Genomic DNA, 72,089 nt, shown 5'->3' with positions numbered 1-72,089 from the left:
TCGGCCTTAGAGTTGAGGGAACCTGGTCGGTAAGAGATCGTAAATCTAAAGCGAGTAAAGAACATGGCCCACCTAGCTTGACGCGGATTCAGTCTCTTCGCCTCTCGGATATACTCCAGATTGCGGTGGTCAGTCCAGATGAGGAAAGGGTATTTAGGCCCCTCAAGCCAGTGTCTCCACACCTTCAGGGCTTTTACCATAGCTAGTAACTCCCGGTCCCCTACATCATAGTTCCGCTCCGCCGGACCCAGCTTCTTAGAAAAGAAAGCACAGGGACGGAGCTTCGGTGGCGTGCCCGAGCGCTGTGATAGCACGGCTCCAACACCAGCCTCGGACGCATCCACCTCCACTATGAACGCTAACGAAGGGTCCGGATGCACCAACACGGGAGCCTCAGTAAACCTTGCCTTTCAACTGGTTGAAGGCTCCATCTGCCTCGGCCGACCACCGTAGACGCACCGGCCCCCCCTTAGGCAGTGAGGTAATGGGCGCCGCCACTTGGCCAAAACCCCGGATAAACCTCCGGTAGTAATTGGCAAACCATAAAAACCGCTGCACCTCCTTTACCGTGGTCGGAGTCGGCCAATTACGCACGGCGTTAACGCGGTCACACTCCATCACCACCCCCGAGGTGGAAATGCGATAACCCAGGAAGGAAACGGCTGGTTTGGAGAACACACATTTCTCAGCCTTGACGTATAGGTCATGCTCCAGCAGTCGCCCAAGCACCCTGCGCACCAGGGAGACATGCGCGGCGCGTGTGGCAGAATAGATCAAGATGTCATCAATATATACTACCACACCCTGCCCCTGCAAGTCCCTGAGAATCTCATCTACAAAGGATTGGAAGACGGCTGGAGCATTCTTCAACCCATACGGCATGACGAGGTACTCATAATGGCCTGATGTGGTACTAAACGCTGTTTTCCACTCGTCTCCTCCCCGAATACGCACCAGATTATACGCGCTCCTGAGGTCCAGTTTTGTGAAAAAACGCGCTCCGTGGAATGATTCCATCGCCGTAGCGATGAGAGGTAGTGGATAACTAAATCCCACTGTGATTGAATTTAGACCTCGATAATCAATGCACGGACGCAGTCCTCCCTCCTTTTTTCTCACAAAAAAGAAACTCGAGGAGGCGGGTGACATGGAGTGCCGAATGAACCCTTGTCCCAGAGCTTCCGTGACATACGTCTCCATAGCCAACGTCTCCTCCTGTGACAATGGGTACACGTGACTCCTGGGAAGTGCAGCGTTCTCCTGGAGGTTTATCACGCAATCCCACCGTCGATGAGGTGGTAATTTGGTCGCTTTTTCTCAACTCCATCGGAGTTGGAGCGGGAGGGCTGGGAGGTGGAATTGACAGGACCACCTCTGAACGCCCGCGGGCAGCTAGCAGGTTATCTAGTCGGATCGACATGTCTATCAGTTCATCGAGGGAGAGTGTGGTGTCCCGACAAGCTAGCTCCCGGCGGACGTCCTCCCGGAGGCTGCAACGGTAATGGTCTATTAAGGCCCTGTCATTCCACCCCGCACCAGCAGCCAAGGTCCGGAACTCTAAAGCGAAATCCTGGGCGCTCCTCGTCTCCTGTCTGAGGTGGAACAGAAGCTCACCCGCCGCTCGGCCCTCCGGTGGGTGGTCGAACACCGCTCGAAACCGGCGGGTGAACTCCGGGTAGTGGTCCCGAGCCGAGTCTGGGCTGTTCCAGACTGCGTTGGCCCAGTCCAGGGCCCTACCCGACAAACAGGAGACAAGGAGGCTTACACTCTCCTCACCCGAGGGAGTCGGACGCACGGTAGCCAGGTAGAGCTCAAGCTGGAGCAGAAATCCCTGGCAACCAGCCGTTGCTCCATCGTACTCCCTCGGGGGGGTGAGACGCAATGTGCTGGTCCCAGCCGATGACACTGGAGGAGTGGGTTGAGTCGTCTGCAGGGGAGCTGAAGGGGGCGTCGGGAGACCACTCCTCTCCCATCGTTCCATCCTCTTCATCATCTGGTCCATCGCTGACCCGATACGATGAAGGACAGCTGTATGATGATGGACGCGCTCCTCCATAGTTGGGAGAGGGGTGGTCGCTGCTTCTGCTGACTCCATTTGTAGGGTGCAGGCTTCTGTCAGAGCTGCTAGGAGTACTGGGTGGAGGAGTCAAGCGCAGAGAGCAGGGATTCAAGAACGTTGATTTATTTTCCAGTAGACAGGGAAAAACGATCATGCCCTAAACACACGGGCGCATGAAAATACGAGTCCAAAAACACAGGACTAAACTGTCCGGAAAAAAATAAATCCACATAACAATCCAACACCAAATAACAGAGAAACAAGCCCGCACAAAAGCCAGCGGGCTTACTGCCCTTAAATAGCCTACCCACAAAACTAAACTCAAAACAGGTGCACCCAATCAGCCCAAACTAACAGAAACAAAAAAGAAAATAATTGATGGCAGCTAGTAGGCAGGTGACGACGACCGCCGAGCGCCGCCCGAACAGGAAGAGGCACCATCCTCGGCGGGATTCGTGACAGTCTGCCCAAATGTGCCGAATTGGTCAATTGAGACAAGTACATAACTATACAGAACATCCCGAAATTCAATGGTAATAAAAAAATGTTTTACACACTACAAGGAATGTCATACATGATGGATAATTAGCTTCCTTATAGAAAATACACTAACCTTGACATATCAAGATGGCTGGGCGGGGTGGGTGTGGAGCCAGAAACAGCAGGGGTTCTAACTGTAGAACCCAGTTCATACATTTGAATATAAAAATTGATTTTATCAAACAAAACTATGCCACATTTTATCTCTGGGACCCTCAGGATGACAAATCAGAGCTAGATTACTGAATGGAAGTACATTATTTACCTTCAGATGTGAATGTATAGAACCAGTTGCCGTGATGAAAGTGTTTTGTTGTTGTGCACTCTCCTCAAACAATAGAATTGTATTTTTTCACTGTAATAGCTACTGTAAATTGGACAGTGCAGTTAGATGAACAAGAATTTAAGCTTTCATATAAGACATGCATATGTCCTGGAAGGTTTGCTGTTACTTACAACGTCATTTGAATGCTAATCACATTAGCGCACGTTAGCTCAACCTTCACAGTATAGGGACACCCATCCTGTAGAGGTTAAGGGATTAGAAATCTGTGGTTTAAAAACTAAGGTGTCATTGTACGCTGATGATTCATGTTTTCTTTTAAAACCACATTTAGAATCTCTCCACGGCCTCATAGACAATCTAGATTATTTTACTATCCTCTCTGGATTAAAACCAAATTATGATAAATGTATTATATTATGCATTGGATCACAAAAAAAAAGCAAATTTTACATTACCATGTAGTTTACCAATGAAATGTCTGACGGAGATGTGGACATACTCGGTATACAAATCCCAAAAGAAAGAAATAGAAAGTTAGCAAAAATAGGTAAGATCTTGCAACCATGGAAAGGAAAATCCCTGTCTATTTGTGGAAAAATCTCCCTGATTTCTCCCTCCTTTAGTCCCTCCTTTAGTCATATCACAGGTTTACCTATTTGCTTATAGTTTTGCCCTACACCTCGTGACCTGCTTTTTAAATTATATAAACAAAAAATATTCAATTTTGTTTGGAACGGCAAGCCAGAAAAAAATTTAAAAGGGCCTTTTTAAATAACGAATAGGTCTTCAGACGTCAGAAATGATTAAATATTAAAGCATTAGACCATATAAAATGTTCTGTATGCTTATCAAAAGTATATATAATTATTGTAGGCTTTGTTAGCTACATCTCAGAATTTCTGCATTGACAAATTGTAAACCACAGTCTACTAATCAAGGCGATCTGCTTGGTCCCGCATCCTTTTACGTTTTCCGGCCTTTTACGTTTCCTCCTGTAGGATTTTACTGGTGTCGTCTGTACAGCATCTCACTGATCTTAGCCGTTCTTATTCATTTGTTGAATACGAAATATACAAAATACATCTTATTTTACTCCTTATTTAAAATAAATTGCATTTGGCCATAGTGACCTTCCAACAATCTGGTCATACTTCTATAAACCGGTTTCATTTTTTGGCAACATCTCTGAATATTGTAACTGACAAGACATCACCAACTCAGAGGCTGCTGATTTTGTCATTGGCCAGTATAAGGCGATCCGCTTGGGCCAGCAACTTTGCACGATTACTGTCCGATCTCTGAATCCTCCTGTAGGATGTTATCAGTGTCATCTCTGTGTAGCAGATCCAGCATTTCACTGCACACAATCTTGGCTGACTGCTTCAGGATGAAGTAACGGATCAGCATGGGCACCTGGTCAGCCAGTCTTTGCACCACAATCTGTGAGAGAGGTGAGGTGGGATGGAGAGTGAGGGCTACAAGTGATGAGATGGCCACAAGGCAACCAAAAGATTACCAAATGAACAACAAATTGTCAGCAAGGTGAACATATAGACATCAGAGATGGATTGGTCTGCAAAATGCAATATACTACAAAGCAACCCTGCCACAACAATGTATGTTTTAAAATTTGTCAAAAAGCTTTAATTACAGATCTGATCATCCCATTGATGATGTCATGGATTCATAGTATAGGCTGGAGCAGAGCTATATAATGTACACTACCGTTCAAAAGTTTGGGGCCACTGACATTGACATTTTTGTCAATTAAAGTAACATCAAGTTGATCAGAAATACAGTGTAGACATTGTTGTAAATGACTATTGTAGCTGGAAATATCTACATAGGTGTACAGAGACCCGTTATCAGCAACCATCACTCCTGTGTTCCAATGGCACGTTGTGTTAGCTAATCCAAGTTTATAATTTTAAAATGCTAATTGATCATTAGAAAACCCTTTTGCAATTATGTTAGCACAGCTGAAAACTGTTGTCCTTATTAAAGAAGCAATAAAACTGTCCTTCTTTAGACTAGTTGAGTATCTGAGGAAACACCGTGCACCTGGCAACCTTGGTTAGCGCGCACTGCGCCCGGCCCGCCACAGGAGTCGCTGGTGCGCGATGGGACAAGGATATCCCTACAGGCCACTGCGATGCAGTGCCCTAGACCACTGCGCCACCCGGGAGGCCCTGCTGCAGTTTTATTTAATAAGATTTTATTTCTGGAACACTTTATACATACTGCACAGTAGATGTGTTGCATTGTACCTCATAGTATGCCTTGAGCAGCCCAGGGTACTTGCTCCTGGTGTCTTGCTCTTTGACTTCTGCTATTTCCCCCTTCTCTAGACTATGTTTGTTGAAGATTTCATCCTGTGTGTAGACCTGCATCTCCATCTCAAACTGCTCCACGATCCTCTCCTTCACTATGTTTGATTGCTGTTCCTGGATTGTTTCAATTTTTTTCTGAGTTTAAACAAAGATGAAGATTCCATGAGGACATAAAGCATCTTGGATGCAGGGAGGCAGTGAAATACTGTTACTGTTTCAGAACAAAGTTCAGTTCGACATGCTCTAAGTATCCTATGGTGTTTTATTTTGAACATTTCAAGCTACAATCCTACAATGGACAACCTGTAAATTGGAATTATTCATAAAAATACATTGTGATTTTTAAGTGGTACTTTGCCTCATGTTTCCCTGCTTCTTGCTAATGCCACTAACTAAGATTTCCATTTCAGCCTAAAATCACAGAATTGAGAATTGTATGATTATAATGTCAGAGCGCTTAACAGTTTACAATTGTCATTACCTTTGAGACTTGATGAAGATAAGGATAATTCTTAAAGCTCTCTTTGGACAAATGATCAAATTGCTTCTGCACCATCTCTGAAAAACCAAAACAAATGTATTTGGTGAAGAGATGTTAAAAGAGACAAATGTATTTGGTGAAGAGATGATAAAAAGAGACAAATGTATTTGGTGAAGAGATATTAAAAGAGACAAATGTATTTGGTGAAGAGATGTTAAAAGAGACAAATGTATTTGGTAAATATATTCCACAAAATGTTTTTATTTAACTTATTCTGGCTGCAGGGGCAGTATTGAGTAGCTCTGATAAAAGGTGCCCATTTCAAACGGCCTCGTACTCAATTCTTGCTCGTACAATATGCATATTATTATTACTATTGGATAGAAAACACTCTCTAGTTTCTAAACCGTTTGAATTATATCTGTGAGTAAAACAGAACTCATTTAGCAGCAAACTTCCTGACCAGGAAGTGGAAAGTCTGAAAACGATGCTCTGTTCTAGGGTCTGCCTATAAATGGGCATGATATGTATTAGTATACATGCACGTCATACACCTTCCACTAGATGTCAAGAGGCAGTGAGAGAAGAAATTGAGTGTTTATCTTGGTCTGAGGTGGAATAAAAGCTCTTGGCATGACGTGTCACCCATTTCCTGTTTCCTGGAAAGCGAGAGGAGGGACCTGGGATTGCCTTCTGAAAAGCTGTCGTTATAGACGGCTACTATCTCCGGCTTTGATTTTATATGATAAATGTGACAATATCATCGTAAAGTATGTTTTTTCAATATAGTTTTATTAGATTATTGAAATTTATTCGGGACGTTAGGCGTGTTGCGTTGTGTGCCTTTGTTCAGGAAGGAGAGCTTCGCGCCACTTGGCTAGTGTGCTTGCTAATTCAAGAGGGAAAAAGGACGTTCTAAAACCAAACAACGATTGTTCCCGACAAAGGACCCCTTGTACAACATTCTGATGGAAGATCATCAAAAGTAGGACCCATTTTATGATGTTATTTCATATATCTGTCGAACATGTGAACTAGTAGTTTGCGCCCAGATTTTGGGCACTCTCTCGCTATAACTAAGCTGGATGTCGTAATGAAGTTATTTTTAGAATTCTAACACGGCGATTGCATTAAGAACTAGTGTATCTATCATTTCCTAAACAACATGTATTTTTTAGTCATGTTTATGAATAGTTATTTGGTCAGAATATGTGAGTGGCAGATAAATATCCGGACGTTGTGGGAAAAAGATGCTATGTTAGCACAATGTATAACCACTGATTTCAGCTGGATTTCACATTTTCGAACAAAACCTATATGCATTGTGTAATATGATGTTACAGGACTGTCATCTGATGAAGTATATCAAGGTTAGTCAAAAATTATATATATTTTGCTGGATTGTTACGATCGCTAACCTTTGCTGCTGGGAAATGGCTTGTGTTTCTGGCTATTGTGGTAAGCTAATATAATGCTATATTGTGTTTTCGCTGTAAAACACTTAAAAAATCTGAAATATTGGCTGGATTCACAAGATGTTGGTCTTTCATTTGCTGTATGCTGTGTATTTTTCAGAAATGTTTTATGATGACTATTTAGGTATTTGACGTTGGTCTCTGTAATTATTCTGGCTGCTTCGGCGCTATTTCAGATTGCAGCTGCAATGTAGAACTGTGATTTATACCTGAAATAGGCAAATTTTTCTAACAAAACATATGCTATACAATAAATATGTTATCAGACTGTCATCTGATGAATTTGTTTCTTGGTTAGTGGCTATTTATATCTTTATTTGGTCGAAATTGTGATAGCTACCTATGCAGGAAAAAAATGATGGAGAAAAAAAAGTTGTGTCTTTTGCTATCGTGGTTAGCTAATAGATTTACATATTGTGTCTTCCCTGTAAAACATTTTAAAAATCAGAAATGATGGCTGGATTCACAAGATGTGTATCTTTCATCTGGTGTCTTAGACTTGTGATTTAATGATATTTAGATGCTAGTATTTACTTGTGACGCTATGCTAGGCTATGCTAGTCAGCTTTTTTACTGTGGGGGGTGCTCCCGGATCCGGGATGGTGTGCAAGTAGAAGTTAATAAATCAACAAACATGAAACAAAACAAGAAACATGAGTAGCGTACAGACATGAAACACAGTAACAGAAACAATAACGCCTGAGGAAAGAACCAAAGGGAGTGACAGATATAAGTGAGGTAATCAGGAAGGTGACGGTGTCCAGGTGAATCTCATGAGGCGCAACGATGATGGCAGGTTTGCGTAATAATGAATAAACTGGTGACAACAAGCGCCAGAGGGGGAGAGATGGAGTAGACGAGACAAGGGCTTTTGGTCACTTACCTCTGATTGTCTGTAGTGTCATCATAGCTGGTCTCTTAAGTTCAGACACTAGTTTCTGAACAACATGTTGAAATACCCTGTAGTTACTGAATCCTGGCAGCTCACTTCCCCTGTGCTCCTGATCATATTCATCCACCACTTGTTGCACTACTTTGTGGTCTAAATTCAGGAAAACAATGTTAATAATTCATTGGAGATTATAATCACTGTTGTATGACATAACTATTAGTAGTATATTAACTATATCAGTAAATATTAGGGATATTTAGAAACATAAATATTTATTGGTTAGACATGGTAGTATGATGAGCAATACCCAGGTTATTCAAAATTGTACCTACAATGTGATTTGGCATTTTTGAGACGTTCCATCCACTCTGTAAATTCCTTTCGCATGAGCTCAAACAGATTTTCCTCAACGATAATATCCCCTTGGGACAGTTGGGTAATTTGCTCATTGAACTCTGTTATGACCTGAAGATGGAAACATAACAATAAAACATACCTGTTTAAATGTTTAACATTTAGTACTTTTGGATTACTGTTTAATGAAATGGCTCCACAAGACCCATCCATCCTTACGTCTTCTACAGATATTAAACAATAAGTATCTTACACTGGCTTGTCCAAGTGTTTTTGTAAGATCAGCTATCAAGGTAAAGTAATGTTTATCCTTGTGACAAACATAATCAGGGGAAATTAAGGAAGGAGAGTGGAGGAAGTTGGAGTGTTGAGAACATTATAATGCTGTTTTATTTATTTTTCTGGACAGTGCGTCTACTCTTACACCTGTGTTGCAAATCTGACCAATCCAAATGGCAGAGGATGTGAAATAGAGTTGATGCCTTTACACCAGGTACCATTGCCCAAATTCTCTATAGGACATTCTCCTGACAATTTACCAAACCATGACAATAACACACCTGGACTACTGTGCAACAGTATGGCTTCCAACCCTACATCATACATTTTTATAGAGATTGTGTACAGAAGAGGTTTACGAAGCTGAAAGATGGAAGATGAAAAATGTACTCACCTGAATGAGGTACTTCCTCTTCTCTTCAGGTTCCATTGGAGGCCCGCCCTCTATTTGACTCAACGAATGCTTTACCTCCCCCAGCTGCTCCTTTATCTTCTCTGACATCTGGGGCAAGGATTTCTGACCAGGAGCAAACATACAAGTTAATAGGTACCAGACCACATGTTTTCCAGTGTACACTGGGTGTAGTAGGAACAGATGACCATCAGGTATGTGGTTGGACTAACCTTGATCTGTTTGACCAGGGCATTGCTGAGCTTGGTGGCTAGGCACGTGGTGGTTGCCTTCTCCTCACGCAGGAGGGAGCTATACATTGAAAAGGAGAGAAAAATAACAAACACATTATTTCATCCCAAACATTGGCCATAACTTGGTATAACCTTTGGCCTACAATGGTCACGCCCCCACATATATCTAATTAACATAATACAAAATAAATGCATCTGTTTAAGTTAGAGATATTTGCTAAGATAACGTATGGAATTGTTTTATGATCATACCAAGGATCATTTAGCTATTTGATTTTGAATGTTAAAAAGTACAATATGCATAAATGTAAGAGAAGGGAGGAGAGGGACTCTCATTCATCAACACAATATGGAACTACTCTCAAAGGATATCTGGAAAAATATACTTTTTTCATAAAATCCTAAAACCAACAGTTTGGGGCCCTGAACATTTTCAGATGTGAAGCCATCAAAAACAAAGATGCAAGTTACTTAACACATGGCAAGAAGACATTTTACCTGAAGTGCTCGTGATTTCGGAAGAATGCCAACTCCTCCTCAATCGCACGGGATATTGACATGTTTTCATCAATTTGCTTCTGACCACGACATTTCACAATGACATAACCCATATTGAGAAAGATGACTCTATTGTGGACAATTTCCAACACATTCTTCTCTGCTCCCGGGTCTATCAGGTCTGGCTTTGTCAGAATGGCTTGAAGACAAATGAAAAGCATTATGAGAACTTTACTAATACAAAAAACGTATAAAAAATAAATGTATCTATATAATTTCTTTACCCAGAGTTCTTGTGCCTTCAGGATCCACTTGTTGTGCCATTTTCAGGGCCTCTGTTGTTGCTATGTCAACATTACATGGTACCACCGCCAAAATAATGGTTCTCTTATTCTTTATGAATTTCGAAATGAGATTATTGATCTAGCAAAAAAAGGAAGAAGAATGTGACAAAGCAGTCAGGATTCAAGACTTTGATCAAGTTATTTGATTAATCCACGAGAGGGTATAAAACCACTTGTTACTGTGATATCGCCCTGTGTGGAGCACTTGTTAGGGCAGGAGATGAGAAACAGGTAAAGGAGATGGTTTAATAGCTGATGGACATGAAACGGAACAGGAACAGCGTCTGAACAGGAACACATAACAACACGGAACAATGCGGACACAGGGAACACAACCAAGGAACAGACAGATATATCAGATAACAGATAATCAACAAAGTGAAGGAGTCCAGGTGAGTTCAATGAGCGCATCTGTGCGTGTTTGTAACATGTTTGTATGATGACGGGTAGCCTGGCGCCAGGGAGGGAGAGCGGGCGTGACAGAGAGGGTATCAGACCGCTTGCTACCGTGATATCGCCCTGTGTGGGGCACTCTGTTCTTCATGGTTCTGAAGCTCAATCTTCCTCAAAGTCAACACATTCAAAGTACCTTTCACCAGAATCAACCATCATAGCTACATGTACCTTGCTAGCAGTTATGGGAACAAGTCTGTACACCTGGTTAAAATAATTCATCATTAGTGAATCATGAGAGGAGAACCAAGAGTCATGAGATAACCAAACAATGTACTGGACAAAGTCCAAAAGCTATACTCTAACGACAGACTTACTTGGACTCCAATGTCTTCTGGTTGTCCTTTCACAGCCACCCTGGTGATCCCTGGTAAGTCAATCAGACTGAGGTCACACACCGTGGAGGATGTGATCTTCAGAGTGATCAGGTCTTCACATATCCCCACGCCCTTTCCAGCTAACGCATTCTGAGCTGTTAAATCAATGGGAAAATATTGATGTGTTTATTATTTGTTTGTTTGTCTGTCTTATACCCAGATAAAGCTAATCTTATTATAATATATATTCTGTAGTTGTCTATGGTAAATACCATACAAACTTTTCCACAATAAATGATAATAGATATGTCAATGTCAGTGGCAGTATGTTCCGTTTAAGATAAGGAAGAACAATATCTTTTTTTTATGAGCATGGCCTTATTTCTATTACAGCATATTGGATGACTGTCATTCATATTCCATTCACACAGCTCAGTGTAACATCAATAGGTTTAGGCTAGTACATCATACTCATCATACTACAACCTAACCTATGAATGAAAGTTTACAAGGCAGGTGCAGAAGTTGAGAGAATGTTTAGTAGTCAAGGTGATAGACACTGACACATTCAATACCACCTCGCACACTCTGGCTGCATCATGCTGATCTAGGGTGTTATCATTAGTCCAACAGTTGCAAACGAGAGTTTCTATTGGACAAATTCAGGTATGTTTATCCTTGTTTTGTTTCCGTTTGCGTCCGTTTAAGAAACATTTTTCAACAGAATTGGTGTAATGAAAACACCCCTGATCACACGCAATCACAGTTCACTTTCATAGCAGCCACATACAAACAGCATGATCCCTTTGATCAGTGTATATATACATCCTCCTCCCATCTACGCGCTCCCCTCCTCTCACCTTTACCCTTCGCTTGTTGACTTCAGTGCACAACACATCAGCTGTCTGTGACCAGACGAAAAAACATTTCCAAGCCAAACCTTCATATCAGCTCTACACACAGCCGACATTGATGTCACCATATTATATCATCATAGTCAACATAGCTACTAGAGCTAACACGTTAGTAAACCTGCTACAATCATGCAGTACAGTGTTCAGTCAGCAGCAAGCAGTTTAGCAGTTACATCGGAGGGCATCAGTGGCTAACAATTTATTAAACTTACCTTGACTTGGAAGAGTTACTTCGTTGGATAGCCATAGCCATCCCTCTCTGTTTGAGCCTGGTGTCTGAGTGGGCTAAACTAGCTAGCTAACTTCGCAAGCTAAGTAAGTGAAAGTGAAAATAATATGAAATATAGCTAGCTCTCTTTTCAAAACAGTTCCTATTGTCTTTCTCTCTATTTCAGTAACCTACTCACCACATGTTATGTCTTGCAGGGCTAGCTAGCTGTAGATTATGCACTCTGTAATAGATTCATTTTCTGATCCTTTGATTGGGTGGACATAGGGCTATATTTAGTATAGTTTTATTTAAAAAATATAACTTTTTAAATGTTTCGCTATTTAAATGTTTCTGAAATTCACTGAGGAGGATGGTCCTCCCCTTCCTCCTCTGAGGAGCCTCCACTGGTTAATGTGTGTGTTTGTGTGTGTTTGTGTGTGTGTTTGTGTGTGTTTTTGTGTGTTTGTTCCCATCTCACCTTGTTCAACGTGTCTCACGACTTCTGAAGGTTCGTCAAATTCAATGACTTTCCCTCCTCCGTATGAGATGACAGCCTCCCATTTCACTGTCCTGTCGTTACAGAGTTTAAGTAGCAGTGGGCACCTGGTGACAATACCTGGATAGAAGGAAGTACCAATGACATATCATTATACTGTATTACAGAACAATCAATACAATATGACAGTACAGTCAACAATGGACCGGGACATGGATTTCATGATAAATATAAAACTTCTGCAGGCTACAGACAACAAGGTTGCTCTAATGTTCAGAAAGCATGTCAGACATTTACAGTGTCTGACTAAATGGTTAGAAAACTCATGTACAGTTAACATTTTCTGCAAAGTTTTTCTGTGGTTATCAAGTTAATTTGAAGATTCTATACATTTCAGTAATATCCGTGTCTCTGTGGTCCTATTGTACTGTCTGTTTCCTGACCTCGTCTATGGACAAGGTCAGTGTGAAAACCTGCTTCAGGATTGTTTACCAAGCCACTGGCATCAATCACCAACTTCAGCATCTTCAAACCAAAAACTAGTCAATGCCCAAATCATGTCTCAGTTACACAACCACTTTCACAGACTTTGTGTGATTTAGGAATGACATTTAAAATGCTAATATTGATTTCAATACTTTTTGTATGTTCAGAAAACAATACAGAATCTCACCAGTCCCTCTGGGCAGCGCCACCCCAGAAAGGGTCTCAAGCACAGAGCTCTTTCCTGAACTCTGGTCTCCCACCACAGCAATGGTTGGCAGTGGCAGCTCCTTATCTATCCCGATGGATCTCATGTCGTCTATTAAGTCTATGAAGGGCCGGACCTTCTCCGCCAGCTGGTCTTGGAACATCCTAATGGAATGTCAGGGGTACAAAACAATGCCATTATGAATGGTTCATTTGATGATAGACATTCATGGCTAAATTGATTATTTTACACCGTTTTTCTGGTTAGTAACTAACTATAATTTGGCGTACATGGGACGAGAAAATGTATTCCCCAAAAATGTTAAAGCTGCACCATTAACAACATTTCACACAATTTACTGCATAAATAATCACCAATGTATAAATAATCACCATCACCATAAAATTCTGAATATTAGCATTATAGTATTGTGGTACAGTGTACTACAAAGTAGTACTGCAAGTGTGCAATAACAAGTGAAAAATGAAGGCCTTCATAAGTTCAAAACCGAAGGCTGAAGTAATGTTGTCACACCTCGATCCATCTTCATGAGCCATTTCTTTCTCCCCCTGAAATAAAAGAGAATGAAAGCTAAACCATTTCATTGAAAATACAGAATAACAGCAATTTATCTGTATTTGAACTAAAGTTATTATAATCTAAATCATCACATCACTATAACATAGGAGGAGATACAGTCTCACGTGCCCAGTTCGGAACCTCACAATTTGCCAATTGTAAAACACTACCAAACATTAAGAACACCTTCCAGAATGATATACAGAATGATAATCTGCTCTCCCAGGAACAGGCCCAGATCCCTGTGATTTTACAGAATGATAATCTGCTCTCCCAGGAACAGGCCCAGATCCCTGTGATTTTACAGAATGATAATCTGCTCTCCCAGGAACAGGCCCAGATCCCTGTGATTTTACAGATTGATAATCTGCTCTCCCAGGAACAGGCCCAGATCCCTGTGATTTTACAGAATGATAATCTGCTCTCCCAGGAACAGGCCCAGATCCCTGTGATTTTATAGAATGATAATCTGATCTCCCAGGAACAGGCCCAGATCCCTGTGATTTTACAGAATGATAATCTGCTCTCCCAGGAACAGGCCCAGATCCCTGTGATTTTACAGAATGATAATCTGCTCTCCCAGGAACAGGCCTAGATCCCTGTGATTTTACTAAATGATAATCTGCTCTCCCAGGAACAGGCCCAGATCCCTGTGATTTTACAGAATGATAATCTGCTCTCCCAGGAACAGGCCCAGATCCCTGTGATTTTACAGAATGATAATCTGCTCTCCCAGGAACAGGCCCAGATCCCTGTGATTTTACAGAATGATAATTTGCTCTCCCAGGAACAGGCCCAGATCCCTGTGATTTTACCGAATGATAATCTGCTCTACCAGGAACAGGCCCAGATCCCTGTGATTTTACAGAATGATAATCTGCTCTCCCAGGAACAGGCCCAGATCCCTGTGATTTGCGGGAAGAGAAGGAGGAGAAAAAGGGGCCAAAGAGCGAGAATTTTTAGGCGATCGAATAAACCCCCACTTCCTTCCATTGTGCTAGCAAACGTGCATCTTTGGACAATATAATAGATGACCTACGTGGAAGATTAAACTACCAACGGGACATTCAAAACTGTAATATCTTATCCTTCACTGAGTCGTGGCTGAACAACGACACTATCAACATACAGCTGGCTGGTTATACGCTGTACCGGCAGGCTGTGACACTATCAACATACAGCTGGCTGGTTATACGCTGCACCGGCAGGCTGTGACACTATCAACATACAGCTGGCTGGTTATACGCTGCACCGGCAGGCTGTGACACTATCAACATACAGCTGGCTGGTTATACGCTGCACCGGCAGGCTGTGACACTATCAACATACAGCTGGCTGGTTATACGCTGTACCGGCAGGCTGTAACACTATCAACATACAGCTGGCTGGTTATACGCTGCACCGGCAGGCTGTGACACTATCAACATACAGCTGGCTGGTTATACGCTGCACCGGCAGGATAGAACAGCGGCGTCTGGTAAGACAAGAGGTGGCTGGTTATACACTGCACCGGCTGGCTGTGACACTATCAACATACAGCCGGCTGGTTATACACTGTACCGGCAGGCTGTGACACTATCAACATACAGCTGGCTGGTTATACGCTGCACCGGCAGGATAGAACAGCGGCGTCTAGTAAGACAAGGGGCGGCGGACTTTGTATTTTTGTAAATAACAGCTGGTGCACGATATCTAAGGATGTCTCGAGCTATTGCTCGCCTGAGGTAGAGTTCCTCATGATAAACTGTAGACCACACTATCTACCTAGAGAGTTTTCATATTTTTTTCCGTAGCTGTTTCAATGACCGCATTGACCGCATTGAATGACCGCATTGATGACCGCATTGAATGAGCTGTATTCCGCCATAAGAAAACAACAAAACGCTCACCCTAGTAGCCGGGGACTTTAAAACCTGTTTGGGATAGGGGGGCGCTATTTTCACTTTGGGATAAAATTGTGCCCAATTTAAACGGCCTCGTACTCTATTCTAGATTGTACAATATGCATATTATTATTACTATTGGATAGAAAACACTCTCAAGTTTTTAAAACCGTTTGAATTATATCTGTGAGTAAAACAGAACTCATTTTGCACCAAACTTCCTGTCAGGAAGTGAAAAATCTGAAATCGAGGCTCTGTTCCAGGGCCTTCCTATTCATTGGCTTGAAATCTATGGATATACATGCACTTCATACGCCTTCCACTAGATGTCAAGAGGCAGTGAGAGGTGGAATGGGGTGTCTAGCTTGATCTGAGGTCGAACAAGAGCTCTTGGAATGACGTGATCCACTATTTCCTTTGTTCAGCAAGGCGCGGGAAGGAACCCTGGATTGCGTTCTGAAAAGCTTTCGTTATAGACGGCTAATATCTCCGGCTTTGATTTTATTTGATACATGTGGTAATATCATCGTAAAGTATGTTTTTTCAATATAGTTTTATCAGATTATTGAAAGTTTATTGGGAGTTTTGGCGGTTTCCGTTCTCTGCGTTTGGTGAAGATGGACAGCTTCGCTCCACTTGGCTATCTTTGGTTGCTAATATCGACAGGAGAAAAGGACATTCTAAAACCAAACAACGATTGTTCAGGACAAAGGACCCCTTGTACAAGATTCTGATGGAAGCTCAGCAAAAGTAGGAACAATTTATGATGTTATTTCGTATTTCTGTGGAAAATGTTTAGTACTATTTTTCGCCCTCATTGCAGGCGCTGTCTCGCTATAACGTAAGCTGTATGTCGTACTAAAGTTATTTTTAGAATTCTAACACTGCGATTGCATTAAGAACTAGTGTATCTTTCATTTGCTGTACAACATGTATTTTTTTAGTAAAGTTTATGATGAGTTCTTTGATTAGATTAGGTGAGTGTCAGAAATATATCCGGATAATTTTGTGCAGTTTGGCTACGTATTCACATTGTAAAACCACAATTTGTACTGCTAAATATGCACATTTTCGAACAAAACATATCTGTATTGTGTAATATGATGTTATAGGACTGTCAGCTGATGAAGTTTGTCAAGGTTAGTGAATAAATGTATATCTTTTGCTGTTTTTTTCGCTATTGCTACCTTTGCGGTGAATGAATGCGGTTGTGTGTTTGGCTATTGTGGTAAGCTAATATAATGCTATATTGTGTTTTCGCTGTAAAACACTTAAAAAATCTGAAATATTGGCTGGATTCACAAGATGTTTGTCTTTCATTTGCTGTACACCATGTATTTTTCAAAAATGTTTTATGATGAGTATTTAGGTATTTCATGTTGGTCTCTGTAATTGTTCTAGCTGCTTTGGTGATATTTGTGATTGTAGCTGCAATGTAAAACTATCATTTATACCTGAAATATGCAAATTTTTCGAACAAAACATAGATTTATTGTATAACATGTTATAAGACTGTCATCTGATGAAGTTGTTTCTTGGTTAGTGACTAATTCTATCTCTATTTGGGGGTTTTGTGCAAGCTACCTGTGCTGTGAAAGAAATGTCTGTGCTTTTTTGTATTTGGTGGTGAGCTAACATAAATATACGTGGTGTTTTCGCTGTAAAACATTTAAATAATCAGACATGTTGGCTGGATTCACAAGATGTTTATCTTTCATTTGCTGTATTGGACTTGTTAATGTGTGAAAGTTAAATATTTCGAAAAAATATTTTTTGAATTTCGCACGCTTCCTTTTCAGTGGAATGTGGGGGGAGTTCCCGGGGCTAGACAGGTTAATGCAGGGAAACTTAAATCCGTTTTACCAAATTTCTATCAGCATTTTAAATGTGCAACCAGAGGGAAAGAATCTCTGGACCACCTTTACTCCACACACAGAGAAACATACAAAGCTCTCCCTCGCCCTCCATTTGGCAAATCTGACCATAATTCTATCCTCCTGATTCCTGCTTACAAGCAAAAATTAAAGCAGGAAGCACCAGTTACTCGATCAATAAAAAAGTGGTCAGATGAAGCAGATGATAAGCTACAGGGTAGTTTTGCTAGCACAGACTGGAATATGTTCCGGGATTCCTCCGATGGCATTGAGGAGTACACCACATCAGTCATTGTCTGCATCGATGACGTCATCCCCACAGTGACCGTACGTACCCCAACCAGAAGCCATAGATTAACAGTCAACATCCACACTGAACTAAACACTAGAGCTGCCACTTTCAAGGAGCGCTACTCTAACCCAGAAGCTTATAAGAAATCCCGCTATGCCCTTTGACGAACCATCAAACAGGCAAAGCGTCAATACAGGATCAAGATAGAATCGTTGGATGAAGCAGGGCTTGCAAACCATTACAGACTACAAAGCGAAGCACAGCCGAGAACTGCTCAGTGACACGAGTCTACCAGACAAACTAAATTACTTCTATGCTCGCTTCGAGGAAAATAACACTGACACATGCAGGAGAGCACCAGCTGTTCCGGAAGACTGTGTGATCACGATCTCCTCAGCCGATGTGAGTAAGACCTTTAAACAGGTCAACATTTACAAGGCCGCAGGGCCAGACGGATTACCAGGATGTGTAATGCGAGCATGCGTTGACCAACTGGCAAGTGTCTTCATTGACATTTTCAACCTCTCCCTGTAATACCAACATGTTTTAAGCAGACCACCATAGTCCCTGTCCCCAAGAACACTAAGGTAACCTGCCTAAATGACTACCGACCTGTTGCACACACGTCTGTAGCCATGAAGTGCTTTGAAAGGCTGGTCATGGCTCACATCAACACCCGTATCCCAGAAACCCTAGACCCACCCCAATTTGCATACCGCCCCAACAGATCCACAGCCATGATTGGGAGTCCCATGGGGTGGCACACAAGTGGCCCAGCGTCGTCCGGGGTAGGCCGTCATTGTAAATACGATTTTGTTCATAACTGACTTGCCTAGTTAATTAGAGGTTAAATAAAAAAACTTTACAAAAACTCGGGGTGGGGGGGGGGACAAAAATGCAATTTCAGAATGTGGGTTGGGATATGTCTCCCCGTCCCCAGTGACAGGTCTGCCCCTGTCCATTGCCAAAGACCCACAACCAAGGTCCCACATGTTGTTCAGGAATACTGAGTATTGATGGAGAAAAGAGGGGAAGACTCACTTTAAAATGCACTGGACGATCAATACCTATTATAGACTTGACTATAATAACAAGGCTTATAGAAGGGCTATGGGTTTATTCTGAATTTCAGACAGACATCAAGTGTTCTGCATCGTAACACTGTCATAACACTATCATAACATCGTAATAGGTCCACTATTATGCTGCATTATATGGTATCAGGCTGTGGGTGTGAGCTGTCATAAACTGTCATAAGGCTAGAAAATACAGCAATATCTTTGTCATAACACGATAATTACATATTTATGTCAGCTTATGACATGTGTTATGAACCCTTATGACATGTTCAAAGAAATTGTTACCCAACAGGTTGGTAAGCAATTTCTCCAATGACCAAAAATTAAATGTACAGCGTTGGACCATATGACAGAGTTCACAATGTATTACAGAGCTGCGATTGTTCTAAAAAAGTGCCTTTAATATTTGAAAACAGACCCCGCCTTTAACCTCTCAGCTCTCTTGTTCAGAAAATACATTTTCAGATAAAAAAAAACACAAATATTCAATACATGGGTTAGTTGATCTGGACATTTCTGACAAGTTATAAATGGCTCTCTAAGGTATAGAATTACTGCCATGACAAGAGTAAAACTGGTGATGACTCTCCAATATTATTCTACTATTACAACATTCAATAATAAGTTGAAAGCCAGACTGAGTTAATAAAAATAAATGCACTCCTCCACCGACCGCCCCGCCCCACAGTTTGGAAACCACCAGTGGTGTAAAAAGTACCCAATTGTCATACTTGAGTAAAAGTTTAGATACCTTAATAGAAAGTTACTCAAGTAAAAGTAAGTCACCCAATAAAGTACTACTTGAGTAAAAGTCTAAAAGTATTTGGTTCTGTATATACTTAAGTATCAAAAGTAAATGTAATTGCTCAAAAATACTTAAGTATCAAAAGTAAAAGTAGAAGTATGAAAAATGTACAATTCCTTATTTTAAGCAAAACAGATGCAACTATTTTCTTGTTTTTAAAATGTATGGATAGCCAGGGGCACATTCCAACACTCAGACATAATTTACAGAAGATGCCTTTGTGTTTAGTGAGTCCCCCAGATCAGAGGCAGTAGATGACCATGTGTTGTCTCGATAAGTGTGTGAATTGGACCTCTTCCTGTCCTGCTAAGCTTTCAAAATGTAACGAGTACTTTTCGGTGTCAGGTAAAATGTATGGAGTAAAACGTACATTGTTTCCTTTAGAAATGTAGTGAAGTAAAAGTAAAAGTTGTCAAAAATATAAATTGTAAAGTAAAGTACAGATACCCCAAAAAACGACCTAAATAAAAATACTTGAAAGTACTACTTAAGCACTTTACATCACTGGAAACCACTGGTATAAATGTGGACCATTATTTTTACAGTTTAATTTGGTTTTAGTCCTTTCAATGTAGATTGAGGTAACCCTGCCTTAAGAGTTAAGGATTCTTAGGGGTTCTTAAACTTTTTCAGCTCAAGACCCAAATTAGAAATTGACCGTCATCCCAAGACCCAAATCATCCTCCAACGACTCAAATTAGGAAGAAATAGTGTGCGATTATATATTTATTTTAATATCTTGCGACTCACCTCTCACTCGCTCACGGCCCACTTTGGATCCCGACCTATAGTTTAAGAAACCCTGATCTAGTCCATTTAAATGCACACTTACTTTGAAATCGTTGACACTTTCAGACAAGCAGGTTGTGTGTTGAGCCAGGGTCACAGAGCAGTATAGGTCTACAGCTTGAGTCTATCACCTTTCATGGAAGAAAAATGAAAGTGAAACGTTTTGATGGTCCATTCTAGGAAATCATACCGTTTTTCTGCATCTGTTACACAGTGCCTAATTAAAGTTCAGATACAACCTCATTGGTTCTTAAGGGTCACATGATTTCTCAGAAAGTAAAATGAAATCAAGGTTGTTTCTCAAAGTGCAAACTACCACAGACACAAAAAAATGGATGAACTCCCACTGTGGATGTGATAGACTTCACAATGGGTGAATATTTACACTGCACAGCCTAACCTATGGATTGTGTCCCCATGAAATGGGGTATCTCCTCAGTGACATTCACAGAACACAATTAGAAAGTAGAGTTTACACAAATATTAGTGTTTAGCTGCAGGACTTTGACTGTAGGATATCAGCTCACTACACAGCCTAATGTGCATTGTTGAACATACAGATTGGACTGTACAGCCTAATCTAGAGATTGTGCATCCATGAATTGGGTATCAGCCTACTCAGTGACACTCACAGAACTATGTACAGTTTACACACATATTAGCTCCTTTTGTGCCACACGGCACACTTCCCTTCATTAAATGGGGATCTGTTGTTTCATCGCCCCCGAATGAAAAGCCCTATACATATTGACCAAATACGGTTTGGACCCTATCATGCAGAATAGGTGGTTAGAGTTCATTGGTCCCCAGTGCAGTGGTGGTGAGTATACCGGTAGCTAGACCATAGACTGATGGTTATGTATCTGGTTGTGTATATTTGAAAGGTTGTGTTGAAAAATACCTGGTTTGATAAACTAGTAGGCTAATCCCCAGCCAAGAAGATACAACTAGTAGAGTCATTTTGGTTGTGAAGTGCATTAGCAAAAAGCTTAGATCTTTCTTTACAACAAAATGCAATTGACCACTTGTCTATTGTACCTCCCAGTCACAGGACCTCTCAGTCACCGCCTCATAATATTGCCTGATGTAGTTGTTTGAGAGATGTCAAGTTTGCAGCCAAACATGCAGCATAGAGAGAACCAGCAAGGGGGCAATCATCAGCATCATTTGTGTGTTTGTGACTGACCAGTATCTTTAATGAGGGGCCAGGAGCTGATCTACAATGCTATGCCCATCAATGGGGCTCTGGTTGCAACCTCACCTCCAGCCTCACCTCTTGCCTGCTCATCAACGGTCATCGACGTGGAGTCCATAATTGGGTAGGTTTTATCTGACCTGTTCAAACTTCAACATAGTACCTGTCTGTGTGTCAGATATTACCCATCCTAACTGCCAATGTTAATAGAACAGTGACTGTGTGTATGTGTTCACAGAAACATGTATGAAGCCAGCACATGGAGACTTGCAAGATGATCTGATGAAGTTCAGACTGACTGACAGGCTTGAATCTGATGTCTCTGAATGGACAGAGACCTGACACTCTGACAGACAGGCTAGATACTAATGTCTCTGAATGGAGAGAGACCTGGTACTCTGACAGACAGGCTAGATACTGATGTCTCTGAATGGAGAGAGACCTGGCACTCTGACAGACAGGCTAGATACTGTTGTCTCTGAATGGAGAGAGACCTGGTACTCTGACAGACATGCTAGATACTGATGTCTCTGAATGGAGAGAGACCTGTCACTCTGACAGACAGGCTAGATAATGATGTCTCTGAATGGAGAGAGACCTGACACTCTGACAGACAGGCTAGATACTGATGTCTCTGATACTGATGTCTCTGAATGGAGAGAGACCTGGCACTCTGACAGACAGGCTAGATACTGATGTCTCTGATACTGATGTCTCTAAATGGAGAGAGACCTGGCACTCTGGCAGACAGGCTAGATACTGATGTCTCTGAATGGAGAGAGACCTGGCACTCTGACAGACAGGCTAGATACTGATGTCTCTGAATGGAGAGAGACCTGACACTCTGACAGACAGGCTAGATACTGATGTCTCTGAATGGAGAGAGACCTGGCACTCTGACAGACAGGCTAGATACTGATGTCTCTGAATGGAGAGAGACCTGTCACTCTGACAGACAGGCTAGATAATGATGTCTCTGAATGGAGAGAGACCTGACACTCTGACAGACAGGCTAGATACTGATGTCTCTGATACTGATGTCTCTGAATGGAGAGAGACCTGGCACTCTGACAGACAGGCTAGATACTGATGTCTCTGATACTGATGTCTCTAAATGAAGAGAGACCTGGCACTCTGGTAGACAGGCTAGATACTGATGTCTCTGAATGGAGAGAGACCTGGCACTCTGACAGACAGACTAGATACTGATGTCTCTGAATGGAGAGAGACCTGACACTGACAGACAGGCTAGATACTGATGTCTCTGAATGGAGAGAGACCTGGCACTCTGACAGACAGGCTTGATACTGATGTCTCTGAATGGAGAGAGACCTGACACTGACAGACAGGCTAGATACTGATGTCTCTGATACTGATGTCTCTGAATGGAGAGAGACCTGGCACTCTGACAGACAGGCTAGATACTGATGTCTCTGAATGGAGAGAGACCTGGCACTCTGACAGACAGGCTAGATACTGATGTCTCTGAATGGAGAGAGACCTGGCACTGACAGACAGGCTAGATACTGATGTCTCTGAATGGAGAGAGACCTGACACTCTGACAGACAGGCTAGATACTGATGTCTCTGATACTGATGTCTCTGAATGGAGAGAGACCTGGCACTCTGGTAGACAGGCTAGATACTGATGTCTCTGATACTGATGTCTCTGAATGGAGAGAGACCTGGCACTCTGACAGACAGGCTAGATACTGATGTCTCTGAATGGAGAGAGACCTGGCACTCTGACAGACAGGCTAGATACTGAAGTCTCTGAATGGAGAGAGACCTGACACTCTGACAGACAGGCTAGATACTGATGTCTCTGAATGGAGAGAGACCTGGCACTTGGGATTCAAGAAACACCCAAATCAAACCTCACCCCCAAGCCAACTCACGTTTGGCTTCTGTCATGGTCGCCAGCATTTCTTGAGGAGCTAGCCAAAAGACAAGGACAAATCAGCAGGTGCAAAAACCATGGAATTGAAGACACGAAAAATGACTGAGTTAGGGAGTCCGAAGCCAAATGCCTACTCCAAGTGGAGAAGCTCTACCAAGTTTTTCCAGCACACAACTTTGACTTACTACAGCAGCTATGTTGGTCTATTGTACTTCAAACAATGTGTAGGCAGGTTGCTTAGAATTCAAACCTTCTCAAACAGCCGAATTCATACTCTTCAGTTGAATAATGGACTTTACAGTGTCCAGTTATTAAAATATCTATACATCATTAGGACGTATGCATTAGTGTATCTTTTGGCCTATTGTAAATATGTAAAATAGTAGCGTCACTATCTTTACTGCAAAAAATAAATACAAATATAAACTTTAAGCTCCATGTTCATCTGACAGAGGTAATGAACTGCCCATTGATCAGCACAGCAATTCATAAAACAGGACAAAGTGGTTTTGAGTTTATGTCAATATTACACAGATTAGCTAATGGTTGAAGAAATCAGGAAAGCAGACATGTTCTATAGACCTCTCTCTATATATACTGAACAAAAATATAAACGCAACATGTAAAGTGTTGGTCCGATGTTTCATGAGCTGAAATAAAAGATATCAGAAATTTTCCATATACACATAAAGCTTTTTTCTCTACAATATGTACATCCTTGTTGATGAGAATTTCTCCTTTGCCAAGATAATCCATCCACCTCATATCAAATCTTATTTTTCACATAAACATGGTTAGCAGATGTTAATGCGAGTGTTACGAAATGCTTGTGCTTCTAGTTCTGACAGTGCAGCAATATCTAACAAGTAATCTAACAAATCACAACAACTACATTATACACACAAATGTATAGGGATTGAATAAGAATATGTACATATAAATATATTAATGAGCGATGGCCGTGCGGCATAGGCAAGATGCAATAGATGGTATGAAATACAGTATATACATATGAGATGAGTAATGTAGGATATGTAAACATTATTAAAGTGCCATTATTTAAAGTGACTAGTGATACTTTTATTAACCTTTAGCATCCTCATCAGTAAAAGCTGACTAGCATAGCCTAGCATAGCGCCACAAGTAAATAATAGCATATAAATATCATGAAATCACAAGTCCACTACAGCAAATGAAAGATAAACATCTTGTGGATCCAGCCATCATTTCTGATCTTTAAAATGTTTTACAGCGAAAACACAATATGTATTTCTATTAGCTAACCACAATAGCCAAAGACTCAACCGCATATTTTCACCATGTTTCTACCGCATAGGTAGCTTTCACAAAACTGACCAAATATAGATATAATTAGTCACTAACCAAGAAACAACTTCATCAGATGACAGTCTTATAACATGTTATACAATACATTTATGTTTTGTTCGAAAATGTGCATATTTGAGGTATAAATCATAGTTTTACATTGCAGCTACCATCAAAAATATCACCAAAGCAGCCAGAATAATTACAGAGAGCAACGTGAAATACCTAAATACTCATCATAAAACATTTATGAAAAATAGATGGTGTACAGCAAATGAAAGATAAACATCTTGTGAATCCAGCCAATATTTCCGATTTTTTAAGTGTTTTACAGCGAAAACACAATATAGCATTATATTAGCTTACCACAATAGCCAAACACACAACCGCATTTATTCATCGCATAGATAGCATTCGCAAAAACCAGCAAAATATATAAAATTAATCACTAACCTTGACCAACTTCATCAGATGACAGTCTTCTAACATCAGGTTATACAATACACTTATGTTTTGTTCGAAAATGTGCATATTTAGAGCTGCAAACCGTGGTTATACATTGTGAATATGTAGCATCGATTCACCAGAATATCCGGAGCTATTTTGGACACTCACCTAATCTGACCAACGAACTCATCATAAACTTAACATAAAAATACTTGTTGTATGGCAAATGAAAGATACACTGGTTCATAACTTCTTGAGCCTATGGGGGCGCCATTTCGACTTTGTAAAAATGAGTTCCCAAATTAAACTGCCTCGTACTCAATTCTTGCTCGTACAATATGCATATTATTATTACTATTGGATAGAAAACACTCTCTAGTTTCTAAAACCGTTTGAATTATTTCTCTGAGTGAAACAGAACTCATTCTGCAGCACATTTCCTGTCAAGGAGTGAGATTTCAGAAATCGAGGTCCCTGTTCTGAGGTCAGTTTATAAGTCCCCATGTAAGCCATCGGGCTACATGCACTGCATACGTCTTCCTCTAGATGTCAGTAAGCGGGGAGAATTTGAATGGAGTGGATTGCGCAATCTGGGACCCATTATAAGACCGTGGAATGGAAGTACCGTCCTTTTCAACGGTGCGCCTGGCGCAAGAAGACATCACATTGGCGTCCTGCAAACGCTTTCGTTTTAGTAGTTCTATATCTCCGGTCATGTTTTTATTCGTTATAGGTGTTAAAGACATCATAAGGTAGTTAATTTAAACCGACTTATAGCAGTTTATAGCAGTTTATTGCGATTTTCTGGGATTTCTTTGTCATGCGCTTTCACGAGTTGGACACGTCTCCAGTGGGTGGCTATCGTTAGCTGCTATTTCGACAGGAGAAGAGGACATCTTTCAACCCAAAGACGATTGTTCTGGAGAAAGGACACCTTGCCCAAGATTCTGATGGAAGCTCAGCTAATAGTAAGCAGTCTTTATGCTGTTAATTCGTACTTATGTTGACAAATGTCAAATAATAATTTCGCCATGAATTATGGTGCGGTCTCGCTTTGGCGCACGCTGTATTGCGCAGTAACGTTAATTTTAAAAATCTAACACAGCGATTGCATTAAGAACTAATTTATCTTTCATTTGTTGTCCAACTTGTATTTTTTAGTCAAGTTTATGAATAGTTTTCGATTAGAATAGGTGCTTCTCCAAGATGGCGCCGGACAGATTGCTTGAGGTTTTGGACACTATTCTCATTGTATAAGCACGATTTGTGCCGCTAAATATGCACATTTTCGAACAAACTCTATATGCATTGTGTAATATGATGTTATAGGACTGTCATCTGAAGAATTCTGAGAAGGTTAGTGAAAAAATTAATATATTTTGGTGGTTTATACGTTATCGCTATTTTTGCCTTGAATCAATGCTGTTGTGATGTTTGCTATTGTGGTAAGCTAATATAACGCTATATTGTGTTTTCGCTGTAAAACACTTAGAAAATCTGAAATATTGGCTGGATTCACAAGATCTGTGTCTTTCATTTGCTGTACGCTGTGTATTTTTAAGAAATGTTTTATGATGAGTAATTACCTAATACACGATGGTCTCTGTAGTTATTCTAGTCGCTTTGGTGAGAGTTGTGATGGTGGCTGCAATGGTAAACTATGGTTTATACCTGAAATATACACATTTTTCTAACAAAACATATGCTATACAATAAATATGTTATCAGACTGTCATCTGATGAAGTTGTTTCTTGGTTAGTGGCTATTTATATCTTTATTTGGTCGAATTTGTGATAGCTACTGATGGAGTAAAAAAATGAGTAAAGAAGTGGTGTCTTTTGCTAACGTGGTTAGCTAATAGATTTACATATTGTGTCTTCCCTGTAAAACATTTTAAAAATCAGAAATGATGGCTGGATTCACAAGATGTGTATCTTTCATTTGGTGTCTTGGACTTGTGATTTCATGAACATTTTATTATATGATATCCCTGTGGCTTTAGGCTAGGCTATGCTAGTCAGCTTTTTTGATGGGGGGGATCCCGGATCCGGGTTTGGGAGGTGTTAGAGGTTAATGCAACCGCCGTGTTAGATTTTTAAAAATAACTTTACCATAACAAACAGCTTGCGTTATTGCGAGACAGCGCCCGCCAAAACGGCAGAGAATAGGAATCAACATTTTCCACAGAAATACGAAATAACATCATAAATTGTCCTTACTTTTGTTGAGCTTCCATCAGAATCTTGTACAAGGAGTCCTAGGTCCAGAAAAAATCGTTGTTTGGTTTTAGAATGTCCTTTTCTCCTGTCGAATTCGTGCTACAATGCTAGCCAATGTTGATGACGTTCCCAGTTTCTCTCGACGCAAAGAACGGAAAACTCCAAAAGTCCCATTAAACGTTGAATAATCTGATAAAACTCGGTTGAAAAAACATATTTTACGAAGTTATTATCACATGTATCAAATAAAATCAGAGCCGGAGATATCCGCCGTGTATACCGAACGCTTTTCAGAAGCCAATGTCGACGTACTTCGCGCGCCAGAGAAGACAAAGACATTTCCAGACCTGTCACTCCAAAAGCTCTTGTTCGGCCTCAGATCAAGCTAGACACCCCATTCCTGCTTCCACTGCCTGTTGACATCTAGAAGGCGTATGAAGTGCATGCATATCGATAAATATTAGGCAATTGAATAGGCAGGCCCTGGAACAGAGCATCGTTTTCAGATTTTTCACTTTCTGTATGGAAGTTTGCTGCAAAATGAGTTCTGTTTTACTCACAGATATAATTCAAACAGTTTTAGAAACTTGAGAGTGTTTTCTATCCAATAGTAATAATAATATGCATATTGTACGATCTAGAATAGAGTACGAGGCAGTTTAATTTGGGCACGATTTTTTCCAAAGTGAAAACAACGCCCCCCTATTGACAAGAAGTTTTAAAGTAGCCAGTGATTTGGGTCTGTATGTTGGCAGCAGCCTCTCTATGTTAGTGATGGTTGTTTAGCTGTCTGATGGCCTTGAGATAGAAGCTGTTTCTCAGTCTCTCGGTCCCAGCTTTGATGCACCTGTACTGACCTCGCTTTCTGGATGATAGCAGGGTGAACAGGCAGTGGCTCGGGTGGTTCTTGTCCTTGGTGATCTTTTTGGCCTTCCTGTGACATCGGGTGCTGTAGGTGTCCGGGAGGGAAGGTAGTTTGCCCCCCGGTGATGCGTACCCTCTGGAGAGCCTTGCGGTTGAGGGCGGTGCAGTTGCCATACCAGGCGGTGATACAGCCCGACAGGATGCTCTCGATTGTGCATCTGTTACATTTTGTAAGGGATTTAGGTGACAAGCCAAATTTCTTCAGCCTCCTGAGGTTGAAAAGGCGCTGTTGAACCTTCTTCACCACGCTGTCTGTGTGGGTGGACCATTTCAGTTTGTCCGTGATGTGTACGCCGAGGAACTTAAAACTTTCCACCTTCTCCACTGCTGTCCCGTCGATGTGGATACGTTGGTGCTCCCTCTGCTCTTACCTGAATTCCACGATCATCTCCTTTGTTTTGTTGACGTTGAGTGAGAGGTTGTTTTCCTGAAACCACACTCCGAGTGCCCTCACCGCCTCCCTGTAGGCTGTCTCGTCGTTGCTGGTAATCAAGCCCACTACTGTTGTGTCGTCTGCAAACTTGATGATTGAGTTGGAGGCGTGCATGGCCACTCAGTCGAGGGTGAACAGGGAGTACAGGAGGGGGCTGAGCACGCACCCTTGTGGGGCCCCAATGTTGAGCATCAGCGAAGTGGACATGTCAAGAAGCTGATTAAACAGCATGATCATTACACAGGTGCACCTTGTGCTGGGAACAATAAAAGGCCACACTAAAATATGCAATTTTGCCACATAACACAATACCACAGATGTCTCAAGTTGAGGGAGCTTGCAATTGATATGCTGAGTGCAGGAATGTCCACCAGAGTTGTTTGCAAAGTAAATGTTGTTGAGTTTATGTCAATTTTACACAGGTGAGCTAACGGTTACATAAATCAGGAATGCAGTCAGGCTCTAGACCTCTGTATATGAGTGACTGTGTCCAACACACCACCACCTGTTATGTTGGGCACCTACTGACCAAAAAAATATATTGCTAAATTAAAAAGTTTAAGGAAATACAGGCACAACATTACTACAAGACAAATTGCAAATATGATGGTATTGTAAGGCAATCAAGCATGATGGTCTTGTTAGCTAATCAAGCATGATGGCTTGAAAGCTTTCACATTAAAAGGTAGTTCAAAATTCAAAAGGCACTCGCACATCTGAGCTATCTTTTTTTGCAGGTGCATGGTAACAGTTGAATAAAATGAGAAAAAAAGAAGAAACCCGCACACTGCTCTTGATAGTATCACTGCTCTTGATAGTATCACTGCTCTTGATCGTATCACTGCTTTTGATAGTATCACTGCTCTTGATAGTATCACTGCTGTTGATAGTATCACTGCTTTTGATAGTATCACTGCTTTTGATAGTATCACTGCTCTTGATAGTATCACTGCTCTGGATAGTATCACTGCTCTTGATGGTATCACTGCACTTGATGGTATCACTGCACTTGATGGTACCACTGATCTTGATAGTATCACTGCTCTTGATATTATCGTTGCTCTTGATAGTATCACTGCTCTGGATAGTATCCCTGCTATTGATGGTATCACTGCTCTTGATAGTATCACTGCTCTTTAATAAGCGTTATGTATGGCCTTCTTCAGAACTTTTGTGAGTTTTTTAAATTAGCGTCCTTATATAGACCTATCCCCACTCACATCCGTTCCACGCATCGAATGGGGTTGGAGTCGAGGGATAATTGCTACCAATTATAACAATATGCATTTCATCAACATTAAAATAAAGTGTGTACATAAAACGTATTAAACACTTCTGTTAAACCGCAATGAGGACATTGACCTACCAAGCAAGTTTTCATAAATCATTGGGTACAGCGCAAGAAAAACGTCAGAGTGTCACTTCCTGACCATAGAGAGCCCTCGGAGCCCTCGGGGTTCCCTATGGTGTTTTAGGTCAGGGCGTGACTAGGGGGGGTTATCTAGTATTTTGTATTTCTATGTTTGTTGGTGAGTATGGTTCCCAATTAGAGGCAGCTGTTTATCGTTGTCTCTAATTGGGGATCATACTTAAGCTGTTGTTTATTTCCCACCTACTTTGTGGGATATTGTTTCAGTTAGTGCCTAGTGGCGCTGTACTTCACGTTCGTTGTATGTTTTTTTTTTTTTTTTGTAGTTTCACTTTGTATTAAAATATGTGGAACTCATTGGTCCGCTCATTTCGACAATCGTGACGTCAGAGTAATCGGAAATAGGGGCATAATTCATGTTCACATTTACAACATAACATATATATAGGCATTTCATCATTAAGACCTTTAGGAAAATAATGTCTGGAGGGTGAAAATCTCAAAACATTCTCTTTTACTCAGTGTATTATTAATATCACCTCCCCTGTCTTAGCTTTCTCTATGCCACAAAATCTAAAAGTAGAATTATGTTTAGGTCATTAAAATGTACTGCAAACTGGATAATCCTTGTCGTTTCTCCTAATTTAATTCATGTTCACTGATTCTCTGTTTGAGAGAACGAGAGTTTTACCTACATAGCACAGCCCACATGGACATTTAATAATGTAAATAACATGGGTGGTGGAGCACGTAATAATGTCATTTATTTGGAACCGTTTTCCTGTATGTGGGTGGAAGAAATATTCACTCTTCATATTGTTGCACTGTGCGCAACCTCTGCATGTATAGCTGCCGTTCAGGAAGAGGGTGTAAAAGAGCCTGGTCGATTTTCTTTTGTGACTGGCAATTGGCGTGGACAACTTTATAGCGTAAATTGCGACCTCTCCTATATTCAAATAAGTGCTGGATTCTTAAATTCAGCAGGCGAAGCTGGGTCTGATGATAAAACATGCCAGTGTTTCTTGACAGCATCTCCCACTTTCCGCGAGGTCAAAGTATATGTGGTTGTGAACATTACACAGTGTTCTTTAGATCTAGTGGGTCTTTGTTGTAGCAGTTCATCTTGTGTTTTCCCCATGCCAAAATAAAAGCTTCATCCACACTTTATGGAGAGTAGCCAATTCTTAGAAACCTATTGCACATCTCCGCTTCTTTATCGAGGTAGTCCTCTCTGGAGTGACATATAGAGTGCAGTCTGAAGAACTGGCATCTTGGAAGTCCTCTTTTTAATGACTCAGTGTGGAAGCTCTCCACCTGTAATAGAGTATTTCTGTCTGTTTATTTTCTATATAAATGTAATCTTGCAAAATAATTTAAACAGATCTACTTTCGCATCACATTGTTTGTCTGTACACGTAGGTACAAAAGAGAGGCCCTTAGATAAAACAGACTTGCGCGTCAGTAAGCTCTTTTTTTGGAGAGGTTAATTACCGAGACCTGCTATAGCTCCGTGTCCATGGCCTGTGTTCCTGGTCCCCTCTTTGACCGTTTGCCTCTCCTACATCGTTTATTTTCTTTAGTGGATCCTCGTTGTGCTGCTTTCGGGCAACAGAAAAAAATGTTTGTGTGTGATGGTAGCTGAAGTCGCTGTCAGTAGGGAATTAGCTCTCAGTGGATACCTCTGTGTGTCTAAGTTCACATTGGCCTCTCCGTGTTCCCGTCCTTGAGCCTACCCATGCGTACACCTGGTTGAGCTGGTAGTCCTCTGTGTCTCGCTGATATTTCTTGATCTTCTGTTGCTTGTAGGAAGTCTTAGTATTATTTATATCTCCTCCCCTGTCTGATATCTTAACTTTCTCTATGCCACAAAATCTAAACCTAGAAATGCTTTTTGAGTTGGGGGCGATGAATCAACGGAGCGTTATTCAATGAAGGGAAGTGAAGTGTGCGGAGGGGCACAATGGGAGCGAAGACGCTAATATGTGTGTAAATTGTACAGAGTTCTGTGAGTGTCACTGATACACATTTCATGGGAGCACAATCTCTAGTTTAGACTGTACAGTCCAATCTGTATGTTCAATATGCACATTAGGCTCTGTAGTGAACTGATTTCTCACAAAGTCCTGCAGCTAAAACGCTAATATTTGTGTAAACTCTACACAGTTGTGTCCTGTGAATATCACTGAGGAGATAGCCCATTTCATGGGGACACAATCCATAGGTTAGGCTGTGCAGTATAAATATTCCCCCATTGTAGAGTCATTTACATACACAGTGGGATTTCATCCGTTTTTTTGTGTCTATCTGTGGTAGTATGCATTTTGAGAAACAACCTTGATTTCATTTTACTTTCTGGGAAATCATGTGACCCTTAAGAACCAATGAGGTTGTATCTGAACTTTAATTAGGCACTGTGTAACAGATGCAGAAAAACGGTATGATTTCCCAGAATGGACCATCAAAACGTTTCACTTTCATTTTGCTACCATGAAAGGTGATAGACTCAAGCTGTAGACCTATACTGCTCTGTGACCCTGACTCAACACGCAACCTGCTTGTCTGAAAGTGTCAACGATTTCAAAGTAAGTGTGCATTTAAAAGGACAAGATCAGTGTTTCTTAAACTATAGGTCGGGATCCAAAGTGGGCCGTGAGCGAGTGAGAGGTGAGTCGCAAGATACTAAAATAAATATATAATCGCACGCTATTTCTTCCTAGTTTGAGTCGTTGGAGGATGATTTTGGTCATGGGATGACGGTCGGTTTCTAATTTGGGTCTTGAGCTGAAAAAGTTTAAGACCCCAGGATTAGATCCTTAGCTCTGTGCAGTTCCATTGGAAGTGGTGGTGTTATAATCTAAGGCAGGGTAGCCTCAATCTACATTGAAAGGACTAAAACCAAATTAAACTGTAGAAATAATGGTCCACATTTAAATCAGTGGTTTCCAGTGATGTAAAGTACTTAAGTAATACTTTAAAGTATTTTTTTTAGTCGTTTTTTGGGGGTATCTGTACTTTACAATTTATATTTTTGACAACTAATACTTTTACTTCACCACATTCCTAAAGAAAATAATGTACTTTTTACTCCATACATTTTACTTGACACCCAAAAGTACTTGTTATATTTTAAAAAGCTTAGCAGGACAGGAAAATGGTCAAATTCACGCACTCATCAAGACAACACATGGTCATCCCTGCTGCCTCTGGTGGGGCAGACTCACTAAACACAAATGCATCTTTTGTAAATTATGTCTGAGTGTTGGAGTGTGCCCCTGGCTATCTGTAAATGATGTCTGAGTGTTGGAGTGTGCCCCTGGCTATCTGTAAATGATGTCTGAGTGTTGGAGTGTGCCCCTGGCTATCTGTTAATGATGTCTGAGTGTTGGAGTGTGCCCCTGGCTATCTGTAAATGATGTCTGAGTGTTGGAGTGTGCCCCTGGCTATCTGTAAATGATGTCTGAGTGTTGGAGTGTGCCCCTGGCTATCTGTTAATGATGTCTGAGTGTTGGAGTGTGCCTCTGGCTATCTGTAAATGATGTCTGAGTGTTGGAGTGTGTCCCTGGCTATCCATACATTTTAAAAACAAGAAAATAGTTGTGTCTGCTTTGCTTAAAATAAGGAATTTAAAATTATTCATACTTTTACTTTTGATACTAAAGTATTTTTGAGCAATTACATTTACTTTTGATACTTAAGTGTATATAGAACCAAATATTTTTATACTTTTACTCAAGTAGTATTTTACTGGGTGACTTAATATTACTTGAGTAACTTTCTATTAAGGTATCTACACTTTTACTCAAGTATGACAATCGGGTACTTTTTCCACCCCTGGTGGTTTCCAAACTGTGGGGCGGGGCGGTCGGTGGAGGAGTGCATTTATTTTTATTAACTCAGTCTGGCTTTCAACTTATTATTGAATGTTGTAATAGTATAATAATATTGGAGAGTGCATCACCAGTTTTCCTCTTGTCATGTCAGTCATTGCAGACCTTAGAGAGCCATTTATAACTTGTCAGAAATGTCCAGATCAACTAACCCATGTATTGAATATTTGTATTTTTTTTTATCTGAAAATGTATTTTCTGAACAAGAGAGCTGAGAGGTTAAAGGCACTTTTTTAGAACAATCGCAGCTCTGTAATACTTAATAATGAGATCTGACATGTGGTCCAATGCTGTACATTTGATTATTGGTAATTGGGGAATTGCTTACCAACATGTTGGGTAACACTAGCTTTGAACATGTCATAAAGGTTCATAACACATGTCATAATCTGACATAAATATGTAATGATCGTGTTATGACAAAGATATTGCTGTATTTTCTAGCCTTATGACAGTTTATGACAGCTCACACCCACAGCCTGATACAATATAACGCAGCATAATAGTGGACCTATTACGATGTTAAGATAGTGTTATGACAGTGTTACGATGCAGAACATTTGATGTCTGTCTGAAATTCAGTGAAACCCATAGCCCTTCTATAAGCCTTGTTATTATAGTCAAGTCTATAATAGGTATTGATCGGCCAGTGCATGGTAAAGTGAGTCTTCCCCACTGTTCTCCATCAATACTCAGTATTCCTGAACAACATGTGGGACCTTGGTTGTGGGTCTTTGGCAATGGACAGGGGCAGACCTGTCACTGGGGACGGGGGGACATGTCTCAACACACATTCTGAAATTGCATTTTTGTACCCCCCCCCCGAGTTTTTTAAAACGTTTTTTATTAAACCTTTAATTAACTAGGCAAGTCAGTTATGAACAAAATCGTATTTACAATGACGGCCTTCCCCGGACGACGCTGGGCCACTTGTGTGCCACCCCATGGGCCTCCCAATCACGGCCGGATGTGATGTAGCCTATTTTCTAACCAGGGACTGCAGTGACTCCTCTGCGATGCAGTGCCTTGCACCACTGCGCTACTCGGGAGCCCATCATTGAAATGTGATGCAAAACTAGGCAACTGTGTGCTTCAGGAAAATGCAGGCTCCTCCGAGCGGTCGGTAGGCTGTTTGGAGTGTTTATCCTGGATAAAATAATATTAAACAAAGTTGCTCCCCTGACTATGGATATTCAAGATCCTTTATGAAGTTATTACTGGAGTAATTAATTGATCTAATTTATTGTAATTAATGTGGTTATCCTATCCAAATTAATGAAGTAGGGGCACCATTATGTTTAGAGGACCCTTGAATTATCTCTACCATAGTTATCATTAAATAGCTTAACCTTTATTAGCTCTACCATAGTTATCATTAAATAGTTTAACCTTTAATAACTCTACCATAGTTATCATTAAATAGCTTAACATTTATTATCTCTACCATAGGAGGTGGAATAACCCGCACTGGGCTGTGTAGGCGAACCGGGGACACATGTGTAAGGCTGGTGCCATGTGTGCCGGCCCGAGGAGACGCACTGGAGGCCAGATGCGTTGGGCCGGCTTCATGACATCCGGCTCAATACTCAATCTAGCCCTGCCAGTGCGGGGAGGTGGAATAACCCGCACCGGGCTATGCACACGTACAGGAGACACCGTGCGCTCTACCGCATAACACGGTGTCTGCCCGTACTTTCGCGCTCCACGGTAAGCTCGGGGAGTTGGCGCAGGTCTCCTACCTGACTTCGCCACACTCCCTTGTAGCCCCCCCCCCCAAGAAATTTTTGGGTTTGACTCGGGCTTCCAGCCTTGCTTCCGTGCTGCCTCCTCATATCGCCTCCTCTCGGCTTTAGCTGCCTCCAGCTCTTCATGAGGGAGGCGATATTCTCCCGGTTGTGCTCAAGGTCCCTTACCATCCAGTATCTCCTCCCAAGTCCAAGAATCCTGTGTATATAGCTCCTGCTGCCGCTTTACACGCTGCTTGGTCCTTTTGTGGTGGGTAATTCTGTCACGATCGTTATGAGACGAATGAGTGGACCAAGGCGCAGCGTGGGAAAAAGACATCTTCTTTTAATGAAGAAAAACAAACACTTACTAAACGAACAAAAAACAAACGATCGTGAAGCTAAAACGAACTAAGTGCACACATGCAACATAGAACATAGACAATTACCCACAAAACCCAAATGCCTATGGCTGCCTTAAATATGGCTCTCAATCAGAGACAATGAACCACAGCTGCCTCTAATTGAGAACCAATCTAGGCAGCCATAGACATACAAACACCTAGACAAGACACTGACCCATTAAACGTACAAAACCCCTAGACAATCCAAAAAACACATACATTCCCCATGGCACACCCTGACCTAACTAAAATAATAAAGAAAACAAAGATAACTAAGGCCAGGGCGTGACAATGAGTGGATTACTCAAATTGATGGCATTAACTAAACAGCCATTTTGGGGTATAAAGAAGGATTTTATCTAACTTCACGACACTACATGTTATAGCTGGGACACTTTGGATGACAAATCAGAGGAAGATTTTTAAAAGTTTTTGAATATTTAATCGCTATTTGTGAATTTATGAAACTTTATGAATTTATGAAAATATTTTGATGTGGGGCGCCATCCTCAAACAATCACATGGCTTGCTTTCGCTGTAATGGCTACTGTAAATCGGACAGTGCCGTTAGATTAACAAGAATTTTAGCTTTCAACCAATATAAGACAGTTGTATGTACCTACATGTTTAATATCCATAATTTGTGTTATTTCTTTTTAATTGCGCTCCCTCCAGTTTCACCCGAAAGTTGTCACGCCTAGCCCTAAGAAGATTTATTCATAAATTATTACAGATTTAGTTTAAGTATAACTCTGACTTGTGTGATAAGTTTGTCTCTCCTCATTTGATAGGAAAGAAATTAACTACCACAGTTATTCTAGTAGCAAGATTAATTAATTAAGGTGAGCTAGTCTGAGTGTAGTTATTTGTGATGAAATATGTGACCTAACTGCCCCACAATCCAAAGTAATAACCTTGATAGCAGGGTTGCCACATCTAGCAAAAAATGTCTAGCCCAATGACTTTTCAAAACCTGCCAACAAGGCCTGAAAAGTAACCAACATTTTTTTTTCGCAGCAAGAGAGGAGTCGTTTAACCAGTAAATTATTTTTTCATAATGTTATTGAGTGAATTAAGAAGGAATATCGACGGAATTAGCAGAAGCCTACAGTACAATTATTTCCATCAAAATAATAATTATTGCGAGTTCAAGAATATGTCGCAATAGAAAATATAATTAGCCCTTATTAAACTCGCCAAATCATTTTCCATCAGTGTCCATTTTAGTTTTTTTGACTGCTATGATTAAGCAATAAGGCCCGATTAGGTGTGGTATATGGCGAATATACAACGGCTATTTGCTGTTCTTAGGACACATCTTTGACGAACTGATTGTTCTTGACTTGCTGGAAAGGTGGCATCCTTTCCAACAAGTCACTGAGCTCTTCAGTAAGGCCGTTCTTCTGCCAATGTTTGTCTATGGTTATTGCATGGCTGTGTGCTTGACTTTATAAACCTGTCAGCAATGGGTGTGGCTGAAATAGCCGAATCCACGAATTTGAATGGGTGTCCACATACTTTTGTGCATATATAGTGTACCAAGTTATACTCCATTGACCTAGGGAAAGAAGACATTCTAATCTAATAGTCTAGTCTAATCTATAACATCATACAATTATTTTACTTATTCCGTTTCTACCCTACCCTTAATTTTACTAGATTCTCATATAGCAACTCAACATCAGGAAGTTGTTCTTAATGTTTGGTAGTGTATTACAGTGTTTTATAGGTAGTGTATTACAGTGTTTTATAGGTAGTGTATTACAGTGTTTTATAGGTAGTGTATTACAGTGTTTTATAGGTAGTGTATTACAGTGTTTTACAGTTGGCAAATTATAAGGTTCCCGAACTGGGCATGTGTGACTGTATCTCCTCTTATGTTATAGTTATGTTATGATTAGATTATAATAGCTTTAGTTCAAAATATTGGCCTCCCGGCTGGCGCAGTGGTCAAGGGCACTGCATCGCAGTGCTAGCTGCGCCACCAGAGTCTCTGGGTTCGCGCCCAGGCTGGGCTGGGTTCGCACCCAGGCTCTGTCGCAGCCGGCCGCAACCGGGAGGTCCGTGGGGCGACGCACAATTGGCATAGCGTCGTCCGGGTTAGGGAGGGTTTGGCTGGTAGGTATATCCTTGTCTCAGTATGTAAAAATGTAATAAAATGTATGCACTCTACTGTAAGTCGCTCTGGATAAGAGCGTCTGCTAAATGACTAAAATGTAATGTAAATGTAGTTAAATTGCTGTTATTCTGTATTGTCATCTAAATGGTTTAGCTTTCATTCTCTTTTATTTCAGACAGAGAAAGAAATGGCTCAGGAAGATGGACCGAGGTGGGACAACATTACTTCAGTTTTCGGTTTTGAAATGATGAACTCCATTTTTCAGTTGTTATTGCACACTCGCAGTACTACTCTGTAGTACGATCCAAAATACTACTCTGTAGTACACTGTACCACAATACTATAATGCTAATATTCAGACAATAATGGTGATGGTGATTATTTACGCAGTAGTTTTTGTTACACATGGTGCAGTTTATATTTTTGGGGGGCTAATACATTTTCTTGTCCCATGTACGCCAAATTATAGTTAGTTACTAAGTAGAAAAACTGTGTAAAATAATGAATTTAGCCATGAATGTCTATCATCAAATTAACCATTCATAATGGCATTGTTTTGTACCACTCACATACCCGCAGGATGTTCCAAGACCAGCTGGCGGAGAAGGTCCGGCCCTTCATAGACTTAATAGACTACATGAGATCCATAGGGATAGATAAGGAGCTGCCACTGCCAACCATTGCTGTGGTGGGAGACCAGAGTTCAGGAAAGAGCTCTGTGCTTGAGACCCTTTCTGGGGTGGCGCTGCCCAGAGGGACTGGTGAGATTCTGTATTGTTACCTGAACATACAAAAAACTATTAAAATCAATATTAGCATTTTACCCAAATCACCCAAAGTCCATAGACGAGGTCAGGAAACAGACAGTACAATAGGACCACAGAGACACGGACATTACTGAAATGTTTAGAACCGTTCTAGATTACCACAGCAAACCTTTATAAAAAATGTTAACTGTACATGAGTTTTCTAACCATTTATTCAGACACTGTACATGTCTGACATGCTTTCTGAACATTAGAGCAACCTCAGTGTGTCTGTAGCCTGCAGAAGTTATATATTTTCCATGAAATTCATGTCCCGGTCCGTTGTTGACTACTGTCATATTGATTGTTGTATTGATTGTTCTGTAATACATTATAATGATATGTCATTGGTACTTCCTTCTTTCCAGGTATTGTCACCAGGTGCCCACTGCTACTTAAACTCTGTAATGACAGGACAGTGAAATGGGAGGCTGTCATCTCATATGGAGGGAAATTCAGATATGAATTTGACGAACCTTCAGAAGTCGTAAGACAAGTTGAACAAGGTGAGATGAGAACAAACACACAGACATATTATTCTATACTGTACATTAACCTGTGGAGGCTCCTCAGAGGAGGAAGGGGGGGACCATCCTCCTCTGTGAATTTCAGTAAGATTTATTAAGTAGCAAAACATTAAAAAAGTTATATTTTTTAAATAAAACAATACTAAATATATTCACATGACCAAATAATTGAATAAAACACAATGTTTTACAATGAAGGTCTACAGTAGCCTCAACAGCACTCTGTAGGGTAGCACCATGGTGTAGCCGGAGGACAGCTGGTTTCCTTTGGGTATATGACTTCAATACAAAATCTAAGAGACTCGTGTTTCCCTGCCTTCCATAGTCTTACACAGCAATTATGACTACTTCTGGAGGATGTCCTCCAACCTATCAGAGCTCTTTCAACATGAACTGACATGTTGTCCACCCAATCAAAGGATCAGAGAATTAATCTAGTACAGAAAGCATAAGCTACAGCTAGCTAGCACTGCAAGACATAACATGTGGTGGATAGGTTACTCAAATAGAGAGAAAGACAATAGGAACTGTTTTGAAAAGAGAGCTAGCTATATTTCATATTATTTTCACTTTCACTTGCTTAGCTTGCGAAGTTAGCTAGCTAGTTTAACCTACTCACACACCGGCTCAAACAGAGAGGGATGGCTATGGCTATCCAACGAAGGAACACTTCCAAGTCAAGGTAAGTTTTTAGGTTTTATAAATTGTTAGCCACTGGGGCCCGCCGGTGTAACTGCTAAACTGCTTGCTGCTGACTGAACACTGTACTGCATGATTGTAGCAGGTTTACTAAAGTGTTAGCTCTATTAGCTATGTTGACTATGATGATATAATATGATGGCAACAATGTCAGCTGTGTGTAGCGGCTTGGAAAGGTTTTTTCGTCTGGTCACAGACAGCTGATGGGTTGTGCACTGATAAAAGAGATCATGCTGTTTGTATTTGGCTGCTATGAAAGTGAGCTTTGATTGCTTGTGATCAGGGGTGTATTCATTCCACCAATTCTGTAGAAAAATGTTTCTTAAACGGACACAAACGGAAACAAAACAATGATAAACATACCTGAATTTGTCCAATAGAAACTCTCGTTTGCAACTGTTGGACTAAATGATTACACCCTAGATCAGCATGATGCAGCCAGAGTGTGCAAGGTGGTATTGAATGTGTCAGTGTCTATCACCTTGACTACTAAACATTCTCTCAACTTCTGCACCTGCGTTGTAAACTTTCATTCATAGATTAGGTTGTAGTATGATGAGTATGATGTACTAGTATCATGTAGCAGCCTAAACCTATTGATGTTACACTGAACTGTGTGAATGGAATATGAATGATAGTCGTCCAAAAGGGTGTAATAGAAATAAGGCCATTGCTCATAGATATATATTGTTCTCCCTCATCTTAAACGGTACCAACCGCCACCCGCCACTGACATATCTATTATCATTTATTGTGGAAAGGTTTGTATGGTATTTACCATAGACAACTACAGAATACAACTACAGAAAACATAATATATTATGATAAGAAGAGTTCTGTCGGGGTATAAGACAGACAAACAAACAAATAATAAACACATCAATATTTTCCCATTGATTTAACAGCTCAGAACGTGTTAGCTGGAAAGGGAGTGGGGATATGTGAAGACCTGATCACTCTAAAGATCACATCCTCCACGGTGTGTGACCTCAGTCTGATTGACTTACCAGGGATCACCAGGGTGGCTGTGAAAGGACAACCAGAAGACATTGGAGTCCAAGTAAGTCTGTCGTTAGTGTATAGCTTTTGAACTTTGTCCAGTACATTGTTTGGTTCTCTCATGACTCTTGGTTCTCCTCTCATGATTCACTAATGATGAATTGTTTTAGCCAGGTGTACAGACAAGTTCCCATAATTGCTAGCAAGGTGCATGTAGCTATAATGGTTGATTCTGGTGAAAGGTACTTTGAATGTGTTGACTTTGAGGAAGTTTGAGCTTCAGAACCATGAAGAACAGAGTGCCCCACACAGGGCGATATCACGGTAACAAGCGGTCTGATACCCTCTCGTAGATTAATCACATAACTCGATCAAAGGCTTGCATCCTAAATGCTTTGTCACTTTCTTCTTCCTTTTTTACTAGATCAAGAATCTCATTTCGAAATTCATAAAGGAGAAAAGAACCATTATCTTGGTGGTGGTACCATGTAATGTTGACATAGCAACAACAGAGGCCCTGAAAATGGCACAACAAGTGGATCCTGAAGGCACAAGAACTCTGGGTAAAGAAATGATATAGATACATTTATTTTTAAATTGTTTTTTTTGTATTAGTAAAGTTATCATTATGCTTTTCATTTGTCTTCAAGCCATTCTGACAAAGCCAGACCTGATAGACCCGGGAGCAGAGAAGAATGTGTTGGAAATTGTCCACAATAGAGTCATCTTTCTCAATATGGGTTATGTCATTGTGAAATGTCGTGGTCAGAAGCAAATCGATGAAAACATGTCAATAACCCGTGCGATTGAGGAGGAGTTGGAATTCTTCCGAAATCATGAGCACTTCAGGTAAAATGTGTTCTTGCCATGTGTTAAGTAACTTGCATCTTTGTTTTTGATGGCTTCACATCTGAAAATGTTCAGGGCCCCAAACTGTTGGTTTCAGGATTTTATGAAAAAAGTATATTTTTCCAGATATCCTTTGAGAGTAGTTCCATATAGTGTTGATGAATGAGAGTCCCTTCTCCTCCCTTCTCTTACATTTCTGCAAATTGTACTTTTTAACATTCAAAATCAAATAGCTAAATGATCCTTGGTATGATCATAAAACAATTCCATACGTTAGCTTAGCACATATCTCTAACTTAAACAGATTGATTTTCTTTTTATTTTATATTATGTTAATTAGATATATGTGGGGGCGTGACCATTGTAGACCTATGATTATACCAAGTTTAGGTGTAAAATATGTTTGTCAATTTTTGGGATGAAATACTGTGTTTGTTATATTTCTCTCCCTTTTAATGTATAGATCCCTCCTGCGTGAAGAGAAGGCAACCACCAAGTGCCTAGCCACCAAGCTCAGCAATGCCCTGGTCAAACAGATCAAAGTTAGTTCAACCACATACCCTATGGTTATCTGTCTGTTCCTCCTACACCCAATGCACACTGGAAAACATGTGGTCTGGTACCTGGTTAACCTGTTTGGGCTGAAGGGGCAGTATTGAGTAGCCAGATAAAAGGTGCCCATTTCAAACGGCCTCGTACTCAATTCTTGCTCGTACAATATGCATATTATTATTACTATTGGATAGAAAACACTCTCTAGTTTCTAAAACCGTTTGAATTATATCTGTGAGTCAAACAGAACTCATTTGGCACAAACTTCCTGACCAGGAAGTGGAAAGTCTGAAATCGAGGCTCTGTTCTACTTCCTGCCTATAAATGGGCATGATACGTATTAGTATACATGCACTTCATAGACCTTCCCCTGGATGTCAAGAGGCGGTGAGAGAAGAAATTGCGTGTTTATCTTGGTCTGAAGTGGAATACAAGCTCTTTGTATGACGTGTCCCCCATTTCCTGTTTTCTGGAGAGCGCGAGTAGGTACCTGGATTTGTCTTCTGTTTAGCTGCCGTTATGGACGACTAATATCTCCGGCTTTGATTTTATTTGATACATGTGACCATATCATCGTAAAGTATGTTTTTTAAATATAGTTTAATCAGATTATTGAATTTTTTTTCGGGAGTTTTGCCGTGTTCCGTTCTCTTCCGTTTGTTGACATGGAGAGATTCGTGCCACTTGGCTAGTGTGCTTGCTAAATCGGGAGGGAAAGAGGCCGTTCCAAATCCAAACAACGATTGTTCTTGACAAAGGACCCCTTGTCCAACATTCTGATGAAAGATCAGCAAAAGTAAGAAACATTTTATGATGCTATTTCATATATCTGTCGTACATGTGAACTAGTCGTCGGCGCCCAACTTTTGGGTACTCTAGCTATACCGAAGCTGCATATCGTAATGAAGTTATTTTTTAGAATTCTAACACGGCGATTTCATTAAGAACTAATGGATCTATCATTTCCTATACAACATGTATTTTTTAGTTATGTTTATGAATAGCTATTTGGTCAGAATATGTGTGTCAGAAAAAGTGTCAGAAAAATATCCGGACGTTGTGGGAAAAAGTAGCTACGATAGCACAATGTATAACCACTGATTTCAGCTCTAAATATGCACATTTTCGAACAAAACATAAGTGTATGTATAACCTGATGTTATAGGACTGTCATCTGATGAAGAATATCAAGGTTAGTCAAAAATTATATATCTTTTTGTAACGACAGTCTAGCTCTTCCTCCTCCTCGGACGAGGAGAGGCGAGAAGGATCAGAGGACCAATGTGCAGCGTGGTAATTAGACATAATGAATTTAATTAAACAAAACAAGACACTATACAAACTGACAAAACACACTAACCGTCACAGTCCCGTGTAGCACCAACACTGACACAGGAACAATCATCCACAAACAAACAGTGAGAACAGCCTACCTTAATATGGTTCTCAATCAGAGGAAACGTCAAACACCTGCCTCTAATTGAGAACCATATCAGGCAACACATTTAACCTAACATAGAAACAGACAAACTAGACACACAACATAGAATTCCCACCCAGCTCACGTCCTGACCAACACTAAACAAGCAAAACACATACGAACTCTGGTCAGGACGTTACACTTTTACTGGTTTGTTACGATCGCTAACCTTTTGCTACTGGGAAATGGCTTGTGTTTCTGGCTATTGTGGTAAGCTAATATAACGCTATATTGTGTTTTCGCTGTAAAACACTTAATAAATCAGAAATATTGGTTGGAATCATAAGATGCCTGTCTTTCATTTGCTGTACACTATGTATTTTTCAGAAATATTTTATGATGAGTAATTAGGTATTTGACGTTGGTGTCTGTAATTATTATGGCTGCTTTCGGTGCAGTTTCTGATTGTAGCTGCAATGTAAACTATGATTTATACCTGAAATATGCACATTTTTCGTACAAAACATAGATTTATTGTATAACATGTTATAAGACTGTCATCTGATGAAGTTGTTTCTTCGTTAGTTTGGTTGGTTCTTGGTTAGTTAGGTTAGCTTTGTGCATGCTACCTGTGCTGTGAAAAATGTCTGTCCTTTTTTGTATTTGGTGGTGAGCTAACATAAATATACGTGCTATTTTCGCTGTAAAACATTTTAAAAATCGGACATGTTGGCTGGATTCACAAGATGTGTACCTTTCATTTGCTGTATTGGACTTGTTAATGTGCGAAAGTTAAATATTTAAAAAATATATATTTTGAATTTCGCGCCCTGCACTTGAGCTGGCTGTTGTCATATTGTGGGCGGCCTCGGGCTTGCAGCCAGAAGAAGTTATCAAAGAAAACAAACATTTCTTGTGGAACTGGGAGTCTTTCGAGTGCATTCTGCCGAAGATCAGCAAAGGTAAGTGAAGATTTATAATGTTGTTTCTGACTTTTGTTCACTCCACAACATGGCTGGTAACTGTATGGCTTGCTTTTGATTGCTGAGCGCTGTACTCAGAATATTGAACAATGTGCTTTCGCATCAAAGCTTTTTTGAAATCTGACACAGCAGATGCATTACCCTCTCTTGGGTACGTGAGAAGTTAGTGTCCCACCTCTTCAACAGCCAGTGAAACTGCTGGGCGCCAAATTCAAATACAGAAATACTAATTATAAAAACTCAGAAAACAAAACATATTATGCATATGTTTAAAGACTAACTTCCTGTGAATCCAACCACAGTGTCAGATTTAAAAAATGCTTTACGGCGAAAGCATACCGTACGATTATTTGAGAACATAGCCCACTAGACAAATCATTACAAACAGTAACCAGCCAAGTAGAACAGTTACAAAAGTCAGAAATAGAGATAAAATTAATCCTTTACCTTTGATCTTCATATGGTTGCACTCAGCAGACATTCATTTACTCAATAAATGTTAGTTTTGTTCGATAAAGTCTCTTTATATCCAAAAACCTCAGTTTTGTTCGCACGTTTTCTTCAGTAATCCACAGGCTCAAACGCAGTCAAAACAGGAAGACAAAAAAATCCAAATTGTATCCGTTAAGTTCATAGAAACATGTCAAACGATGTATATATTCAATCCTCGGGCTGTTTTTAGCCTAAATAATCAATAATATTTCAACCGGACAATAATTTTGTCAATTTATAAGGTAAACAAGAAACGCACTCTCTCCGTCTCGCACATGAAACAGCTCTGTGACACTTTAGGGTCCACTCATTCAGACTGCTCTTACTTCCTCATTTTTCAGGATACAAGCCTGAAACAATTTCTAAAGACTGTTGACATCTAGTGGAAGGCATAGATACTGCAATTTGAGTCCTAAGTCAATGGATACTGTAATGGCACTGAATAGAAAACTACAAAACCCCCCCAAAAAACTACTTCCTGAATGTATTTTTCTCCGGTTTTCGCCTGCTAAATCAGTTCTGTTATACTCAGACACTATTTTAACAGTTTTGGAAACTTTAGAGTGTTTTCTATCCAAATCTACCAGCTTTATGCATATCATATCTTCTGGGCCCGAGAAGCAGGCAGTTTAATTTGGGCATGCATTTCATCCAAAATTCCGAATGCTGCCCCCTACCTGAGAGAAGTTAAGAACAAGTTTATCTTTAATTCCATGTAAAACACTTAAAACTTTTATCAACGTTCATGATGAGTATTTCTGTCATTTGATGTGGCTCTCTGGAGTTTCACCGGAGAATTTTGGAGGCAAAGAATTTCTGAACATAATACGCCAATGTAAACTGAGGTTTTTGGATATAAATTTGAACTTTATCGAACAAAACATACATGTATTGTGTAACATTGAGTCCTGGGAGTGTCATCTGAAGGAGATTGTCAAATGTTGGTGATTAATTTTAGCTGTATTTCTGGTTTTTGTGACGCTTCTCCTTGCTTGGAAAATGGCTGAGTGGTTTTTCTTGTCCTGGCGCTGTCCTAACATAATCTAATGGTATGCTTTCGCCGAAAAGCCTTTTTGAAATCGGAAACTGTGGTTGGATTAACAAGAAGTTTAGCTTTAAAATGGTGTATAATATTTGTATGTTTGAGAAATTTGAATTATGAGTTTTCTGTTGTTTTGAATTTGGCGCCCTGCTATTTCAATGGCTGTGGTCGAGTTGGGACGCTAGCGTCCCACATACACGAGAGAAGTTAACTTGTTGTATGTTTGCTCCTGATCAGAAATATCTGCCCCAGATGTCAGAGAATATAAAGGAGCAGCTGGGGCAGGTAAAGCATTTATTGAGTCAAATAGAGGGCGGACCTCCCATGGAACCTGAAGAGAAGAGGAAGTACCTCATTCAGGTGAGTACATCTTTCACCTTTCCATCTTTCAGCTTCGTAAACTTCTTCTTTTGTACAACATTTCTATAAAAATGAATGATGTAGGGTTGGAAGCCATACTTTTACACAGTAGTTCAGGTGTGTTATTGTCATGGTTTGGTAAATTGTCAGGATAATGTCCTATAGAGAATTTGGGCAACGGTACCTGGTATAAAGGCATCAGCTCTGTTGCACATCCTCTGCCATTTGGATTGGTCAGATTTGCAACACAGGTGTAAGAGTAGACGCACTGTCCAGAAAGATACATAAAACAGCATTATAATGTTCTCCACTCCCACTTCCTCCACTCTCCTTCCTTAATTTCCCCTAATTATGTTTGTCACCAGGTTAAACAATACTTTACCTTGACAGCTGATTTTACAAAAACACTTGGACAAGCCAGTGTAAGATAGTTCTTGTTTAAAATCTGTAGAAGACGTAAGGATGGATGGGTCTTGTGGAGCCATTTCATTAAACATTAATCTAAAAGGACTAAATATGAAACATTTAAACAGGTATGTTTTATTGTTATGTTTCCATCTTCAGGTCATAACAGATTTCAATGAGCAAATTACCCAACTGTCCAAAGGGGATATTATCGTTGAGGAGAATCTATTTGTGCTCATGCGAAAGGAATTTACAGAGTGGATGGAATGTCTGAAAAATGCCAAATCACATTGTAGGTACAATTTTGAATACCCCAGGTATTGCTCATCATACTACCATATCTAACCAATGAATATTTATGTTTCTAAATATCCCTAATATTTACTGATATAGTTAATATACTACTACTAGTTATATCATACAACAGTGATTATAATCTCCAATGAATTATTAACATTGTTTTCCTGAATTTAGACCACGAAGTAGTGCAACAAGTGGTGGATGAATATGATGAGAAGCACAGGGGAAGTGAGCTGCCAGGATTCAGTAACTACAGGGTATTTCAACATGTTGTTCAGAAACTAGTGGCTAAACTTAAGAAACCAGCTATGATGACACTACAGACAATCAGAGGTAAGTGACCAAAACCCCTTGTCTTGTCTACTCCATCTCTCCCCCTCTGGCGCTTGTTGTCACCAGTTTATTCATTATTACGCACACCTGCCACCATCGTTACGAGCACCTGCGCCTCATGAGACTCACCTGGACTCCATCACCTTCCTGATTACCTCCCCTATATCTGTCACTGCACAGCAGCGCGTCAGGAAGCGGGTACTGTCACTCCTACTACCGCTCCCCCTTGCTGTCGCCAGTTTATTCATTATTACGTGCACCTGTCACCATCGTTACACACACCTTATTGTTTCTGTTCTGTGTTTCATGTCTGTATGCTAATCGTGTTTCTTGTTTTGTTTCATTTTAGTTTATTTATTAAATTCACTCCCTGTACTTGCTTCCCGACTTATTAGCGTACACGTTACAGCCCTAGATTCAATGTGATTTTCCGAAAGCCCCTTTATTGAACATCATGCATGGGTCTCTGTAGTACTTCTGACAAGACAAACATAGCTATTATATTAAGCATTAACACCCAAGAAAGTGGTGAATCACACCCCCAACCACATCGTCAGGGCTGAAGTGGAGCGGGTCAAGAGCATTAAGTTCCTCGGTGTCCAAAAGGCTAATGAGTTAAAATGGTCCACACATGTGCACAGTCATGAAGAAGGCGAGACAGCGCCTCTTCCCCCTCAGGAGGTTGAAAAGCTTTGTCATGGGCCCTCAAATCCTCAGAGTTCTACAGCTGCACCATTGAGAGCAGCTTGACTAGCTGCATCACTGGTTGGTATGTCAAAATCAACACCCTCAATCGTATGGCTTTACAGAGGGTGGTGCAGACAGCCCAGTACATCACTTGAGCCCGAGCTCCCTGCCATCCAGGACATCTATATAAGGCGGTATGAAATGAAGGACCCGAAAATTGTTAAAGACACCAGCCACCCAAGCCATAGAATGTTCTCTCTGCTTCTGCATGACAAACGGCTCCTGAACAGCTTCTATCCCCAAGCCATGAGACTGCTAACTAGCTAACAAAATGCCTACCGGACTATCTGAGTTGAACCCTTTATTTATTTGTATCTTTGCACCGTCTCTATGCACACTGTCAGAACTCTACACACACACACACACACACACACACACTTCATTTGCTCAACCATATAACATCTACACACATTTATACTGACTCGAAACACACACACTCACACGCAATCATCATATACACAGATGCTACTCTGTTTTATCATATATCCTGATGCCTAATCAACTTACCCCTATACATACAGTATTTAAGCATACCACTTCAGTAACCCTGCACATTGTACATATGGTACTGGAACTGACACTGGAACTGTCCATGTATATAGCTAATGACCCTGGAACTGTCTCTATATATAGCTAATGACCCTGGAACTGTCCCTATATATAGCTACTGACCCTGGAACTGTCCCTATATATAGCTACTGACCCTGGAACTGTCCCTATATATAGCTTCTGACCCTGGAACTATCGATGTATATAGCTACTGTCCCTGGAACTGTCCCTATATATAGCTACTGACCCTGGAACTGACCATGTATATAGCTACTGACCCTGGAACTGTCCATGTATATAGCTACTGACCCTGGAACTGTCCATGTATATAGATACTGACCCTGGAACTGTCCCTATATATAGCTACTGACCCTGGAACTGTCCATGTATATAGCTACTGACCCTGAAACTGTCCAGGTATATAGCTACTGACCCTGGAACTGACCATGTATATAGCTACTGACCCTGGAACTGTCCATGTATATAGCTACTGACCCTGGAACTGTCCATGTATATAGATACTGACCCTGGAACTGTCCCTATATATAGCTACTGACCCTGGAACTGTCCATGTATATAGCTACTGACCCTGAAACTGTCCAGGTATATAGCTACTGACCCTGGAACTGTCCGTGTATATAGCTACTGACCCTGGAACTGTCCCTATATATAGCTACTGACCCTGGAACTGTCCATGTATATAGCTACTGACCCTGAAACTGTCCATGTATATAGCTACTGACCCTGGAACTGTCCAGGTATATAGCTTACTTACTTACTTGTGTACTTATTTCTCTAGTGTTTTTGTTCTACTTTATGTTATTTGTCGGGCTTCATTGTTGGGTTTAAAGTTTGCAAGAACGACATTTCATTGTACTTGTGCATGTGCCATTAACTTTAACTAAATAGGACATGTTGAAGGAATAGTTCAATCAAATTACAAAATGACATATTGGTTTCCTTACCCTGTAAGCAGTCTATGGACAAGGTGTGACATCAATCCATGCTTTGGTTTAATTTACCTGGACACTGTTTCCATTTTTCACGCTTCATGTCCAAATGAAATTGATTGTGTAGCTCAATTAAATGACTCAATGATTGTTTGGACATGAAGCACAAACAAATTATAATATTTGGACCATTGCCTTGTAATTTGGCTGTAATAGCCCTTTAAATAAAAACATTTTGTGGAATATCTATTTACCAAATACATTTGTTTTGGTTTTTCAGACATGGTGCAGAAGCAATTTGATCATTTGTCCAAAGAGAGCTTTAAGAACTTTCCTTATCTTCATCTGGTCTCAAAGGTAATGCCAATTGTAAACTGTTAAGCGCTCTGACATGAAAATCATACAATTCTCAATTCTGTGATTTTAGGCTGAAATGGAAATCTTAGTTAGTGGCATTAGCAAGAAGGCAGGAAAACATGAGGCAAAGTACCACTTAAAAATCACAATTTATTTTAATTAAGAATTCCACTTTACAGATTGTCCATTGTAGGATTGTACCCTGAAATGTTCAAAATAAAACACCATAAGATACTTAGAGCATGTCGAACTGAACTTTGTTCTGAAACAGTAACACTATTTCACTGCCTCCTGCATCCAAGATTCTTTATGTCCTCATGGTATCTTCATTTTTTTTTTTACTCAGAAAAACATTCAAACAATCCAGGAACAGCAGTCAAACATAGTGAAGGAGAGGATTGTGGAGCAGTTTGAGATGGAGATGCAGGTCTACACACAGGATGAAATCTTCAACAAAGTTATGCTAGAGGAGGGGGAAATAGCAGAAGACAAAGAGCAAGACACCAGGAGCAAGTACCCTGGGCTGCTCAAGGCATACTATGAGGTACAATGCAACACATCTACTGTGCAGTATGTATAGAATGTTCCAGAAATAAAATCTAATTAACTAAACCTTCAGCTAACATTAAACTGACGTTTTATGTAGTGTGCTTATAGACAAACTCACACACTTTCTCATCAGGGCCTTCGACAAATTTGTAGAATCAAACCCACAAATGCTGAAGCTCCAGATACTCAACTAGTCTAAAGAAGGCCAGTTTTATTGCTTCTTTAATAAGGACAACAGTTTTCAGCTGTGCTAACATAATTGCAAAAGGGTTTTCTAATGATCAATTAGCATTTTAAAATGATAAACTTGGATTAGCTAACACAACGTGCCATTGGATCACAGGAGTGATGGTTGCTGATAATGGGCCTCTGTACGCCTATGTAGATATTTCCAGCTACAATAGTCATTTACAACATTAACAATGTCTACACTGTATTTCTGATCAACTTGATGTTATTTTAATGGACAAAAAATGTCAAAAACTAAGTGGCCCCAAACTTTTGAACGGTAGTGTACATTATATAGCTCTGCTCCAGCCTGTACTATGAATCCATGACATCATCAATGGGATGATCAGATCTGTAATTAAAGCTTTTTGACAAATGTTTCAAACACACATTGTTGTGGCAGGGTTGCATTATGGTATATTTCATTTTGCAGACCAATCCAACTCTGAAGTCTATATGTTCACCTTGCTGAGCCTTTGTTGTCATTTGGTAATATTTTGGTTGCCATCTCATCACTTCTAGCCCTCACTCTCCATCCCACCTCACCTCTCTCACAGATTGTGGTGCAAAGACTGGCTGACCAGGTGCCCATGCTGATCCGTTACTTCATCCTGAAGCAGTCAGCCAAGATTGTGTGCAGTGAAATGCTGGATCTGCTACACAGAGATGACACTGATAACATCCTACAGGAGGATTCCGAGATCGGACAGTATCGTGCAAAGTTGCTGGCCCAAGCGGATCGCCTTATACTGGCCAATGACAAAATCAGCAGCCTCTGAGTTGGTGATGTCTTGTCAGTTCCAAAATTCAGAGTTCTTGCCCAAAAAATTTAACCGGTTTATAGAAGTATAACGAGATTTTTAGAAAGGTCAATAATGGCCAAATGCTATTTATTTTAAATAAGGAGTAAAATAAGATGTATTTTGTATATTTGTATTCAACAAATGAATAAGAACGGCTGAGATCAGTGAGATGCTGTACAGACGACACCAGTGAAATCCTACAGGAGGAACCAGAAGTCGGCCGGAAACGTAAAAGGTTGCGGGACCAAGCGGATCGCCTTGGTAGTAGACTGTGGTTGACAATTTGTCAATGCAGAAATTCTGAGATGTAGCCAACAAAGCCTGCAATAATTATACCCACATTTGACCAGCATACAGAACATTTTATATGATGGGCATCTCTACATTTTGTCAAAATTGTGCTTTACAGAAAATTATGTGACAGATATCATCACATATCTGCATTGTGTTATATGTTTTCATCTCAAAATGTACTGAGGAAATATGTGAAGATGGTTGATAACATTATATAAAGTGACAAATGAAATGGAGGTTGTATCCATTTTCTGATTGGTCAGAGCACATTAATGTAGAGAATAATTTTATGATGGCATTATAATAACTTGATGCCTGTTTTATTAAACGTGTTGAGGATCAGCGTGGCGGATGTGTCGTTACCTACCCTTACGACCTGGGGACAGCCCGTCAGGAGGTCCAGGATCCACGTTGCAGAAGGACGTGTTTAGTTTAGTCCCAGGGTCTTTAGCTTAGTGATGCGTTTTGAAGGCACAATGTGTCCCCACGTCTTCATTTGGACATTGAAGTGAAATTGTGTACGTTCGGTCCAAACAAATTTTTTCACGAAGTCAAGCTAATGTATTCTGTTCGAGGTTTCATGATGCTTGTCTGTAAAGCAAAGTAGATCATTTTAAGATTGTTCCCAATCGAACATCTCTGGAGAGACCTGAAAATAGCTGTGCAGCAATGCTCCTCATCCAACCTGACAGAGGGGATCTGCAGAGAAGAATGTGAGAAAGTCCACAAATATAGGTGTGCCAAGCTTGTAGCGTCATACCCAAGAAGACTTGAGGCTGTAATCGCTTCCAAACGTGCTTCAACAAAGTACTGAGTAAAGCGTCTGAATACTAATGTAAATTGGATATTTGTGTTTTACATTTTTAAAACATTTGCAAAAGTTTCTAAAAACAGTTTTGCTTTGTCATCATGGGGTCTTATGTGAAGATTGATGAGGGGAAAAAACGATTTAATCCATTTTAGAATAAGGCTGTAACGTAACAAAGTCAAGAGTGTCTCAATACTTTCTAAATAGACTATAAAAGTCTGCTAATGATATAAATAACAGATAAAACTGCAATGCAGATATGCTGTAAATCTACACTGAGCTGTATTGGTGTGTATTCTGGGGCCAATCTAAAAAAGGCTTCATTTGAATCCAGCTCTCTCTATATCTATTACCAGAGGGAGGGGTACCTGTATCCATGATCTTGACCAGACAGATCACCTGCAGAGATGGAGAACATAATAATTCACCAGGGCTGTAATCAGGGTTTGAGTTTTACTAAGGTCTGGAAGGACATTGTTTTACTATCGCTGTAGGTTCATTCATCTCAGTCCATCTACAAACAGACAGTATATTAGCTAAACAATTGTAATTTTATACTCCTGAAAGGGGGCAATCTGATGAATTATTCACACTGACATGTAGGATCAGCGACAAAATGAAAATGTAGGACATTTTTAGAACTGTATATTCATTTATTTTTTATATACAGTATATATATATATCATTTTTTTAAAGGGCTGGATCAGCTTAATATTGCAGAAAGAATGTTGCTTCCAATCCAATCCCCCATATATTTTTGGGGTAAACATATACATCTATATACATACACGCATGCATACATATACACATACAGTATATACATTCACATACCTATATAGATATACATACTTTTTTAAAGAATATACCTTTATTATTATTTCCCCCTAACCCTACCACCCTTCCCCCAATTGGAGTAAACTAATAAACACATAGGCTTTTACTTTCAGTTTATACATCTTATACACATTTTACAGACACAATCTATTTTACAATAGTTATATTTTGTTTTGTTTTTAGTCCTTCCTCTATTGCTGATGTCCATCCAGTTTGATTTCTATTTGCAACTTTGCTATTTCACAAAAGGTCTGAACCTATATACATTTTACAGACCCCGTATGTTTTACATTGGTTATCTTGTTATTAGTCCCACCCTTCAGCTCCATTCAACCCCTCCCATCTATCTCTCAACATCATCCATTTTGGATTTCTATTTGCCATATATTTTTCAACTGTGCTGTGATGCTTCACAAAAGTACTGAACCTTTCTATTCTCATAGCTTCTACAGATTGTAAATTAAAAATATATATTTTTTCAAAAATAATTATTATATTATTGATTGATTGACTATGGCTTTTCAAATCACCCAGTATTGCTATCTGCAGCGTTAGTTCTAGGCAAATGTTGCAATTCTTTAGTCATTCCTGGAACTGTGACCAAAAACGAGCTACATATGGACAATACCAAAATAAATGATCTAATGACTCTGCCTCCTCACAGCAGAATCTGCAGAGCTGGGAAGATTGTATCCCCCATAATATATAACATTCTATTGGTTGCAATAATTTTGTATAGTAATTTCAATTAAAAAAATTTGAAGTTTTGAATCCGACGTTGTTTTGCGTATCAATTCATAAACCATGTGCCATGGAATGGGTACATCGGAAATCTCTTCCCAACTATTTTGCAATTTATATGGAACAGCTGTCAGTTTTCTGGCCCTTAAATGAAATTGATATATGTTTTTATTTATCACACTTTTCTTTAACCATTTATGTTCTTTAAAACAGGGCCGACTTTTTTCCCTTTCTACTTGCCTCTTCCATTTTTGTGGTAATGCTGCAATTAGTTGGTTGTAATTTTGGGTAGAGCAGACATTTCCATATGTCTGTGTTAGCTGCATATGTGAAATAACTCCACCAGTCCTATTTATGATATCATTACTAAAATTATATATATTTTTTAAATTTCTTCAAAAAATATGTTTTTTTTAATCAATTAGTATATTTGAGTTTAACCACAATAATTGTTGGATTATTTGTTCTGTATTTTTTCAGGTGGATTAAACTGAAATTGCAACCAACTTTCTAAGGCTTGTTTAAAACCTCTACCGCTTCTCTCTCCCGGATCCGGGATCCTCCTCATCAAAAAAGCTGACTAGCATAGCCTAGCCTAACGGGACAGGGATATCATATAATATAATTTTCATGAAATCACAAGTCCAATACAGCAAAAGAAAGATAAACATCTTGTGAATCCAGCCATCATTTCCGATTTTTAAAATGTTTTACAGCGAAAACACAATATGTATTTCTATTAGCTAACCACAATAGCCAAACACACAACCGCATATTTTCACCATGTTTCCACCGCATAGGTAGCTTTCACAAAACCGACAAAATAGAGATAAAATTAGTCACTAACCAAGAAACAACTTCATCAGATGACAGTCTTATAACATGTTATACAATACATTTATGTTTGTTCGAAAATGTGCATATTTGAGGTATAAATCATAGTTTTACATTGCAGCCACCATCAAAAATAGCACCAAAGCACCCAGAATAATTACAGAGAGCAACGTGAAATACATAAATACTCATCATAAAACATTTATGAAAAATACATGGTGTACAGCAAATGAAAGATAAACATCTTGTGAATCCAGCCAATATTTCCGATTTTTTAAGTGTTTTACAGCGAAAACACAATATAGAATTATATTAGCTTACCACAATAGCCAAACACACAACGGCATTCATTCACCGCAAAGGTAGCTTTCGCAAAAACCAGCAATAAATATAAAATTAATCACTAACCTTTGGACAACTTCATCAGATGACAGTCTTATAACATCATGTTATACAATACATTTATGTTTTGTTCGAAAATGTGCATATTTAGAGCTGCAAATCGTGGTTATACATTGTGAATACGTAGCAACATTTTCCCAGAATGTCCGGAGATATTTTCGACACTCACCTAATCTGACCAAAGAACTCATCATAAACTTTACATAAAAATACTTGTTGTATGGCAAATGAAAGATACACTGGTTCTTAATGCAACCGCTGTGTTAGATTTTTTAAAATAACTTTACTACAACATACAAAATACATTATTGTGAGACAGCGCTCAAATATTCTCCGCCCTGTTGGATTCTACATATTCCACAGAAAAACAAAATAACATCATAAATGTTTTCTTACTTTTGCTGAGCTTCCATCAGAATGTTGTACAAGGAGTCCTTGGTCCAGAATAAATCGTTGTTTGGTTTTAGAATGTCCATTTCTTCTGTCGAATTCGCGCCACAATGCTAGCCAAGGTTGCTAACATTCCCATCCTCTCTTGGCGCAAAGAACGGAAAACTCCAAAAGTCCCAATAAACGTTGAATAAACTGATAAAACTTGGTTGAAAAAACCTACTTTATGATGTTATTATCATATGTATCAAATAAAATCAGAGCCGGAGATATTCGCCGTGTATACCGAACGCTTTTCAGAAGATAATGTCGAGCTCCCCCGCGCGCCTTCAAAGACAAAGAAAATATCGGACCTGGCACTCCAAAAGCTCTTATTCGACGTCAGATCAAGCTAGACACCCCATTCCACTGCCTGTTGACATCTAGTGGAAGGCGTATGAAGTGCATACATATCGATAAATAAAAGCCAGTTGAATAGGCAGGCCCTGAAACAGAGCCTCGTTTTCAGATTTTTCACTTCCTGTATGGAAGTTTGCTGCAAAATGAGTTCTGTTTTACTCACAGATATAATTCAAACAGTTTTAGAAACTTCACAGTAATTTCTATTCAATAGTAATAATAATATGCATATTGTATGATCTAGAATAGAGTATGAGGCCGTTTAATTTGGGCACGATTTTTTCCAAAGTGAAAACAGCGCCCCCCTATTGACAAGAAGTTAAAAAGAACTATGTTTTGGAGATGATTTCCTTTTCAAACAACCGAAAGTGAGCAGGTGTGTAACGATCTTCGTCTTCATCGGATGATGAGGAATATGAAAGATCGGACCAAAACGCAGCGTGGTAAGTGTCCATGTTAATTTAATAGAACAGAACACGAAAATACAACAATAACAAAGTGAAATAACAACGAAAATCAAAACAGTCCTGAATGGTGAAACAAACACAAAACAGGAAACAACTACCCACAATCACAGGTGGGAACAGGCTACCTAAGTATGGTTCTCAATCAGAGACAACGATTGACAGCTGCCTCTGATTGTGAACCATACCAAGCCAAACACATAGAAATACAAAACAAGGACAACATAGAACACCAGACATAGAATGCCCACCCAAACTCACGCCCTGACCAACCAAAATAGAGACATAAGAAGTATCTCTAAGGTCAGGGCGTGACAAGGTGTAATCTGAATAAAGGGAAAAAGGCCCTTCTTGAACATAGGATGAGACATTCTTACCAATTTACTAGAGAACTAGCTTGGATTTAAGTATAACTTTTGTATGACTGATGCCTTTTGTGAGAGGTCTAATGCTTTAATATTTAATAATTTCTGCCCTCCGAATTCATATTTGTTATATAAATAGGCCCTTTTAATTTTGTCTGGCTTGCCGTTCCAAATAAAATTGAATATTTTTTGTTCATATAATTTAAGAAGCAGGTCACGAGGTGTAGGCAAAACCATAAGCAAATAGGTAAACTGTGATATGACTAAAGAGTTAATCAGGGTGATTTTTCCACAAATAGACAGATATTTTCCTTTCCATGGTTGCAAGATCTTATCTATTTTTGCTAACTTTCTGTTTCTTTCTTTTGGGATTTGTATACCGAGTATGTCCACATCTCCGTCAGACCATTTAATTGGTAAACTACATGGTAATGTAAAATTAGCATTTTTTTGTGATCCAATACGTAATATAGTACACTTTAATCCAGAGAGGATAGCAAAAGTATCTAGATCCTCTATGAGGCCGTGGAGAGATTCTAAATGTGGTTTTAAAAGAAAACATGAATCATCAGCGTACAACGACAACTTAGTTTTTATGCCACGGATTTCTAATCCCTTTATATTTTTGATCTAATTTTAACAGCTAACATTTCGATGGCAATAATAAATAGATATGCCAATAGTGGACAACCTTGTTTTACTCCTCTAGATAGTTTAAAACTTTCTGATATGTAGCCATTATTTACTATTTTACACCTAGGGTTTCTATACATAACTTTAACCCATTTTATAAGAGATTCCCCAAAATTGAAATATTCTAGGCATTTATATATAAACTCCAGTCGTACTTTATCAAAAGCCTTTTCAGAATCAGCTATGAAAACCAGGCCTGGTGTCCCCGATATTTCATATTATTCTATTGTTTCCAGTACTTGTCTTATATTATCTCCAATGTATCGTCCATGTAAAAACCTGTCTGATTAGGATGAATAATATCTGACAATACTTTTTTCATTCAGTGCGTCAAGCATTTTGCTAGAACTGTATTGTTTGCATGTTGATAGTATTTTTTAATGTCGGCCTATAGGGAAGATCGGTCCTGTGGAGATGTTCATATCGAAACATACAGTGATTGTATTTTAATGTCGGCCTATAGGGAAGATAGGTCCTGTGGAGATGTTCATATCGAAACATACAGTGATTGTATTTTAATGTCGGCCTATAGGGAAGATAGGTCCTGTGGAGATGTTCATATCGAAACATACAGTGATTGTATTTTAATGTCGGCCTATAGGGAAGATAGGTCCTGTGGAGATGTTCATATCGAAACATACAGTGATTGTATTTTAATGTCGGCCTATAGGGAAGATAGGTCCTGTGGAGATGTTCATATCGAAACATACAGTGATTGTATTTTAATGTCGGCCTATAGGGAAGATAGGTCCTGTGGAGATGTTCATATTGAAACATATCTTATTTTTAAGAAGTTTGATAAGATTAGTACATATCTTCTCAGGGGACCATACATGGCCACCTACCCCAAGTCTGGGATCCACGGTACTAACCACTCTCTCTGCTTGCTTACTTTCTCTTTCCGTCTCCTCTGCTTCCTCCTGCATGCATTGCAGCATGCCTCAGCCTCACATCTGAGTGCCACATGACTGTCTCAGTAGCCTACACTCTGTTAAAAAAACGTTATTATGAGAACTTAGTGTCATATTTTTTGCTCCTGTTGAGGTAGGCTCCGTTTAATGTTAGCTTCTTAATTCATCCTTCTAGCTGGCTAAGTAATACTAGCCAGAGCCCTTCAACGTTACTGCAATAGAAGTCTCTGCCACAAGCTAGTCACCTGACTGACTGGCATATCTATAAGCGACTATTTATCAGTTGTCTGCTAATTTTTCAAGAATAATTCTTTGTATGATTGGGGGATATCTGTAGACACGGCAGGAGTGAAACGGGAAACGAACTGTCACATCTCATTGTCGGCTCTGTTACAATTATTGTTTTCATTAGACGTGCCCATCCAAGAAAGCTCAAGGTCATTGCCTACAGATAGAATGACGTCAAAACAAGTTATATCTACCGTCGCTTTGGTTGGAATGATCTTTTAAACATCAGTACTTTCAAAACCTTAGCTAGCAAGCTAGACAACCAGTCATCAACCAGACAATCTACTAGCAAATAATTTTCCATCCCTATTTTGCTTCCCCTTCCTGCTATTTGGTGTAGATGGTGTGTGGTCCATTTAATTTTTTTAATTGTAACCTTTATTTAACTAGCAAGTCAGTTATGAACAAATTCTTATTTACAATGACAGCCTAGGAACAGTGGGTTAAATTTCCTTGTTCAGGGGCAGAACGACAGATTTTTCCTCGCCAGCTCAGGGATTCAATCCACCAACCTTTCAGTTACCTTTCAGGCCCAACACTCTAACCACTAGGCTACCTGCCGCCCCATGTCAGGGTTTAAGGGTCCCTTTTCCAAGCTTAAAAGGATAAACATTGACACGCAACACCATGGGCCAGAAAAGGCAGCATGACTTCTGCTGTGTTCAAACCACTGGAAACTCGGAACTGGGAAATCTCAGAAATCTCAGAATCTCAGTAAGTTCAAGACAACTGGTAAAATTGTGCTCCGACTGGGAAAATAAATTTTGAACAGTCTTCCAACTCGGAATTCGAAGTCGGGAACTTGGGCTACTTTCTAGAAAACCTGTCTTGAAAGCACCATAAATCCAGGGAATGCTGGACTTCGTTGACAAAGCTTCATGAAAAAAATTTGCCCACAAGAAGGACTGCCGCGCCACCTTCCTGTTGAAGTGAGCACAGGACAACTGAGTCCAAAAATGTATTGTATGCTGCTGCATAAATGATGCATTATGCCAGGGATATATGTATACTGTAGCTAAGAAAGTAATACTAAGTGTATGTTGTGTAGTATGCTGTTAGTAGCCCATGTGCTTCATCCTAAAATTTGGTCCCTTTCCCCCTCATAACTTAGCCTACTATTCTGACTTGGTGGTGCACATTTAACCTATAGCCTGTTTTAGAGAAATGTCATCATCGAATATTGTAAGAGCTTTCATTGTCTGCTTCTATGCCACCTTTATTTATCCTTCGGGTTCTGACTTGGTGTACAGGGAGAAAAGTGTAAGAACGGCCCATGTTCTGAATTCTGTCGCTGTACATTTCAAAGTGCTGAACAAGTAGTTATATTGACTATGTCAGTCTTAGCTCGCTCATTGATGTCTTAATCGAAATTATGGATTGCCTCTTTATCCCCTCATCTTTCCCTTATGCCATAGTTTGTACATCTCAATTGTCAATAGAAACCACATTTGTTTAAGCAAGTCAGCCATATCAGCTATGTTTTTTAAGCCATTTTGCCACAACTTTGGAAGTATGCATGGGGTCATTGTCCATTTGGAAGACCCATTTGCGACCAAGCTTAAACTTCCTGACTGATGTCTTGAGATGTTGCTTCAATATATCCACATAATTTTCCTGTCTCATGGTGTCATCTATTTTGTGAAGTGCACCAGTCCCTTCTGCAGCAAAGCACCCCCACAACATGATGCTGCCACCCCCGTGCTTCACGGTTGGGATGGTGTTCTTCAGCTTGCAAGCCCCCCCCTTTTCTCTCCAAACATAACAATGGTCATTATGGCCAAGCAGTTCTATTTTTGTTTTATCAGACCAGAGGATATTTCTCCAAAAAGTACAATCTTTGTCCCCATGTGCAGTTGCAAAACGTAGTCTGGCTGTTTTTATGGTGGTTTTGGAGCAGTGGCTTCTTCCTTGCTGAGCGGCCTTTCAGGTTATGTCGATATAGGACTCGTTTAACTGTGGATATAGATACTTTGGTACCTGTTTCCTCCAGCATCTTCAGAAGGTCCATTGCTGTTGTTCTGGAATTGCACTTTTCACACCAAAGTACGCTCATCTCTAGGAGACAGAACGCGTCTCCTCCCGAGCGGTATGACGGCTGCGTGGTCCCATGGTGTTTATACTTGGGTAGTATTGTTTGTACAGATGAACGTGGTACCTTCAGGCATTTGGAAATTGCCCCCAAGGACGAACCAGACTTGTGGAGGTCTACCATTTGTTTTCTGATGTCTTGGCTGATCTCTTTTGATTTTCCCATGATGTCAAGCAAAGAGGCACTGAGTGTGAAGGTAGGCCTTGAAATACATCCACAGGGACACCTCCAATTGACTCACATGATGTCAATTAGCCTATCAGAAGCTTCTAAAGCCATGACGTTATTTTCTGGAATTTTCAAAGCTGTTTAAAGGCACAGTCAACTTAGTGTATGTAAACTTCTGACCAGCTGGAATTGTGATACAATGAATTATAAGTGAAATAATCCGTCTGTAAACAATTGTTGGAAAAATGACTTGTGTCATGCACAAAGTAGATGTCCTAACCGACTTGCCAAAACTATAGTTTGTTAACAAGAAATTGTTGGAGTGGTTGAAAAATTAGTTTTAATCACTCCAACCTAAGTGTATGTAAACTTCCGACATCAACTGTATGTATAGATATGGTTAAAGTGACTATGCATATATAATGAACAGAGAGCAGCAGCAGCATAAAAGAGGGGTTGGCGGGTGGTGGGTGGAGGGACACATAGCAGATTTCCCGGCTAGCCAATTAGCGGGAGCACTGGTTGGTCGGGCAATTTGAGGTAGTATGTACATATGTACATGAATGTATAGTTAAAGTGACTATGCATATATGATAAACAGAGAGTAGCAGCAGCTTAAAAAGAGGGGTTGGGGGGACACACAATGCAAATTGTCCGGGTAGCCATTTGATTACCTGTTCAGGAGTCTTCTGGCTTGGGGGTAAAAACTGTTGAGAAGCCTTTTTGTCCTGGACTTGGCACTCCGGTACCACTTGCCATGCGGAAGTAGAGAGAACAGTCTATGACTGGGGTCTTTGACAATTTTTAGGGCCTTCCTCTGACACCGCCTGGTGTAGAGGTCCTGGATGGCAGGAAGCTTAGCCCCAGTGATGTACTGGGCCGTACACACTTCCCTCGGCAGTGCCTTGTGGTCGGAGGCCGAGCAATTGCCGTACCAGGCAGTGATGCAACCAGTCAGGATGCTCTTGATATTTATTTATTTATCCATTAATTTACCAGGTAAGTTGACTGAGAACACATTCTCATTTACAGCAATGACCTGGGGAATAGTTACAGGGGAGAGGAGATGAAGGAGCCAATTGTAAGCTGGGGATTATTAGGTGCCCGTGATGGTTTGATGGCCGGATTGGGAATTTAGCCAGGACACCAGGGCTAACACCCCTACTCTTACAATAAGTGCCATGGGATCTTCAATGACCTCAGAGAGTCAAGACATCCATTTAATGTCCCATCCAATAGACTGCACCCTACACAGGGCACTGTCCCCAATCACTGCCCTGGGGCAGAGGGATATTTTTTTAGACCAGAGGAAAGAGTGCTTCCTACTGGCCCTTCAACACCACTTCCAACAGCATCTGGTCTCCCATCCAGGGACTGACCAGGACCAACCCTGCTTAGCTACAGAAGCAAGCCAGCAGTGGTATGCAGGGTGGTATGCTGCTGGCAGCCAATGTTAGGCTGTAGAACCTTTTGAGTATCTCAGGACCCATGCCAAATCTTTTTAGTTTCATGAGGGAGAATAGGCTTTGTCGTTCCCTCTTCACCACTGTCTTGGTGTGTTTGGACCATTCTAGTTTGTTGGTGATGTGGACACCAAGGAACTTGAAGCTCTCCACCTGCTCCACTGTTGCCCTGTCGATGAGAATGGGGGCTTGCTCGGTCCTCCTTTTCCTCTAGTCCACAATCATCTCGGTAGTCTTGGTTACATTGAGGGATAGGTTGTTATTCTGGCACCACACGGCCAGGTCTCTGACCTCCCTATAGGCTGTCTCGTCGTTGTCGGTGATCAGGCCTACCACTCTTGTGTCGTCTGCAAACTTAATGATGGTGTTGGAGTCGTGCCTGGCCATGCAGTCGTGGATGAACAGGGAATACAGGAGGAGACTGAGCACGCACTCATGGGGAGCTCCAGTGTTGAGGATCAGCGTGGCAGAGGTGTTGCTACCTACCCTCACCACCTGAGGGCGGCCCGTCAGGAAGTCCAGCATCCAGTTGCAGAGGGAGGTGTTTAGTCCCAGGATCCTTAGCTTAGTGATGAGCTTTGAGGGTACTATGGTGTTGAACGCTGAGCTGTAGTCGATTAATAGCATTCTCACGTAAGTGTTCCTTTTTTCCAGGTGGGAAAGGGCATGTATGACGTTCCTTGTAGTCTGTAAACAATATTTTTTTATTACCATATAATTTTTGTATGTTCTCTATACTTACGTACTTGAAAATTTGCACACATACCGCTGCCATCTGGTGGCGCAAATCTAAATTGCGCCTAGACTCATATAATTTTATGGCCTTTCTCTTGCATTTCAAAGATGATGAAAATAATTATAATTTGAAAACATGTTTTTTTGTTTGAGGTGTTATATTCTATTACATTAATTTCATTTCCACAAACTTCAAAAATGTTTCCTTTCAAATGGCATCAATATTATGCATATCCTTGCTTCAGGTCTGAGCTACAGGCAGTTAGATTTAAAAATTCTTAAATCCAAATGGTACTACAATCAAATGATGGTAAATCAGCTTTTTAGTACCCATGTGGATTGTACTTTGGAAAAAAAGCTGTACTTTAAGGAAACATTTTATATTTTAGTTTTACAGAATATGCAAATTTAACTGTCATTTTGCAAAAATAACACTTTTTTTAATTAGATTTGTTTTAGGTAACATTATTTATATATAATGATGTTTTGATAAGAATGTTGTCACATGGAATGTGGGGTTTGTTGTCACTATCAGCTCCATTATAACCGTATTGTTCCGGAACATTGCCACGGCCAGTATACTATGAATCCCTGTATAGGGGAAAAGGATGCCATTTAGAAGCAGATAAATGTCTCCCCATGTTCCTAATAATCAGTGTTATGGTGGCTCTGTCACTAGCCACCACTCTGATAGAAGACATATAGCCTTCAAGGACTATACTGTGCTGTCATGTACACTTCAAACACTCAAGATTAGCCATATATATATATCCACTTCATATGTATATACTGTATTCTAGTCATGGTTCATCCTATATAACTACTGCTGTCCACTTCATATGTGTATATTGTATTCTAGTCATGGTTCATCCTATATAACTACTATGTGTGTGGTGCACGTAACCACTATACCCCATCCCACAAGTATGGTAGTATAGAAATGCAACGTGGTTGTGTTGCTCTCTAGTGGTTGAGTTAAGTAAGTGCGGTGGAGGAGCAGAGTTTAATTGATGGAATGAGTTGAGTATGAGTTGTGTATCCTACTCTATGTAATAGAGGAGATTGTGTGAAAGGGCTGAGGATTTGGATGAGGTTTGTCCTCCGTGTTAATGATGGATCAACCTCTCCTTTCCTTAGGTTGTTCTTGTTGTTTCTTCATATTAATCTAATCATTATTTTCACCATATGTGTTTTACATATGATCCTGTATCTGTGTAGTCATGTTATTATTTCATTTTATGGATATTTATGATTATTACTTCTTATTTAATTTGTACTATCAGATATTGGCCTAACAATAAAACAAATTGATATACAGGTTTAAATGAGAACACTTCATTTTCACGGTACTGTCACTCACTATATATTAAACATAATGGGTCAATTGCAACCACTGATGGCCGCTAGATTATCACCAGCTGGTCTCTAATTAAACCATCGACACCCAGGATATCCCCCTCACAGCTGATTTCAATAGCAACCATCATCAGATACCGATTTATCTAGATTCAAATAAAGGTCCTATCTATTGTCATGACGTGGCCCTTTCTGGGTATAGATTGTGGCCTCTCTCTCTCTCTCTCTCTCTCTCTCTGGACATGCAGAAAGAGAAACATAGAGAGAACAAAGAATTTCACATGGCGAAATTCTAAATCCTCAAAATGGGGATTTGATACAAAATGTCCACTTGTGGGAATGGTCCGTGGATACTTAAGGGACGGGTATGACGAGTGTGTTTCATTTGGTGACCTCAGAGAGGACAGGAAACACACATAATTATATTTCTGAATATGTACATTTCTCAATTATGGGGTTTGCATCTTCTTGTTGTAATGAATGAAATGAATGAGTAAAGATGAAACTATTTGTGAAATGATGTAAGGTGATGTTAAACCTTTAATGAAAGAGATTTGTATTACCTTTTAAAGTTTAACTAAGTCAGTGGCCCGCCCCCGTGAGCACAGACATGATCTGGTGTCAAAGACCTGCCTTTTCTATTGTTACGAATAAAACCCCCTCCTGAGAAAATCGTCTGCAGACCACGCGTACCTCAGTCAGCTGAGGGGTCAAAGGTTTGAGTTTAGACTAAGCAAACCCACAGCGTGAGCTGTGATTGCGAATAGTTATTGGATTCCTAACCATACCACGTGGAGCATTGGCTACACGGCTGGAAATGGTTCAACTCTGAGACTATCGATCCCTACAGAATAAGAGCAAATCTTAGATAATAATTACTAGTCTGCAGCTAGAAATTATGTCAACCTGGGATGCGTTGACCGACAACAGCCGAAACATCTATTCTATGAGAAAATTTCTGAATGGTACTCTGAAGTATCCATTCTAACCACGAAAGACTGATCTTCAGGGAAGCATAGAGAGAGAGACAATGATGAACTGACTCTCCAACAGAAGGACTGACGATTCCAACAGAGATCACGACGACATTCTGGGCGTAAATATATATATATTGATTGCAGTTGTTCCCGAATGAGTGAGCGTTCATGTGCAAAGAATTAGCATTTCAATTAATATAATTATAGTAGTACTGTGTGTAGTGTAGAAAACAGTTGAAAATATACCCAGCTATTCCTGTAGAAACGGTACAAGTCCCTTTCCATCACATTTTGTTGAATTAGTAAAAGTAACAATACCCGGTGCCACATTCTTGTTATTGGAAATAAGAAGTCCCCTGAATCTCTCTGGGAAAAGGCACACACACACACACACAACATAACAAAATATATATTTAAAATGTATTTTTATCCGAATAGTTTGTATTAGTGCTGTGGGCGAACCCATTTGACCAGGAAGTGTAAGGCATTATTATTGGTATCATTTGGGAAATTGTGGTTCAAATACATACAGGATCATTGTGTAGGAATTTATTTATAAAATTGAATAAATATGGTAATGTTAGTACACTATAATCAATGTACTTCCTACTCCTTTATTCCTGCTTGTTTAACTTCTTTGGGGTAGGGGGCAGTATTTGCACGTCCGGATGAAAAGCATGCCCAGAGTAAACTCCTGTCTTTGGCTGGAAAAATGGCTGTGTTAATCTGGGAATAGGCAATCACCTAACATAATCGTTTGGTTTGCTTTCGTCGTAAAGCCTTTTTGAAATCGGATACTGTGGCTGGATTTACAACAAGTGTATCTTTAAAATGGTGTAAAATACATGTATGTTTGAGGATTTTTAATTATGGGACTTCTGTTGTTTTGAATTTGGCACCCTGCAGTTTCACAGGCTGTTGAAGAGGTGGGACGCTACCGTCTCACGTACCCTAGAGAGGTTAAAGACATGTTGGAACCATATCCGTGCAACACCTCTTTAATCCAGGGCATAAAGAAAGGGATTTTCATGTACACATGAGGATATTGGGAATTATCACATCTCTTAGGATAATTAAAAGCAACGATACCCTGTGCCTTGTTGTTACAAATAAGAGGTCCCCCTGAATCTCCCTGGAACACAGAACAACAGGAATTAGAGAACAGACATACAGAAGTGTGATTGTGAAAGGAGAATAAGTGAACACTTCAAAGACTGTTTTAGTGTTCCAGTACAGTAATGTTACACATAAATAAACACTGCTTATCTGATCAACTAAAACCTGTACTGGTTGTCCTCTACAGCATGTTGGTTCTACTATTACTATAATCATTTGATCCAAATTCAATTTAGTTACCTGACAAAATCCTTTCCCGCCGGTAGTACGAGTGCACATCATTTGTTTTTTGTCAAAGTAATTCTGCCACACGTTCTTGCATTCAGAGTTATCCTCCACCGTCACCGCCACTTCCATCAAAACGTCCGAACCCTGGTTGTTGTTCGAGTTAGTCTTGCCCCAACCAGCTACGAAGCATTTGGGGGATGCTGGGATATGCTGGGATATGTTCATCCTCCTTTGGGAGTCCAATGACCGTCACGTTCTCAGTTAGACGAGCTGTGGTCTTTAACTATAAGAGGGAAACAAATAAAATATAATGAGAAAGTTATTATATTCTATTTGTATAATTCAGAATAAACCTTGAATAAACTGTATAAACGTTCATGTCAGTGAAGATAATCAGTATCAATTGAATGCATTTCTTATAAGGCCCTGCAATCATTTAAAGTTTCTACAAAATAAGTACTATATACTGTAGAAAGGAGACATTAGGGGTGTCTTGAAGATTACCTTCAGTAGCATGATGTCATAATTAATCTGCGTTATATTCTCATGTAAGGGATGCCGATGGTAATGTGACACCTGAATCTTCTGACAACTCTTCTTCCACTTCTTTAAGTCTTGGGCTCCAAGCACCACCGTTAAAGGATAAGCACTAACAGAAAATCAAAAAGGGTAGCAAGACATAGAATGAAATAGAAGAAGTCCTCAAGAGACGTAACAAGATGCAACAAAACAAACTGCATCTGGATTAATTTGTTGTCTACGACAAAGAAAGACTCAGTTCTTTAAGCAGTGTGCTGAAGTCAGGACAAAGTCCTCCCGGATGAGCAGGTGAGTGGAAATATCACACATTATAAGTTGGTTGTAAGTGGCCTCAGAGGATTCATACCAAAAAGCACCTTTTAAAAACAAAGTGCAACGTCCATATGTCTCTTTAGAGTGTCACTCATATCATTCATGTCCCTGACCTCAACAGGAACAAGAACATTATAAATACTATACTCACCACCACCGCACTGGGGACCAATGACCTCTAACCACCTATTCTGCATGATAGGGTCCAAACCGTAGTTGGTCAATATGTATAGGGCTTTTCATTTGGGGGCGATGAAACAACAGAGCCCCTTTCAATGAAAGGAAGGGAAGTGAAGTGTGCGGAGGGGCACAATAGGAGCGAAGATACTAATATGTGTGTAAACTGTACATAGTTCTGTGAGTGTCACTGAGTAGGCTGATACCCGTTTCATGGGAGCACAATCTCTAGTTTAGACTGTACAGTCCAATCTGTATGCTCAATATGCACTATAGGCTGTGTAGTGAGCTGATTTCTCACAAAGTCCTGCAGCTAAAACGCTAATATTTGTGTAAACTCTACACAGTTGTGTTCTGTGAATGTCACTGAGGAGATAGCCCAATTCATGGGGACACAATCCATAGGTTAGGCTGTGCAGTATAAATATTCCCCCATTGTAAAGTCTATTGCATCCACAGTGGGATTTCATCCGTTTTAGTCGTAGTATGCACTTTGAGAAACAGCCTTGGTTTCATTTTACTTTCTAGGAAATCATGTGACCCTTAAGAACCAATGAGGTTGCATCTGAGATGTGATTAGGCACTTTTTAACATATAGAGTTTAATGGTATGCTTTCCGGACCGCCGTTTCACTTTCATTTTTACTTTCTATATAAGGTGTTAGACTCAAGCTACCCTGACTCAACACGCAACCTACTTGTACGAAGGCGTCACCGATTTCAAAGTAAGTGTGCATTTAATTAATTGACTAGAAAGGAACTCCTTTAAGGAACTCAGTCCGGCTTTCAACTTATTATTGAAAGTTGTAATAGCAGAACAATATTGGGGAGTGCATCACCAGTTTTCCTCTTGTCATGTCAGTCATTGCAGACCTTAGAGAGCCATTTATAACTTGTCAGAAATTTCCAGATCAACTAGCCCATGTCAGCTAATGTTTTTTACTAGTATTTAAATCACAGTAAAATCACAGTATTTAATTTTTATATTGTCATTTTTTAAAATCTGAAAATGTGTTTTCTGAACAAGAGAGCTGAGAGGTTAAAGGCGGGGTCTGTTTTTAAATGTGTGTGTTCTTCTTTAGAATAATTGCAGCTCTGTAATACATTGTGAGCTCTGATATATGGTCCAACGCTGTCTATTTGATTATTGGTCATTGGGGAAATTGCTCAGCAACATTTTGGGTAACAATTTCTTTGAACGTATCATAATCATGTTGTAAAGGTTCATAACACATGTCATAAGCTGTCATAAATATGTAATGATCGTGTTATGACAAAGATATTGCAGTATTTTCTAGACTTACGACATCTAATGACACACCCACAGCCTGATACCGTATAATGCAGCATAATAGTGGACCCGTATGATGTTATGACAGTGATACGATGCAGAACATTTTATGTCTGTATGAAATTCAGTAAAACCCATAGCCCTTTTATAACCCTATAATAGGTATTGATTGGCCAGAGCATGTTAAAGTGAGTCTTCCCAGCTTTTCTCCATCAATACCTCATATTCCGTAACCCCATTAACAACATTTGGGACCTTGGCTGTGTTGTGGGTCTTTGGCTACGGACAGGGGCGCAACTTTCACTGTGGACGGGGGGGACATGACCCCCCCCCCCCCCCCCCACACATTCTGAGAGTGCATTTTTGTCCCCCCCAGTTTTATCATTGGAATGTGATACAAAAATAGGCACTGGTTTGCTTTAGGACCATGCGGACGCCTCCGAGCGGTCGCTAGGCTGGTTGGAGTGTTTATCAGATTGGATAAAAAAACTTCAAACAAAGTTGCTCCCCTGACTATTCAAGATAATTCATGAAGTACTTACTGGAGAATATAATTGATCTAATTTATCGTAATTAATTTGGTTATCCCATCCAAATTAATCAAGTAGTGGAACCATAAAAACATTTTTTAGAGGTCCCTTGAATTAATTATACCATAGTTATCACTAAATAGTTTAACCTCTATTATCTCTACCATAGTTATCACTAAATAGTTTTACCTTTAATACTTGTATCAACAGTAGTCACAATCAACGGTCAGTTACTATATTTGCATTCTGAAAGGTTGTTGAGCTCTAAGACTTCAAGAATCCAAACACTTGTTTAAGGACTTCAAGAATACAAACACTTGTTTAAGGACTTCAAGACAACAAAAGATTAACTGAAATGTTTTATTTACTAGTCTCAATAAGTTGGAAAATGAGGTAGGGGAGTACCGGGACGAAAGTAACACATTGTTTTTTTCCTAATTACTCAACGGATTGATAGAGCTAGAGACACCATATTTTATGACAACCAACTTATATATGTCCTCTACCATTAGCAAATGTAATTTAATTTCTAGGGTAAATAAGCCAAAATGAAATAGACCGGGAACAGAACTACTATTACTTTAGTATCTGTCAGCGGGGAGGGAGTAACACAGACTTGGGACAGAACTACTGTTACTGTTGTATCTGTCAGCGGGGAGGGAGTAACACAGACTTGGGACAGAACTACTGTTACTGTTGTATCTGTCAGCGGGGAGGGAGTAACACAGACTTGGGACAGAACTACTGTTACTGTTGTATCTGTCAGCAGGGAGGGAGTAACACAGACTTGGGACAGAACTAACAGCTGGTAAGAAGTGGAGAATATCTGTCTTACCTCCATTTTTCTGGTTTGTAATGCTACTTACTTTCAACAAATGTACTATCAGCCATCAGTTCATGTTTGTGTCAATTAATGCTATAGGTTAAAAATGTATGAAAATGAACCATGCGTCAACATCACAATGTTGAGCAACCACAATATTTTGCCTTACATCCAGAGCAACAGTAGGCCTAGAACTTGCATCATCAACTAAGTCAAATACAAGTCATACAGTATATACTTTTCAAATATTGCCACTTGTTGATATTTTGATAACATTATAAAAGCCATATAAACAAGATGAGACTGTGCTTAAACTTTTCAAGGTTTTATTCCAGGTCATCAGTTTACATTGTGTTGCTTCGTTCTACCCGTCTCTCATGTAACTTCTCCAAGGCTAA

At 40.0% G+C, this 72,089-nt stretch overlaps 2 protein-coding genes and 1 pseudogene across 2 annotated transcripts; 1 reads left to right on the top strand and 2 right to left on the bottom strand.

The window, feature by feature from the left end:
- Nucleotides 1-4,169: 4,169 nt before the first annotated feature.
- LOC120058010 (interferon-induced GTP-binding protein MxA-like) lies at nucleotides 4,170-13,822 on the bottom strand. The gene is made up of 13 exons (XM_039006497.1): nucleotides 13,800-13,822; nucleotides 13,248-13,429; nucleotides 12,557-12,694; nucleotides 10,954-11,108; nucleotides 10,124-10,262; nucleotides 9,840-10,038; nucleotides 9,321-9,399; nucleotides 9,091-9,213; nucleotides 8,396-8,528; nucleotides 8,055-8,213; nucleotides 5,697-5,773; nucleotides 5,153-5,350; nucleotides 4,170-4,325 (listed from the first exon to the last, which is right to left on the bottom strand). The coding sequence occupies exons 1-13, from the start codon at nucleotides 13,820-13,822 to the stop codon at nucleotides 4,170-4,172; spliced, it is 1,761 nt and encodes a 586-aa protein (XP_038862425.1).
- Nucleotides 13,823-38,701: 24,879 nt separating this feature from the next.
- Nucleotides 38,702-52,553, top strand: LOC120058009 (interferon-induced GTP-binding protein Mx-like). The gene is made up of 13 exons (XM_039006496.1): nucleotides 38,702-38,724; nucleotides 39,094-39,275; nucleotides 39,689-39,826; nucleotides 41,452-41,606; nucleotides 41,970-42,108; nucleotides 42,196-42,394; nucleotides 42,858-42,936; nucleotides 47,121-47,243; nucleotides 47,808-47,940; nucleotides 48,123-48,281; nucleotides 50,808-50,884; nucleotides 51,231-51,428; nucleotides 52,219-52,553. The coding sequence occupies exons 1-13, from the start codon at nucleotides 38,702-38,704 to the stop codon at nucleotides 52,438-52,440; spliced, it is 1,827 nt and encodes a 608-aa protein (XP_038862424.1). The 3' UTR covers nucleotides 52,441-52,553.
- Nucleotides 52,554-53,961: 1,408 nt separating this feature from the next.
- LOC120058155 lies at nucleotides 53,962-68,868 on the bottom strand (annotated as a pseudogene).
- Nucleotides 68,869-72,089: the final 3,221 nt, after the last annotated feature.

The sequence above is a fragment of the Salvelinus namaycush genome, chromosome 13 (assembly GCF_016432855.1).
Source record: "Salvelinus namaycush isolate Seneca chromosome 13, SaNama_1.0, whole genome shotgun sequence".
NCBI classification, from domain to species: domain Eukaryota; kingdom Metazoa; phylum Chordata; class Actinopteri; order Salmoniformes; family Salmonidae; genus Salvelinus; species Salvelinus namaycush.
This window is presented reverse-complemented; position numbering and strand designations above follow the sequence as displayed.

What these genes read in the sequence shown, in the direction of transcription:
- LOC120058009 (XM_039006496.1), top strand. Translation starts at nt 38,702, where the DNA reads ATGGCTCAGGAAGATGGACCGAG. An exon ending in CCCTGGTCAAACAGATCAAA is followed by an intron (nt 42,937 to 47,120) that starts GTTAGTTCAACC and finishes GCTCCTGATCAG; the next exon opens with AAATATCTGCCCCAGATGTC. An exon ending in GACACTACAGACAATCAGAG is followed by an intron (nt 48,282 to 50,807) that starts GTAAGTGACCAA and finishes TTGGTTTTTCAG; the next exon opens with ACATGGTGCAGAAGCAATTT.
- LOC120058010 (XM_039006497.1), bottom strand. Translation starts at nt 13,822, where the DNA reads ATGGCTCATGAAGATGGATCGAG. An exon ending in GCTCATGAAGATGGATCGAG is followed by an intron (nt 13,430 to 13,799) that starts GTGTGACAACAT and finishes ACATTCCATTAG; the next exon opens with GATGTTCCAAGACCAGCTGG. An exon ending in CGAAATCACGAGCACTTCAG is followed by an intron (nt 9,400 to 9,839) that starts GTAAAATGTCTT and finishes TTCAATGTATAG; the next exon opens with CTCCCTCCTGCGTGAGGAGA.